The sequence below is a fragment of the Somniosus microcephalus genome, chromosome 2 (genome assembly GCF_052327205.1).
Source record: "Somniosus microcephalus isolate GS21.2 chromosome 2, FLI_Smic_1.0, whole genome shotgun sequence".
Classification (NCBI taxonomy): domain Eukaryota; kingdom Metazoa; phylum Chordata; class Chondrichthyes; order Squaliformes; family Somniosidae; genus Somniosus; species Somniosus microcephalus.
The window spans coordinates 292,717,715-292,789,803 of NC_140988.1; positions in this window are offsets into that span (position 1 = coordinate 292,717,715).

The window sequence follows — 72,089 nt, forward strand, 5'->3', positions numbered from 1 at the left end:
TTCTGTTAGATTCAGGAGATGGTTCTGTGATAGTAGATTGGCGGTTAGGATCAGATCAGCCATGATCTTATTGAATGGCAGAGCAGGCTCGAGGGGCCGATTGGCCTACCCCTGCTCCTATTTCTTATGTTCTTATGTTCTTAAAAGTAAAAGATTGGGGTGGGAGAGGGGGTGCTAAATTGGATAAGGCCTGAAAACGGGCGCAGGGATCGCAATGCATGATCTGCCGTACCCGTTGAAAGTAGTGCAGGCAGCACGTGAAATTCAAGCTGCCTGCGCATCAACTTGATTGAAGCGCTGAGCCCAGCGCTAAACATGCTGCTGGTTGGCCCAGTGCTCAACCGGGGCCCCAATATCATGGGAAGTCTGCTCTGCATTTAAAGGTTGCCTGCAGAGTGAAATGCTGCCTGTGCTTTGTGAGAGAAGTACCTCATTCTGACTGGAGCTGGAAGTTAACAATGTCACAACAGGGCAGAGAAAGGACACCTCAGTTCTCTAGTGCAGCACTGGAGGCCTGTAGGAGGAGACAGGTCATCTACCCACAGGGGGGCAGGAGGCCTTCCAGACACACTGTTTGAAGGCAGTGGGAGGAGATCGCTGAAGCGGTCAGTGCCACCAGCCTTTCCCCCAAGACATGGATCCAGTGCCGGAAGAAGTTTAATGACCTCACACTCGTGGCCAAGATGAGTGAATGCATCTTCAATGCCATATCCTACCAACTGCACCACTAGCCTCACACACTGCTCGATGCACCACACCCCCATCACTCATCTACCAACAATCTCTAGCAATCACGACTTGTGCTGTCTCTCTGTAGCAATTTATGTTAGTTTTCCAGTTAATTCAGGGGTTTGAGTAAGTTGGGTCGATTCCCATTGTGTGCTGCCACCTAGTGGCTATTTGGTACCTAGCAACTGCAGTAAAAGCGCAGTAAAGTGCAGTAAAGCACAGTAAGTGCAGTAAAGTAAACTACAGACCTACAGCGGCACATGCTCTGGGAAGTTGTATTGTTCCCACGCTTGAGTCTTGGATATTATTTGTCTGTAAGTACTTGAGAATGTTATAGATGATTAGTGTACACTGTATGTTGCAGAAAATGTTTAGTTTGTAACTTTTCTCTGTAAGCAAACTTACACAACTAGCCATGAAGTGCTCTCTCTCTCTAGCTGGTTAACTAATAGCTGTATTTTGATGCACTATCTACAGGGCTAATTTAAAGAGAATGCCTTCCAGTTTGCTAAATGTATATTCACAGTAAGCTGTGTTTCCATGTGTTTGGTAATTTACATGCCAAATGTACTGTGTTGCTCAGGCGTACCTAAATTTGTGTATGCATATCAGTTATGTGCTTGTATACTAATGTGTGCTTCCATTTCTGTGTTGTATTTCAGTTTTACAATAAGAATCTTTCAGTAAAGCTTTACAAGAAAAGTCAAGCCTTGTGATTTTTATGGGAAGATATCAAGTTGTTAGCTACCTGTCTAGCTCTGCATAGGAATGCGCTGCAAGGGCAGAAAAGTAAAAAGACAACAGCACAGCAGGCTCAAGCACAAGAAGATACCACTCAGCTACCATGAGTCTATGCTCAGGAAGACAATATAACATAGAGGACGTCGACCAGCCAACCGAGAAGCATGAGCCTCTCCGAGAAAATGATGCCAAGTCACAGTCCTCTAAAGCATCCTCTAGATCATCTCGGCGGTCCAGCAGACCGTCGCCATCGACAGCTTCTGCAGCCGCCAAAGCACGTGCCAAGGCAAAAGCTGCCCAGGCTCAATTGTCCTTCGCTGAAAACAAAGCTAGTGTGATGAAGCAGAGAGCTGACCTCAACACTAGTGTGATGAAGCAGAGAGCTAACCTCGATGCTAGTGCGATGAAGCAGAGAGCTGACCTCGACGCCAGTCTCCACATTCTACAAAGCCAGAGAGCTGCCGCTGCCACTGAAGCTGAAGCCGCAGCTTATGAAGAAGGTGAGGAGAACGAAGGCGGGGAGCCCAGCCATGAAGCATATGTTCTAGAACAGCCCCTCAGTCCAGTGCAATGTACAAGTGAGTATGTCCAACAACACTCCAAATTGTTCTTCAAGGAAACATCCAGGTATCTCGACGCAGAACCAGCTACTCACCACAGTAGCAAACAGCCTGTTTTTGGAGACACTGAGCTTAAAAGAGAAGAAACAAGTAAGACTTACCTGCAGAGACCTCCACAGCACTCGGCCAATCCAGCCAAGCAGTCCTCACCCGAGCCACAAGGTGCACAAGACCTCGCTAGGTACCTTATCCGCCGAGAATTGTTAAGTTCAGGCCTTCTAGAATTTGATGACCATCCTGAAAATTATTGGTCATGGAAAGCGTCCTTCCTGAGTACCACCAAGGACTTGAATCTGTCAGCCAGAGAAGAACTAGATTTGATGACAAAGTGGCTCGGAGCTGAGTCGTCAGAACAGGCGAAGAGAACTCGCTCAGCGCACGTCCGCAATCCCACAGCAGGCCTCAACCTGGTTTGGCAACGTCTCGAAGACTGTTATGGGATACCAGAAGTCATTGAACACGCACTGCTCAAGAAGATTGAGGACTTTCCGAAGCTAACCAACAAAGATAATGTCGAGCTCCGAGAACTGGGTGACATTCTCCTCGAACTGGAGTGTGCCAAGGGAGAAGGTTACCTGACCGGCCTCTCGTATTTGGATACAGCTCATGGGGTAAACCCAATAGTGGAAAAGCTCCCCTACAACCTTCAAGAGAAATGGATAGCTAAGGGATCCAAGTACAAGGAGGAAAATGGAGTGGCATTTCCCCCCTTCTCTCTCTTCTCCAGGTTCGTCCAACAACAGGCAAAGGTGAGGAATGATCCAAGTTTCACTTTCTCCACCTCCAGCAGTTACGCTCCTTCGAGAACAGAGAAACCCACAAAGTACAGCAATAAAGCCACTGTGAGCGTGCACAAAACAGATGTTCCAGCCGAACCCTAAGTCAACCAATCCAGTTCTGCTGGGAATAAAGTGGATGACCCAGATCGTCAGTGTCCAATACACAAGAAGCCCCACCCACTCAAAAAGTGTCGAAGCTTTAGAGACAAGCCTATTGATGAGCGCAAATCATACCTGAAAGAGAATCGCATCTGCTTCAGGTGTTGTGGGTCAACTATGCACATGGCAAAAGACTGCAAGGCGACAATCAAGTGCTTTGAATGCAACAGTGAAAAACACATCGCAGCCCTGCATCCAGGTCCTCCTCCTTCAACCACCGAGAGTGCTGCGGTTGACAAAGAGGATAGCGGGGAGCAAAGCGAAAGCACATCTTCTTCAGTCACCTCCAAGTGTACAGAGGTTTGTGGAAATGCAAGCAGCCCATGCTCATGCTCCAAAATCTGCTTGGTTAAAGCATATCCTGCAGGGAGAAAGGAGAAGGCAATCAAAATGTACGCAGTGCTTGATGAGCAAAGTAACAAGTCTCTAGCGAAGACAGAATTCTTCAATCTCTTTGAAGTCAAGGCCAGTACAGCTCCGTACACGCTAAAAACCTGTGCAGGGACAACAGAGACTACGGGTAGGAGAGTTGGGAACTTCATGATCGAGTCCATGGATGGGAAACTACAGCTTCCCCTCCCCACCTTAATTGAGTGTGACATGATGCCAGATGATAGGACGGAAATTCCCTCCCCAGAGGTCGCACGCCATCAGCCCCACCTACAGCCAGTTGCCAACGAGATTCCAGCTGTGGACCCGGACGCTCCAATCCTCCTGCTCTTGGGAAGAGACATCTTAAGGGTGCACAAGGTGCGTGAGCAAATCAACGGGCGCCACAATGCTCCTTATGCGCAGCGGCTTGACCTGGGATGGGTCCTCGTGGGTGGAGTTTGCCTGGGAACAGTCCACAAACCAGCGGGTGTCAATGTCTATAAAGCAAATGTGTTGCACAACGGCCGCACATCCTTTCTCAGCCCATGCCCAAACAGGATCCAGGTAAAGGAAGACAACGATGGCATGACGCAGCATCATAGGTCAACCTCCTCTGCCTGTGAGGAAGAGGCAGGCCTCACTGTGAGCATAGACAGCCTAGGATGCTCAGTGTTTGAAAGGTCCAAGGATGATGACAAGCCAGCACTATCCATGGACGACAAAGCTTTCCTAACCATCATGGATGAGGAGGTTTACCAGGACGATGGACACAGCTGGGTGGCACCCTTACCATTTCACTCTCCCAGACGCCGTCTTCCGAGTAACAGGGAACAAGCTATGAAGCGCCTCTGCTCACTCAGGAGAACACTGGAGAAAAGGCTAGAAATGAAGGGCAATTACATAGAGTTCATGCAGAAGATGCTGGACAATGACCAAGCCGAGCCTGCTCCACCTCTGGAGGAAGGTAAAGAACACTGGTACCTGCCAACATTCTGTGTGTATCACCCACAAAAGCCAGACCAGTTACGAGTTGTGTTTAATTCAAGTGCTGAATGTAAAGGAGTGTCTCTGAACGATGTACTCCTCAGCGGCCCAGACTTGAACAACACCTTGTTGGGAGTTCTTCTGCGGTTCAGGAAAGAACTTGTAGCCCTGGCAGCAGATGTGCAGCAAATGTTTTATTGCTTCGTCGTCCGAGAAGACCACAGGGACTATCTCCGCTACCTGTGGCATGAGGACAACGACATCAACAAGAATGTGGTAGAGTACAGGATGAAGGTCCACGTGTTTGGAAACAGCCCTTCACCTGCTGTGGCTATCTACTGCATGAGGCGAGCCGCTCAGAAAGGTGAGCAAGAATGTGGCTCCGATGCGAAGCATTTTGTTGAGAGACAGTTCTATGTTGACGATTGTCTTACCTCGTTTACCACACCTGAAGAAGCAATAGATCTGACAAGAACCAGAGCGATGTTGGCAGAGTCCAACCTGAGACTACACAAGGTAGCATCGAACAGTGGACAGGTGATGGAAGCCTTCCCTACAGAGGACCGTGCCAAGGATCTGAAGGATTTGCACCTTGGAGTGGATCCTCTCCCCCTTCAATGGAGCCTGGGGCTCTCCTGGAACCTGGAAACAGACAGCTTCACATTCCTGGTGTCCCGTGAAGAAAGGCCATTCACACGGAGAGGCGTCCTGTCCACAGTCAACAGTTTGTACGACCCTTTGGGGTTCGTAGCTCCCATAACAATGCAAGGAAAAGCATTAGTACGGGAACTCTCATCGGATCAGAGTGAGTGGGATGCTCCACTCCTCCCAGAAAAAGAAGCAAAATGGAACCTATGGAAGGAGTCCTTGAAGGCTCTCGAAGACCTGCACATAGAGAGGTGCTACATTCCAGGCTCGCTGTCTTCAACACAGAGAAGAGAGCTGTGCATCTTCTCAGACGCTTCCACAGTAGCAATAGGAGCTGTGGCCTACTTGAGAGCAGCTGACACCGATGGGAAATACCATGTGGGATTCGTTATGGGGAAGTCCAAGTTGGCCCCTCGGCCTGCCCACACCATTCCATGTCTCGAGCTTTGTGCAGCTGTGTTGGCTATTCAACTGTACGAGTTGATCAGAGACGAGATTGACATCGATGTGGGCACCGTCAAGTTCTTCACGGACAGCAAGATTGTACTTGGTTACATCCACAACTCCACAAGAAGGTTTTATGTGTATGTTTCCAACCGGGTGACTCGTATCAGACAATCCACTCACCCTGACCAGTGGTGCTATGTCTCCACAGACCTGAACCCTGCAGACCATGCTACCAGGTCTATACCAGCAGCACACCTACAGCAAAGCAGTTGGTTCTCGGGCCCCTCTTTCCTGTCTAATGTCAACACAGAGGAGACTCCTGAGCCCAATCCCTTCACCCTTGTGGAGCCTGAAGCTGATACTGAGATTCGGCCTGAAGTTACGACCCTGGTCACCAAAGCCTCAGAATCTCAGTTGGGCTCACAACGCTTCGAGCGATTCGCAAGCTGGAGAACACTCTGCCAAACCACAGTCCGACTCATTCGTGTAGCAGCATCTTTCAAGGGGAATTCGGACAACGTAGAACGCAAAGGATGGAAATGTTCTAAAGAAGTATCCAGCACAAGTGAGCTTTCACAAGCCAAAGGTGTGATCATTCGCTCTGTCCAGCATGATGTCTTCAAGGAGGAATTCAAATGTCTTGAAGAGGGACAGACATTCCCCAAGCAAAGCCCACTTAAAAAGCTCAACCCAGTTACAGATGAAGATGGTTTGCTCCGGGTCGGAGGGCGCATATCATCCGCAGACTTGTCAAGAGAAGAAAAGCACCCTCTGATCATCCCACGCACCCATCACATTGCCACACTACTCGTGAGATACTATCATGAGCAAGTGGATCACCAAGGACGACACATAACAGAAGGAACTATCCGAGCAGCCGGATACTGGATAATCAGGAGCAAGCGTCTGGTTTCTTTCGTTATCCACAAGTGTGTTACCTGCCACAAGCTACGAAGGAGGTTAGAGGACCAAAAGATGGCAGACTTGCCCGCTGACAGACTCACTCCAGAGCTTCCATTCACCAGCGTGGGCCTTGACGTCTTTGGGCCATGGACCATCATGACGCGTCGCACAAGAGGAGGTAGTGCAGGCAGCAAGCGTTGGGCGGTGCTCTTTACGTGCATGTCTACCAGAGCTGTGCACATTGAGCTGATCGAATCCATGTCAACAGACAGCTTTATCAATGCACTGAGGAGGTTTTTCTCAATCCGTGGTCCAGCCAAACTTCTCCGCTCTGACAGAGGGACTAACTTCATGGGTGCCTGTAAGGAGTTGGACATCCACACGGACGATGCAGTGGTAGGAAGCTACCTCCAAAAGAAAGGATGCACGTGGGTGTTTAACCCCCCGCATTCATCCCACATGGGTGGTTCATGGGAGAGGCTCATCGGTGTTGCCAGGCATATTCTGGATGCTATGCTGCTTCGGACGGGACCTACTCATCTCACACACGACGTCTTAAGCACTCTCATGGCTGAAGTCATGGCGATCATGAATGCAAGACCCCTGGTGCCGGTGTCCACCGACCCAGACATACCTGCAGTCCTCATCCCAATGATGCTCCTGGCTCAAAAGATGAGTGCTATTTCAGCCCCCTCTGGAAACTTTGACATGGCTGAGCTGCACAGGAAGCAGTGGAAGCAAGTCCAGTGTCTTGCAGACACTTTTTGGAAGAGATGGAGAGGAGAGTATTTGTCCACCCTACAGAGCCATAGGAAATGGACAGAAGACAAGCCAAATGTCAAAGTGAGAGATGTTGTCTTGCTGAAAGACAGCCAAGCACACAGAAATGAATGGCCAGTGGGACTGGTTGTCAAAACTCTGCCGAGCAGGGACAAGAGGGTCCGCAAGGTGGAGGTGAAGATTGTCAAGGAGGGGACTGTCAAAGTGTTTCTGAGGCCAGTCTCAGAGGTCATAGTCCTCCTTTCTGAAGAAACCTAGGGAACGGATTCTGAGTATGTTTGCAGCCAAAGGACGTTTTCTTTAGGTTTATTTTGTATCTGTAGTGGTACAATGGAATTGTACCAAGCGGGGAGTGTGCTGTCTCTCTGTAGCAATTTATGTTAGTTTTCCAGTTAATTCAGGGGTTTGAGTAAGTTGGGTCGATTCCCATTGTGTGCTGCCACCTAGTGGCTATTTGGTACCTAGCAACTGCAGTAAAAGCACAGTAAAGTGCAGTAAAGCACAGTAAGTGCAGTAAAGTAAACTACAGACCTACAGCGGCACATGCTCTGGGAAGTTGTATTGTTCCCACGCCTGAGTCTTGGATATTATTTGTCTGTAAGTACTTGAGAATGTTATAGATGATTAGTGTACACTGTATGTTGCAGAAAATGTTTAGTTTGTAACTTTTCTCTGTAAGCAAACTTACACAGCTAGCCGTGAAGTGCTCGCTCTCTGTCTAGCTGGTTAACTAGTAGCTGTATTTTGATGCACTATCTACAGGGCTAATTTAAAGAGAATGCCTTCCAGTTTGCTAAATGTATATTCACAGTAAGCTGTGTTTCCACGTGTTTGGTAATTTACATGCCAAATGTACTGTGTTGCTCAGGCGTACCTAAATTTGTGTATGCATATCAGTTATGCGCTTGTATACTAATGTGTGCTTCCATTTCTGTGTTGTATTTCAGTTTTACAATAAGAATCTTTCAGTAAAGCTTTACAAGAAAAGTCAAGCCTTGTGATTTTTATGGGAAGATATCAAGTTGTTAGCTACCTGTCTAGCTCTGCATAGGAACGCGCTGCGAGGGCAGAAAACGACTCATACCTCACAATCATAGCTTCACCTGACCCTCACACACTGTTGCAAGATTCACATCCACATCTCACACCTTGCAAACTATGCCAGCTATTCAACCAAGACAGACACATCACCCAAAAACATTGCACCAAACTCACTGACACACTTCCCTTTCTCTTGTATGCCAAGGTGGGCATAACCGGTGTGAGTAGAAGCTAACAGGTGGGCAGCAAGCATGGCTGCAGAACCTGACCCAGCTGGAGGAGATGGTTTAAGAAATAATTGGAGGGGCCATCACTGAGGCCATGGCGATCGACGAGGCTGAAAGCATTGATGATGAGTGTATGCTCATGCCTAACCTTTCTTCTCACATTCCACTTCCACGTCATCCCACAATCACTTCTCACTTACAAACTACTGATGCTGTAAGCATGCACATCTGGCTTTCCCCCTCCACCCCTCATCACAACCTGACCCTTGTGTCTTTCTCCTTTCAGATACCCAAGAACTGCCACCCGCCCAGCCTGTGCAGGAAGAAGTAGAGAAGGAGTGTGATAGAGAAGAAGAGACACCATCATTCAATCTGACTCTCCCAGGCACCAGCTCAGAAAATGGCACTGCGCAAACTTTAGAGGGTGGTTTAGAGGTGTTATATCTGCATGTGAGGAGTCACCAGGCAGGAGTGGCTTGAGCTAGGCCAGGGGGAAAGGGTAGCGCCGATGCCAGCTCCCTGGAGGGCAAGGTGGCAAATGAATTCTGCTGCAGAACACTCAGATGAGGACTTCGATGGGGCAGCCTCCAGAAGAAGGTTGAAGGGCCTGCACACTGAAATGCTTGGTGCAATGGCAAACGGCTTGCAGGGTCTCACAGCAGTCCAGCAATCTGTCCTCCAACAGATTACTAGGATTGCTGAGGTGCCGCCCCAGGGGAGTGGGAGTGGCTCCATGGAGCTCGAACTTGCTGACCTCTCTCAGGATGACAGCATTCACACTTCATCGCTGCCACTCTGCCAGTGCCCTTGCTGTTGCCTGTCAGCCAGCCAGCCCAGACTGCTGTCACCCATGCCGAGGTGGTGCAGTCTACAGCCGGGCCTTCTAGGTTCAGAGCTGCTCAAGGTCATCCTGCAAGATCATCTGCAGTGTCCCCCATGGAAAGTCAGCAACCTTCCACCAGCCATGCTGCAGCCACTGGGGCAGCACTTCGTAGGAGCACTAGAATAGTCAAAGGCACACAGAAGACAGGCACTAATGGAATGCACAAGGGTGATTAGTTGACCTTGTAATGTAATATTGCCATCAATTGTTTTTAAATTATGTTTGGAATGTTTGTTTAATGGTGGCTTTTGTTTTAGCATTGTGGCCAAGAGGACGCTGTGATGTTCCATGACAGAGGGATGGTAAGGTGGGGAATTGTTGAGCAATGGGGATCTGGGGTTTCATTCAGGGGAAGTGGAGTCTAATGATGCGCTCACGGAACGGAATGGAGATTTGCAGGCTTCCTCCTCCTCCTCCTCCCCCTCACCCTCCTCCTTTTCCTCCTGCTCTTCCTCTTCCTCCTCCACCTCCTGAGGTGGTCACAGAACCTGTGCCCTCATGATGGTCAAGTTGTGGAGGATGCAGCAGACTACCACAAATTTGGACACCTGCTCCGGTGAGTACTGGAGAGCAAGGCAGAGGAACCATTGCTTGAGCACCCCGATGGTCTGCTTGATGAGGCTCCTCGAGGCAGCATGGCTCTCATTATATGATTGCTGGCCACGAGTGGTGGGGTTGTGGAGCTGAGTCATCAGCCAGGTGTAGAGCGGATAGCCCTTGACGCCGAGCAGCCACCCTCGGGTTCGATGTGGTGGCTGGAAGATCGCTAGCACAACGGACTTGTGCAGGATGAAGACATCATGACAGCTGCCAGGTTACCAGGCATTCACCATCATGATGTGCTGGGGGTGGTCACACACCAACTGCACATTAAGTGAGTGTTACCCTTTGCGGCTACGGTACATTTCAGCATTGATATGTGGCACCCGCAAAGTACATGTGTGTGCAGTTGATGGTGGCCTGCACCATGGGGAAGCCCAATACCCCTGCAAAGCCACATGCGGGCTCCTCCTGCTTCTCTCTGTTTAGAGAGAAGCCAATGAAGTCCGTTCTCCTTGACTACAGAGCCTCTGTGACCTCCGAAATGCAGCGAATTGCGAGATGTTTGCTATGTCGCCTGTTGCAGCCTGGAAGGATCCGCTGGCGAAAAAATTCAGGGCCACGGTCATCTTGAGGGCCACTGGCAAAGCCGTTGTAGCCCTGCTTTGTGGCTGCAGGTCTAGTTCCAAGAGGTGGCAGAGTTCTTGGTGAAGCAGAGCCACCGAACACACTGCTCCTGGCTCAGGTGCAGGTAGGAGAAATGCTCCTGGAAGACCTTAGGTGGGTAAGGCCTCCTGCTGAGAGCCCTCTTCCCCCTACTCCTCCTCCCTCTGCGAGCAGCTTGTCTTTGCTGTCTCTGCTCCATCTCCCTGTCATGCTGCAGCGTGAAGGGGGCTGCAAGTAGAGCCCCCAGGACTGGGAGCAAGTGGTGTAGTCAGAGGCCTTCCAGTAGCAGCCAACGCCTTCGCAACGTCCAGCTGCACGCCTTGCACACTTTGACAACGTTATAAATGTCTTCCCGTAAGCCAGTATTCACATAAACTCTGTAAGAGCCAGTACAAGAGAAATAATCAATTTACCTGCAAGTTGGATGTATCCCTTTAAATTGTGCTGGTGCGGGGTCCCACGTTCAGCTGTGCGTGTTTAGGAGAGGGTGTTGCTTGGAACGGCGACGTCACAAATAACAGGTCGTGTGTCAAATCAGCGTTATACACTGACTGAAATCACAATCTGCTAGTCTGCTTACTGGCGGCGCACGCACGTCCCACCCATGCTATTGCCCTCATCAAGATGGCGACCAGCGTCACTTCCGCCAGAAGTGGGCGGAAGCCAGGTGGCTGGTATTTTTTTCCCAAACTGTCCTTAACTACTGGTGCTAAGGTGCTGAATTTCACGACCTGGGGATTTTATCATAAAATCCTAAATTGAATGAATAAAATACAATATAATGTGGTATAGTTTTCTATTTACTAAAAGCTAACAATGAAAAGAAGGCATTTTAGGTACGTAAGAGTATAACTTAAATATACCACAAAGAAAATATTTATACAGTGTATTCATACCATGCGTATGACATCCTCGGGACATCTGAAAGCACTTCACAACCAATGGGTTACTTTTTAAAGTGTAGTCACTGTTATTATATAGGCAAACACGTGCATAACAAATTATATGCAAAGAAGTAGTAGTGGCCTAAAGTTCCAAACAGGGTTTAACATAAACATATGTTTGAGTAGATCATTTTCTAATCGACTGTCAGGAGAGCTGAGGGGCACCATGGAATGGAGCACTATCCTTTCATCTCTAGGTTTTAATCCAGGCCAGCTCCTTTCCCTCATGATTGTTTTAATGTCCTAAATTTAATGGGCAGGATTTTCATTGAGCCGTGGAGGCGGGATTGGAGGCTTGTGGGGGGTTAAAATCTTGAAATCGGGGGGTACGAACCCATCTCGCCCCCAACCCACCTCCATGCCAGTTTCAAAGGAGGGGGGTACCCGACCCGCGCTGGGACCCGCCTCCCTGAGGCGGGAAGGGGATTAGTGCCAATTAACTGCCTGTTAACAGGTAGTTAACAGGTAGTTTTTAGCCTAATCCCTATTTTTATTGGTGAAGTGTGGGATTCCCGACGGCTCCAAACCATGCCAAGTTAGCGAGGCGGGCCGTCGGGATGAAGGGCTTGGAGGGGTCAAGATGTCCGGTGTTCAGGTGAGTGATGGGTGCATGAGTGCAGAGGTAAGTGTGTTTGGTGTGTGTAAAGTGTTTAAAGAAGTTTTACTTACATGTATTTACCTTTACAGCCTTCTTTCCTTCAGGTCTCGGGAGTCCCTCATCTCACCGGCACAGAAAGCAGAACGGCCGCGAGCTGTCAAAATCTGCAGCATTCAGCTTTCTGTTCCGGAGAGATCTCTAAATCATCCTGAGAGGAAGGAATTAACTTAGAGTACAGACTGTCAGTGTTTGACAGCTTCAAACAGCTGTCAAACACTGATATTTCATCTGTCAAAATCTCTTGACAGCTGAAATGTCAATCTGTGACGTCACCTGTTGCCGGGTGGCCCTTACTTGGCCTGCTGAGCTCACTGGGCGGGTTCAACAAAGTCAATCAAGTGAAAATCGCGTGGATTGGCCACAACTCAATGGAGGCAGGACTACAACCCCGAAAGTAGTAGTCCCGCCTCCTACACGCCTCCTCAATGAAAATCCAGCCCAATGAGTCTGGATAGTTTGAAGCTAAATTTTGATGGAAACAATTCCATAGCATAAAATTAAGTTTTTGTTGGCACTCAGAGAAACCTCTAGATGCTTGGTAAGGGAAAGGGAACAATTTGCACTAGTGCAGTAAGGGGCGCACTTCCTGAGGTAGGATTAAAGGAAATTGGGGGAAAAATTCAGTATCGCCCCATTTGGGGCGCTATTATCGGCCATGCGCAAAGTTTAGCGCCTGGCGCTAATTATCGCCTCCGTTGGCAAACTTGACTTTTATCGCCCCTGGATGTGATTGGAGCGCTAAATCAGGCGCTTCACACCTGTCTTAAGGCACAAAGGCCGAGGAGCGAGGCACTACCTCAGAGCGCTGGCGAAGCAAGAAAGGGCAAATCAAAATGAACCTGCAAAGTGCTGCTCAATACCCAAAACTTCTTCACACAGTGTTGAATCTCTCCAGAAATGTCTCTCTCTCTCTCAGAATGCGTGGTGCAAAAATGTCACCAACAAAAAAAGGCAGGAAGCGGTCGCCTTTAAATAGCGCTCCCCCAGTCCCTTTCTGACTGCAAAACGCTCCCCTCAACCTGTCGTTGCTAGCGGCAGGCGGTAAAGCAGAGGGCGCCACTCAATATCCGGTCCGGGGCACTACCGGGGCGTTGCGCACTCGACTGACGTCACGATCTGCCAGTGCATGGGATCGTGGCGGTAGTGTTTAGCGCCGCCTCAAAATGTCTAGTTAATTTCGCGAGTGGCGCAAACATCGCCACGCCCGGGTGCTAGTTGCTTTGCGCCCCATTAGCGCCCTCTTAAGGTGCTAACGGGAGGCGCAAACAACTGAATTTTTCCCCCATTGTCCCCAAAAATCCACAGCTCTTCCAGTGTACTCCCACTGTAACTTTGGCATGCTAATTTGTGACCAATCCTTCCCTGAGCCTGGAAAATCTGCCAGAGTTAGCATTGGAAGTGCTCAGTTAGTGCACTCCAGGTGTAAATCCTGGGATCACTGACCGGCAGATTTTTAGGGGTACTGTTAGGGAAAAGAGCTTTTTATTGCTTTTAGCCTATATTGTACCTAATTGTCAAAGAGGAAGCTGATCAGTTCTATAGCACTAACATCTTCGCCTCATAGATGAAAAATATCATTCCCACCTGAGAAAAACTTAGGTTTGAACAGCAGGTGCAGAAAGCAGAGATGATTAAAATGGTTGACACCAGGCCTCAATTGACTTTATATTTTTCTGGTTGCCTGTGGGCGTCTAAAGGAACTTGATATTGTTTCCAATCATACATGTGTCAGCCAGATTAATGGCAGAACTGGACTTACAAAGAAAGAAAAAACGTTCAATTTGACTTTAGGCCCAAAAACCTGTGATCCCACTCCATTGTTATAACTATGGAAGAGTGGGAGTTCTGTCCAACCAGTAACCCAGGTACCTGACCATGTTGGAGTACCCGGGGGCAATTTACATCATACTGGCGGGCACCCATGTCCAATGTTCCCCCTAATTTTTTGGGGGTGCGCGGCCCCTTTAAATTTCACATATGCGTAAAATTTAACACTGAAAAAGCCGGTCTCGGGCTGAGCGGGACCAGCAGAGAGCTGCACGGCTTAGAAGGAATGTTACCCATGTCAGTATCATTGCATCATGGGTACCCTTAGGTGGGGAGGGGGCGGGTCAGGGAAATGTGGCACTGGTTAGCTGCTTGCCTGTCAGCTTGTCAAGCAGAAGTGTAATAATAAAAAATGTTATTATTGGCCCCTCTTTAATGCCAGCAACATTGGGGGGATCATCTTCTCCTGAGTGTTCCACGACATGAACATGGCCTCACTTCAAAAATTGGCAGATGTTGTATGCCTGTATCTTACCGAGATACTGTGCATTGGCGGCACAGGAGGTGGGACGGGACCTGTGAGAATTTCAGTGGGTGATGCCATCCTGCCGACCCTGACTCCTTTCAATGTCAGGTGGCAAGGGAACAGGTGCAACTACCACCTGCCCCAAAAGGAAATCCGGCCAGCCGTTTCTTTAGGGTGGATACCTGCCATTGCCAGGTGCTGCCCCTACTTGTGCTCACCCACCCCTATTACAGCAGCAGTTCACCCATGCCTGAGGAAATTTGGGGCCTATGTCTGCAAACAGCTTTCTATTAATAAGATATCAGCTTAGGCACCAGAGCCAAACAGAAGCTGCAACCTTCACTCTCAGCTGGAGATTAGAGGTGTCAAGTGCAAAAGGCAATGAAGAATCACAAAAATAAATAAAATTCTGTTGCCTGTTTCACTTGTGCATGAAAGTGTAGTTATTCTAATCATGAAAGCTTATAAGCAGATCATTCATTTTAACTAACAACCAGAGAGCTGTTTCAAAGAGATTTATTTAACACTTGTTGATCCTTCTCAGGCACAATGCATTTTCAATCACTGCAGTTTGTTTGTCCTATATCAGGCATTCAAACTGCAGCAGGCATCATTTCTCATAATGAACTATGAGAAACTAGATTACTGGATTAACATTAACCCATGTGGGCTTGAATATTCCCTCTGGAAGTGTGGAGTTATAGGACTGTCACCTGGCACCACGACCCAGCACAGACTCGGGATCAGCCTCATTTTTAAATTGGGTGGGCTCTCAATGGTAATAACTCCCTGCCATTGGAACATTGCCGTGGAGGGGCATGGGAGGGGAGGAATCTCTATTCCCCATTTTGTGCTCCAACTTGCCACAAAACCATTTTAAATCAGTGATAAAAATCTCATAAAATAATTCTGGATGTTCACATAAAAGAGACACGTTACGACTGCACAGATTTAATAAAATGATTCAGCAATTTTCACTGCTACTTTACAAGTCTTCTCTTCTTAGGCAGTCCCTTGGAACCGAGGATGACTTGCTTCCACATTAAAAATGAGGTCTCAGGTGACTGATGAGTCCAATGCGGGTCCTATAGACTCTGTCACAGGTGGGGCAGACGGTGGTTGAAGGGGCAGGTAGGTGGGGTGCTTGGGTTGACATGAGCTGCTTGCGCTTGGCTTCCGCTTGCTCCCGGCGAAGAGACTCGAGGTGTTCGGCGCCTTCCCGGATGCTTCTCCTCCACTTTGTGCGGTCTTGGACCAGGGATTCCCAGGTGTCGGTGGGACACCCTCAAAGCCTCCTTGAAAAAGTTCAACATCCCCACCGACTTTACAAATGTACTACTTCACACAGAGTACACCCTTCATCATGTTGTGTGGCACTACCACCGTGCTAAATAGGATAGATTCAGAGCAGATCCATCAGCTCAAAACTGAGCATCCATGAGGCACTGTGGGCCATCAGCAGCAACAGAATTTTATTCCACCACAATCTGTAACCTCATGGCTCGACATATCCCTCACTTTACCATTACCAACAAGCCAGGGGACCAACCCTAGATCATGAAGAGTGAAGAAGAGCATGTCAAGAGCAACACCAGGTGTATCTGAAGATGAGGTGCCAACCTGATGAAGATACAACACAGGACTACATGCACACTAAAACATGGAAGCAGCATGCTGTAGACAGAGCTAAGTTATTCCACGACCAACAGGTCAGATCAAAGCTCTACAGTCCTGTCACATCCAGTCGTGAATGGTGGTGGACAATTAAACAACTAATGGGTGGAGGTGGCTCCATGAACATTCCCATCCTCAACAATGGTGAGTGCAACAGACAAGGCTGAAGCGTTCGCAACCATCTTCAGCCAGAAGAGCCGAGTGGATGACCCTGAGGTCCCCACCATCACAGATGCCAGTCTTCAGCCAATTAGATTCGCTCCACGTAACATCAAGAAACAGACGAATGCACTGGACACAGCAAAAGCTACAGATCATGACAATATCCCAGCTGTAGTGCTGAAGACCAATGCTCAAGAACTAGCCGTTCCTCTAGCCAAGTTGTTCCAGTACAGCTACAAAGCTGGCATCTACATGACAATGTGGAAAATTGCTCAGATATTTCCTGTCCACAAAAATGAGGAAAATCCAACATGGCTCATTACTGCCTTATCAGCCTACTTTCAATCATCAGCAAAGTGATGGAAGGTGTCATCAGCATTGCTATCAAGCAGTACTTACTCACCAATAACCTGCTCACCGATGCTCAGTTTGGGTTCCACCGGGGCCACTCAGCTCCAGATCTTACAGCCTTGATTCAAATACGGAACTAAGAACTGAATTCCAAAGGTGAGGTGAGAGTGACCACACTTGATATCAATGCAGCATTCGACTAATTGTGGCACCAAGGCGCCCTAGCAAAACTGAAGTCAATGGGGATCAGGAGGAAAACTCTCCACTGGCTGGAGTCATACCTAGCACGAAGGAAGATGGTTGTGGTTGTTGGAGGTCAATCATCTCAGCCCCAAGACATCACTGCAGGAGTTCCTCAGGGCAGTGTCCTAAGCACAACCATCTTCAGCTGCTTCATCAATGAAATTTCTTCGATTATATGTCGCAAGTGGAGCTGTTCGCTGATGATTGCAAAGTGTTCAGTTCCATTCGTAATTCCTCCATAATGAAGCAGTCTGTGCCCACATGCAGCAAGACATGGACAACCTGCAGGCTTGAACTCAAAAGTGGCAAGTAATATTTGCGCCACACAAGTGGCAGACAATAGCCATCTCCAACAAAAGAGAATCTGGCCACCTCGACTTTACATTCAATGGCATTACCATCATTAAATCCCTGACCATCAGCATTTTGGGGGTCACCATTGACCAGAAACTCAACTGGACCAGCCATGTAAATGCTTTAGCTGCTAGAGCAGGTCAGAGGCTGGGCATTCTTCGGCGAGTGATTCACCTCCTGAGTCCCCAAAGTCTCTCCACCACATACAAGCCACAAGTCATGATTGTGATAGAATACTCTCCACTTGCCTGGATGGGTGCAGTTGCAACAATGCTCTAGAAGCACCATCCAGGACAAAGCACTCCACTTGATTGGCACCCCATCCACCAGCTTAAATATCCACTCCTTCCACCATCGGCGTACTGTGGCTTTAGCATGTACTGTCTACAGGTTGCACTGCAGCAAGCCATCAAGGCTTCTTCGGTAACACCTTCCAAGCCCACAACCTCTGCCACCTAGAAGAACAAGGGCAGCAGGTGCATGGGAACACCACCACCTCCAAGTTCCCCTCCAAGTCACACACCATCCTGACTTGGACATAGAACACCATTCCTTCGTCATTGCTGGGTCAAATTCCTGGAACACCCCACCTAACAGCATTGTGGGAGTACCTTCACCACATGGACTGCAGCGGTTTAAGAAGAAGGCCCACCGCCACCTTCTCAAGGGCAATTAGAGATGAACAATATGATGCTGACCTTGTCAGTGACGCCCATATCCCAAGTATTTAAAAAAATCTTGAAGTCGGACTTTAGCCCATAGCTTCTGCCTCAGAGGCAAGAACGTTACCAACTGTACTACCAACTACTGCCCGAATACTGTATTTTCTACATTGTACAACTCTTTGTCCTGCTCTTTTATTGTTCTGCTGTTTTACTTATCTGTACTACTTTGTCCAGCAACAGGTCTGTCTCCTCAGCAGTATTTCACTGAGAACATTATTCTGTACTTGATTAGTTCTCTTTGGATTTGCAGTTCTTACTGTGAGTTCTTAAGGCAGTTGCATACTGTTGGATTGTTTCATTCATTTCTTACTCCCCTGAAAATGTATGCCTTTCATAGACCACATTTTGTATAACTTTGCCGTATTCCTCAAACGTATTCATTATTACACTTAAGGGTATGGTAGTGAAGTGGTTATGTTACTGGACTAATTATACAGAGGTCTTTACTAATAATCCAGAGAATGTGAGGTCAAATCCCACCATAGCAGATTGAGAATTTGAATTCAGTTTTTAAAATATGTAAATAGAAAGCAGGTATAGGTAAAAGTGACCATGAAGCTGTTGGATTGTCGTAAAAACCCAACTCATTTACTAATGTCCTTTAGGGAAGGAAACCTACCATCCTTAATTGGTCTGACCTATAAGTGACTCCAGTCCCACACCAATATGGTTGGCTTTTATCGGCTCTCTGGGCTAGCAAGCCACTCAATGTATCAAGAAGGCCCACCACCACCTTCTTAGGACAACTAAGGATGAACAATAAATGCCGGCCATTCCAGTGACACCCACCTTCCGAGAATGAATAAATTAAAAAAATCTTGTTCCAGATTCTGCCAGTACTGCCTTGACTGCGTATGATTTGTTGTGCTTTGCTTTTGACGCCTGTAAAATAAAATAGCCTCCAAAAATAAAAAAGTGGGTAGTAAATATACCTTCCACTACACCCCTGGTTTACCTGGGCTCTTGGAGAAAAAAACATTTTGCAACAGGTGTCGGTTGAATTGTCCATTCCATTCTGTCTCTGACTTGTGCCAAACTGCGAAGGTAAAACATTTCCTGCATGGTGGAGGAATAATCAGCAGAGGAGTCCTGGCCAGTCGACTGTGACACCACGTGGCTGCAGGAAAGGAATGACATTATCAGTGGCTTGGAGACAAGCCAGCCATCTTCTCTGTGGTGGGAGGCACATCAGCCAAGGGAACCAATGGGGATAAGTAACAGAAAAAAAATGTTGTTCCATGGCTAGTCCTGTAGTCAAGTGGCACAGGCCTCTGGCTGTGCATATTTATGTCATTTGAGGACAGAAATGCATATTAAACAAAATCTTTTTTTCATCCATCTTACACGTCACTGAAAGGCCAGAAGCCTTTTGCTGCCCATAAAAGACATCTTAATATTAAAATAATTAAATTGGTGTGGCAGGATTCTGCCACTAGTAAACCTGTATTAGATGAACAGAACAACTTATTGATTTAAACAAAACATTTCTTGGACACACCAAATGAGGCACATATTTCACTTTAAGATCTGCAGTGTGCTTCCTTCTTTGTATTATCCTCAATACATTCTCCTACCAAAAATCAATAAGGAGCCTGTCGTAAAGAACAAAAAAATAAATCAACTCAATCTGTTGCTTTACGAGAGAGCCCCTTTCAAAATCTCTTTTGTTTTTTGGAATACAGAACATTGTTCTCCCAGGCTTGAAACATTTAAAACATTTTAAACCATTTAATCAGCTGTCTCATTAGCATGGTAACTGAAATTTTAAAAAAAATCTTTGATCTTTCTTATTCACTTCTGGTGTCCTTTTTCACATGTTCAAGGTGATACTGATAAATTATTCTTGATAGATTGTAAAAATTAAGGCCAGACTAAGTACATTTAAAAAAAATCGAAGGCAGTTAGGAGCTGACTGATAGCAGTGCTAGTTTTTAAACTAAGCCATGCAGACATGGCTACTGAACAGCTTGTTTCTCTCACTTGCTTCTCCTGTAGATTACTATCTCTCTACACCTAGTATGAGACACATCTAATATTTATGTCATTCTTTGTATCATGTCAGCCAGAAGTGTTTCAGCAATAGTGATCTTTACTGATAGTCTGGTATCTGCTATTGTATTGATAAGGATATCAATGTCAGGGTCAGAAAACATAAGTACAATTATACAAAAGCAAACCACTTTTAAAGCATTCCGTCCTATTACTGAGTGTGGGTAGTTTGCAAGACCACTGCTGTTGTAGTACAACAAAGACACTGATATCAGAACTTGTGAATGACTGAACATTCTTACGATTAGGATTCTATGTCCTTTCTTTCTTAGAAGTTATCGCAATGAAATTGCTTTGGCACAAGTTCTACTTCAAGAATAAACATTGGTCTAGAAATTCAATTGTGCCTGGAGGGGGCAGGATGCACCACAGGATTCTACAACAAGCATAGGATGCTTAGTTAAATATGATAATGAGGCTTTTAAATGATTCCGACGTGCATCCTGGACGCCTATGGAGCAGCCCAATCCAATATGGTGGGATTCTGGATTCTGACACAGAATGAGGCGTGTACGCTGCCTGCCATATTGGATCATTATGGGGGAGAAATTCAGTTGTTAGCACCACCCGTTAGCGCCTTAAGAGGGCGATAAGTGGGGCGTGATGCGGCTAGTGCCAGGGCGCGGCGAGGCCTGCGCCTCTCACGACATTGAGCGGACATTTAGCGGCGGCGCAAAACCGCAACGCCCGCTCAGCTGCGCGCACAGATCCTGACGTCATTTCATGGTGCAACACCCTTGGGGCGCCCCGAACCGGAACTTCAGTGGCGCCCCCCTCCTTTCCGCCTGGCACTCCCGCGACTGGAACGGTTCCCAGTCGCTGTGGGGCTGGGGGGGCACTATTTAAAGGGGGCTCTTCCTGGCTTCTTAGTGGTAGCCATTTTTGGACTACTCCTTCTGTGAGCGAGAGAGAGATTTGCAGAGAGACAAAGGGAGAGAGCTTTCTGCATTGAGTCAGCGCTCGCACAGGTACTTCTGGCTTCGGCACAGAACTTTGCAGTTGGTTTGATTTTTCAGTGGCATAACCTTGAGTGGCCACATATTATGGGGGCTGCAATGGGTGGAAACGTTGGGTTTCTCCATTGCATTGAGAGGGCTCTGAGATGACGAGAGAGAGTGCCAATCATGGCCAAACGGAGGAGGGCCAACAGGCGTCAGCACAGGAGGCCTTACCCTCCCAGGGTATTCCGCCAACAGTTCTCCTACCTCAACATGTCTGAGGAGCAGTGTTTTTGGAGGCTTCGATTCAGCAGGGAAGTGGTCACTGAGCTCTGCCACCTGCTTCAGCCAGATCTGCAGCCTCAACTGAGGAGCAGGACGTCTCTGTCGGTGGCAGTGAAGGTGACAGTGGCTCTCAACTTCTATGCCACCAGCTCCTTCCAATCCGCTACTGGGGACATTGCCAATGTCTCCCAGTTCGCGGTGCATTGCTGCATCCGTCAAGTCATGAATGCCCTCTTTAAAAGGAGACGTCAGTACATTTCCTTCCCCATGATCCTGGACAAGCAGCAAGAGCATGCAATGGGATTTGCAAGAATAGTGGGCTTCCCCATGGTCCAGGGTGCCATTGACTGCACGCATGTGGCTTTGCGGGCACCGCAAGAGAATGCCGAGGATTACCGCAACTGGAAGGGGTTCCATTCGTTGACCGTCCAGTTGGTGTGTGACCACAGACAGGTGATACTAGCTGTCAATGCCCGCTTTCCAGGCAGCAGCCACAATGCCTTCATTCTGCACCAGACTTCTGTGGCAGACCTTTTTGAAGCCCCGGCTCACCCAGGAGGCTGGCTTCTCGGGGACAAGGGCTATCCTCTGTGCACCTGGCTGATGACCCTGCTCCATGCGCCCAGCACCCCTGCCATCAAGCGACGAGGAACATCATTGAGCACACAATCGGTGTGCTAAAGCAACGGTTCCACTGTCTGGACCATTCCGGGGGTGCCCTTCAGTACTCACCTGAGCGAGTCTCCCATTTCGTTGTAGTGTGCTGCATGCTGCATAACCTGGCAATCCTCAGGACTCAGCCACTGCCACCAGATATTGGAGCACCAGCAGAGGAGGAGGAGGAGGAGGAGGAGGAGGAGGAGCACCAAGACCGGAGGGAGGCACAAAGTGCGAGGGCCGTCCGTCAGCGGCTTATTGCAAGTCGGTTCTAGGCCCCCTCTGAGGGAATGGCTTGTGCCATTGAAAGAACATGAATGGAACCGTTCCGCAACCCCTGAGCCGGTCACGGCAACAAATAGTTCAAAGAGCAAACATGCACAATCTGAATAAAGACACTTCTTTATTTAACAAACTGTGTGCCCTTCCCGCATGACAAAGTAATAGAGAGAAACACAAAAAAAAGCAGTCAGACACATAACTGGCTCTCACAACCTGGAGACAATGAACAAAAGAATTAACAAAAAATGACCACGATCCTTGGCCTTCACTAAAAAAATTAACAGCATTTTACCACACCTCCTACTTTTTGCCCTTCGAGGGTGATCTGCTTCGCTTGCGAGATTGGCCCCTTCCCATGCTGCAGCTCCTCCGCAATGGGACCCCAGTGGCTGCAGCAAGGTTGGGGGAAGGCTGCTGAGTGTCAGAAACTGAGTCGGCAGATGCCCTTGGGGGACGGCCTGGACCAGCTCTGGGCCTGGAGGGCCCGGCTGCTGACTGCTCCAACTCTGCATGGGCGGCAGCAGTCTATCCTACGGGTGGTGGCAGCTGCAGTGGAGAAGTGACAGTGTTGGCAGCAGGAATGCTGCCATCCTGACAGAGGACAGGCACTCCCTGGTCGGACGACACACTGGCACTCCCACGAGGCAGCACTGCAGCATGCGGAGCAATCTGCTGAAGCACAGACTGCTGGCCTTCTGCAGCGCGCCGAGGGCCCCAGCAATTCGTGCCCGATGCAGCGAGGATGGCAGCAGTCAGTGCTCATGTGGCCTCAATCTGCGTCTGCATCAGACCAGCCACTGACTGCATTGCACCACTAAGCACTTGTGTGAAGCCGCCTGTGCTGCCTGTGCTGCACCAAAGTCCTGCAGACTCCTTGCCAGTGCTGCACTGAAGTCCTGCAGACTCCTTGCCTGTGCTGCACCGAAGTCTTGGACACTCCTTGCCAGTGACTCAATGGAATTGGGCATCCTTGCCACTGCAGCCATGAGCTCAGTGTGCCTCTGCTCCGCCTGGGCATGCATTTCAGTGAGGAGCCACACCTCTTCTGCGCTCACTGTTGCAGGACTGGAGGCCAGACTCTCCCTCCCGGGAGAAGGCCGCCGAGCTTCCCTACCGCCCCCCCCGCATTGCTGCAGCCCGCTGGCCCCGGAGCTTCACCCTCCTCAGACCCTTCCCCCCTGCTCCCCTCCAGGGAAGACGTGTCCCCATTGGCTGAGGGTGGCTCTGATGGTCCGGCTTCCTCTTCCTCCTCGCCTTCAGAATCAGACACAGTGCCAGCTTGATGGCCCACCTCCTCACCTGGCGAATCAGCATCTGAAAGCAGGGAGGTACAAGAGTTGCTTTAGCGTGAGGACAGGGCGGCAGCGAGGGAGGCATGAGTGCTGCAATGCACTGTATTCGTTCGATAGTGGCAAAGGATGCTGGTGTGAGGCACAAGTGGAAGGAGAGAGGTCAAAAAGGTGATGACCTTACCATTGCTGTCCAGAACGAGGTCGGCATCTCCAGTGGCGGCGGGGCCAATCATCCGGCCTGCCATAATGTGCTGGACTCGCTGCTCCAGATCGCTGAGGTCTTTAAGGTGAGGCCGGCCTCCCCCGGTCCGTTGCTGCCGCCTCCTGTTATGGGCTAGCTTGCCCTGCAAGAGAAAGGACGGGCTCTGAGTACAGTGTGAAGCCCTGATCTTGGCTGCACTGCCTCCCATGGTGGAATAGCCCTTACAGTATGAAGCCCTGATCTTGGCTGCACTGCCTCCCATGGTTGAATAGCCCTTACAGTGTGAAGCCCTGATCTTGGCTGCACTGCCTCCCATGGTCGAATAGCCCTTACAGTGTGAAGCCCTGATCTTGGCTGCACTGCCTCCCATGGTCGAATAGCCCTTACAGTGTGTAAAGTGCTGAATGTGCGTGTGAGTTTCATGAAAGGCCCATAGGTGTTGGATGAGTGCTGGGCATTGGGGCTTTCAGGACCCTTTGGCTATAAAGTGAGGTGCACATACAGAGATGAAGAGGATACTGAAAAGGGAACTCACCTTGACGACCCGAGTGAGGTCTTTGAACTTCTTCCTGCATTGCACAGGGGTCCTAGGCACCATGCTGCTGGAGGTCACTCTGTGAGCCACCTCCCTCCAAGCTTTGCGGTAGTCGGTGGGCAGCGGCCTCCTGCCACTGTCCGGAAACAGGATAGATCGCCTGCACTCCACTGCGCCAATCAGAACCTGCAGGGCCCCCTCACTGAATCGCTGCGCTCGCTTCCTGGCCCTCTCCATGGTCCTAGGCGTTAGAATGTGGCAGCAGGTCTGTCCAGGCCGAGAATCAGCGCTCCAATGTGCAGGGTGTGGCTGCAATCCAAGATCGACCCTCCCCTTTAAGAGCTGACTGGCGCCAGCGTGTCTGCGTGCAATCGCTAACTGGCCGCACCTGCGCTGCGCCCGCCCTCGGTGGTAGCGCCTCGCTTTTCCGGCTTAGCGCCTTAGGACAGTCGTGCAGCGCCTGTTTTAGTGCTCCAAGCACCTCCTGGGGCGAAGCAGGTCAATTTAGCTGTAGGTGGCGATAATTTGCACCGGGTGCTAAATTTCGCGCCCGCTCGAGTATAATGCCCCAAACGTGGCGATACTGAATTTCTCCCCCTAGGTGTCTATTTTACACCTGTAAAACAGGTGTAGGGCGATCAAATTTCGAGGCTACTATGTCTAATCAGATGCGAACTATTGGGCATATAGGAGCATAGAAACAGGAGTAGGCCATTCAGCCCCATGAGCCTGTTCCGCCATTCAAGGAGATCATGACCAATCTGTATCCTAACTCCATTTACCCGCCATGGCTCCATACCCTTCAATACTTGGCTAGCAAAAACGCATCATTCTCAGATTTAAAATTATTATTGAGCTGGCATCTACTGCATTTTGTGAGAGAGAGTTTCGCACTTCAACCATGCTTTGTATGAGGAAGGAGACACCACTGGACACACTGGAAGGAGACACCGTGGGACACATTGGATGGAGAAACCGCGAGACACACTGGAAGGAGACACCGCGGGACACGTTCACTGGAAGGAGACACCATGGGACACACTGGAAGGAGACACCGTGGGACACGTTCACTGGAAGGAGACACCGCGGGACACGCTCACTGGAAGGAGACACCGTGGGACACACTCACTGGAAGGAGACACCGCAGGACACGCTCACTGGACGGAGACACCGTGGGACACACTCACTAGAAGGAGACACACTATAAGGAGGTCGGGACCCAGGAGTGAGGTCGAGGCCCAGGAGTGAGGAAGGGACCCAGGAGCGAGGTCGAGGACCAGGAGCGAGGACGAGGCCCAGGAGCGAGTTCGAGGCCCAGGAGTGAGGACGAGGCCCAGGGGCGAGGACAGGGCCCAGGAGCGAGGTCGGGGCCCAGGAGCGAGGACGAGGCCCAGGGGCAAGGTCGAGGCCCAGGGGCGAGGATGAGGCCCAGGAGAGAGGACAAGCCCAGCAGCGAGTTTGAGGCCCAGGAGTGGCACAGCGTGGACCAGCAGCGGGGTCGGGAGGACCACACTGCAGCTTATGAAACCCAGGCAGAGAGGACCTGCGGGAAGGAGGGAGGAGGACAGTAGGAGTATGTTTGTGTGAGTGCGCTAGGCCACTGTAGCAGAGCCTGGTCTCCAATCGTCTTGGATCCCCTTGCCATTGGACCAAGACCTTGCTCTGTCAAGCCCGTGTGGTAGCTAGTGTGCAACGGTTGCCCCACGTTAAAAGAATTCACGCACAGGCACCTTCCACCCTTTAAAATGAAGTTCGGGACCTGGAACATCAGGACCCTCATGGACAACCCCAACAGCGACAGACGTACTGCTATCGTTGCCCGGGAGCTCAGATGTTTCGACATAGACATCGCCGCCCTAAGCGAGACCCGACAGGCAGGGGAAGGCCAGCTCAAGGAGCAAGGCGGTGGTTACACCTTCTTCTAGAAAGGCAAACCAGAAGAAGAACGCCGCCTCCATGGGGTAGCCATCGCCATAAAAAATGAGCTAGTAGAACGCCTCAGAGACTCCCCTTGTGGAGTAAATGAATGCCTCATGAGTCTACAGCTCACCCTAGCCCGGAACCAGTGCGATGCGGTCATCAGTGCATACGCCCCAACACTGGAAGCCACGGACGAGACCAAAGAGGAATTCTACTCCAGCCTCAAACAATCCCTGTCCCGAGTCCCAACGGGTGACAAGCTGATCCTCCTTGGCGACTTTAACGCCAGAGTTGGAAAGCACACAGACCTCTGAGGAGCTGTGATCAGCAGAGAGGGGGTAGGGAAAGCCAACTCCAACGGTACCCTCTGTTAGATCCGTGGTTCAGTGGATAAATAATTACACGGATGCTGTACATAAACAAACAACAGGTCTTTACTGGAGGAGGGTCATCTCTAGACTGGGGTACAGAGGCATGCGCACAGCTTATATACCGGTGTGGTTACTGCCAGTACTACAGTATACAGGAGCTATAAAAAGTAGTTCTGACTTAAAGCACATACACTACAATTCCTCCCTTTTTAGATTAATAATACCCCCTTAATATTCAAATAACAATTACATTTTTACATGTACATTTAATAACAAAAGTCCATTTATAGATTCAGTCTTGGGGCAGCTTCCTGACCCTTTCGGGATAGCGCCTTTCCGGAGGTTCTTGTTCTTGGTGCAGAGGCGATTCTGACCCCTTTTCATCAGGTAGTTCATCGGGTTCCACTGCTACTGGGTCTGAAGTAGATGCTACCGGTATGTCGGGTTCATCCCCAGGTACTCAAGACATGGGGTTGGCACATTCCTGTGACGCTAAGATCTGATCGACGTGGCGTCTCACAATGTTCTCCCCGACATCCACTGTGTACATTAATGGCCCCTGCCTTGTACATATCGTTCCGGGTTGCCACTTCTCTGTTCGATAGTCACGGGCCAAGACTGGTTGCCGTACATTGAAGCTCCTTGTCGGATTCTCGTTGATGTGCTGGAATTGTTTGTCCTCAACATTTCTTCGCACATTTGGTCTGAGCAAGTCCAGACGAGATCTCAACCTTTGGTTAAAGAACATTATGGCCGGGGTCTGGTTGGTAACTGCATGTGTCGCGTTTCGGTAGGCTAATAAGAAATTGTCCATCTTATGCTGTAGTGGAATTTCCTCGTTGTACATGGCCTTTATCACCTTCTTAAAGGTTTGTACGAACCTCTCAGCCAATCCATTGGTGGCTGGATGATACGGGGCGGATGTGTAATGCCTTACCCCATTCCTTCTCATAAATTTTTGGAACTCGTTGGACACAAACTGTGGTCCATTATCAGAGCAAATTTGCTCTGGCAAACCGTTTCTGGCAAATATGGTCCATAGGACTGCAATCGTTTTCTCTGTAGTGGTTGAAGACATCTTTATCACCTCAGGCCACTTTGAATGAGCATCCACTGCTATGAAGAACATTGAGTCCATGAATGGACCAGCGAAATCAATATGCACCCGTTGCCATGGAGAGGAGGGCCACTCCCATGGGTGTAGAAGGGCATTTGGTGGTGCATTTTGGACCTTCTGGCATCCTAAGCAGCTCTTAGTTAGGTCTTCGATTTGTTGATCGATTCCCGGCCACCACACATAAGCCCTAGCTAGGCTTTTCATTTTCACTCCCCCCAGATGACCTTCATGTAGCTCCTTTAGCACTCTCTCCCTTAACATGGGTGGAATCACCACTCTGGATCCACACATCACTGTCCCCTGGCATACTGATAGCTGTTCTCTTCTGGATGAGAATGCTGGCAACAGTGAGTCGCCATGTGTTGGCCATCCCCCCACCGTCAATTCATATACCCGTGACAGCGTCGGATCATTGCAGGTCTCCTTCTCTATATCCGCGTTTGTTACTGGCAATCGTTCAATTATCGATGAATAAAATATCTCGATAGGGTCCACTGCTGGTGCTTCCTCCACAGTAGGCAGTGGCAGGCGCGATAGCCCATCAGCGTTCCCATGCTGTTTCGTGCCTTTATATTCTATTTCATATTGATTCACCCCTAGAAACAGGGACCATCTTTGTAACCGCTGTGCAGTCATTACTGGCACGCCCTTCTTAGGATTAAAGATGGAGACAAGTGGTTGGTGGTCAGTCAGCAAGGTGAACTTCTGCCCATGCAGATAATGGTTGAATTTTTTTACTCCCCATACTAGGCTGAGGGCCTCCCTGTCAATCTGGGCGTAGTTGCGCTCGGCTGAGGTTAGTGACCGAGACGCAAAGGCCACTGGCCTCTCCAACCCGTCTGGGAATTTGTGCGACAGCACCGCTCCAATGCCGTAGGGTGATGCACCACATGCGAAACGAATTGGTAGTGCTGGGTTGAAATGGGCCAACACCTCTTTTGATGTGATCAATTCTTCACACTTCTGGAAAGCTCGTCTACGTTCGTCATCCCACTTCCATGGTACCCCTGTTTGCAGTAGGGTGTTCAGCTGGTGTAGTACCGTAGACAAATTTGGTAAGAACTTGTGGTAATAGTTTACCAGCCCGAGGAACGACCTCAGTTGTGACACATTTTCCGGTGCTGGAGCCTTGACTACTGCCTCAATCTTGTCAGGGGACTTATGTAACCCCTCTTCATCGATGACGTGGCCGCAATACGAGATCTGTTTCTGGAAAGACTCGCACTTGTGGCGATTAGCTCATAGCCCATATTCCTTTAATCTGGCGAGCACCTTCTCCAAGTTAGCAAGGTGATCACCGTCATTTTCGCCCATGACCAAGATGTCGTCCAAATAACACTGGGTCCCTGGAATCCCTTGCAGGACCTGATCCATCGCCCTTTGCCAGATAGCCGGAGCCGAGGCTACTCCAAACACCAGCCGATTGTATTGATAGAGACCTTTATGGGTGTTGATCGTAAGGTAATGTTTCGAAGCTTCCTCTACCTCCATTTGCAAGTACGCCTGGGCTAGATCAATTTTGGTGAAGCGTTTACCACCAGATAGCGAGGCGAAAATATCCTCAATTCGTGGAAGCGGATATTGCACCGTGTGAAGGATTGGGTTCACTGTCACCTTAAAATCCCCATAGATGCGGACCTTCTTTGGTTCCCCAGGTGTATTACTCAATGACCTCTTCATTACAGGGACGATGGGTGTAGCCCACTCGCTCCAGTCCACTTTGGACAGTACCCCTGAACCTTCCAACCCTTCCAGCTCTGCTTCAACCGCTGGTATGATCGCATAAGGCACTGATCTGGCCTTCAGAAACTTTGGGCTTGCATTATCCTCTATTTTAATTGTTGCTGTTATTCCTTTTAGTGTTCCTAGTCCCTCCTGGAACACTTCTTTTGTGTCAGTTAGCATTTTTGACAGTCGTCCAGGTGTGACGTCATCATCCTTTTTGGCCTCCACCTTCAGTGCCTGTATGGAATGCCAATCTAAATGTATCTTCCGGATCCACTCATGTCCTAGCAGTGGTGGTCCTCCATTTGGCAATACATATATATCCATTTTAGGTATTTCCTGACCTTTATATGTCACTTTCACCCTTATTTTTCCTTTGGGGTAGACTTTTTGCCCCGTATACGTCTTCAAGACAATCTCTGTAGCTTTCAAGGGTATGTGTGAAAATAGCCGCTTGTAGTCTCTTTGATTTATGACTGTTAGAGCTGACCCTGTGTCCAATTCCATTTCCACTTGGACTCCGTCTATCTTGAGTGTAACCCAGATAGGCTGGTGATCCTCTTTTTCGGTTACATTATGTAGTTTCAGACAACCCAGCTCCTTGCTTCCGGAGTCTGTGTCACTTTTCTGTTCGTCTGAACCACTGTCCATCACCTGGTGTACCTTTTTGTACTTCTCCTGTGGAGATTTCTTACTGTTGGTTTTCTTCCCAGACCTGCAGACTCTTGCTATGTGTCCTGCTTTCCCACACTGTCTGCACACTTGGTCCTTGAACCAACAATCTTTCTGGTCATGTGTTATTCTGCCGCAGCGATAGCACTTCCCTGTTCCATAGGTCATTTCGTTGGTGCCGTATTCTTGTGGTCTCCGTTGTATCTCTGCAGCGCCCCTTGCGGCTGCTTCGTGTGATACTGCCATATTGAAAGCTTTGTCCAGCGTAAGGTCCTTTTCTGATGGAAGCCGTTTCTGGGTTCCTTCACTTTGTAGGCCACACACAAACTTGTCCCTTAACGTGTCTGCTAGTCCCGCTCCAAACTGGCAGTATTTCGATAGCTTTCGCAGTTCCGTTAGGTATTCAGCATTGCTTTCGTCTTTGTGTTGGTTCCTTTTATGGAACTTAAATCATTCTGCTATCAGCAGCGGTGTGGGGCTTAAGTGGTCCTGTAGGATTTCTACTATGCTTCCAAAATCCTTGTTTTCCGGCTTCTCTGGGGTTATTAAATTTCGCAGTAACCCATAAGTTTTTGCACCCATGGAATTTAACAGAACCAGTGCTTTATTAGCATCTGGCACTTCATTCGCCCTGCAGTACACCTCAATACGTTCCACATATGTCGCCCAATCTTCGACTTCATTGTCGAACGTAGAGATACTGGCACTCTTCGGCATCCTTTGTTGTGTGTTAACTATCCCCAATGGCGCCTCCCGCGCTTCCCCTTCTTCTCCGCTGGCACAAAATGGCGTCTCCCGTGCTTTCCTTCCTTCCCGCGCTTGCCCGTCTTCTCCGCTGCGGCTTCGCAAAATGGCATCTCCCGCGCTCTTCCTTCTTCTCTGCGGCTCAATGGCGCCTCCCACGCTCTCCCTGCTTCTCCGCGGCTCAATGGCGCCTCCCGCGCTCTCCCTGCTTCTCCGCGGCTCAATGGCATCTCCCCTTGCTTCGCCCCACGGACCCTGATCAGCCCGTGATCCCTGGCTGTGCTCTGCGCGTTCTTCTCTTGATATTTGTCGACGCCGCTCCGTTTGGAACCCGGCTGTTTCTTACCCTCTCTCTCTCCGGTTTGCAGTATTTTTCCTCGACGCCGCTCGGTGATCAATCCCCGGCTGCACCCTGCTCTCTTCACCCTCTTTCTTACCCCATCGACGCTGCCCGGCTCTCTCTCTCTGCCGTTGGTCGGCTCCAGCCGCCGCTGCTCGGGAAGGGTCTGCTCTGGACCTGTCGTCGGTCTCTTACTGCTCGTTGTGGCTGGGGAACCAAGCCCGGCTCTCCACAGCCTCCCCATTTCTTTTCTTTCCAGTTTTGAAGAAGGGTTCGACCCGAAACGTCAACTCAAATTTCTCTCCACGGATGTTGCCTGACCTGCTGAGGTTTTCCAGCATTTTCTGAAGTTGGATCTCTGCCTGACTGCTGGGCGGTTGCTCGCGGTCGACGCCCGTGTTCCTGGACTCGACTATTTTTTTTTTATGTTGCAGGTAGATTCGCATCAACACTCGTCGCCACTGTTAGATCCGTGGTTCAGTGGATAAATAATTACACGGATACTGTACATAAACAAACAACAGGTCTTTACTGGAGGAGGGTCATCTCTAGACTGGGGTACAGAGCCATGCGCATAGCTTATATACCAGTGTGGTTACTGCCGGTACTACAGTATACAGGAGCTGTAAAAAGTAGTTCTGACTTAAAGCACATACACTACACCCTCCTCCTGACGAAATGCTTAGAACATGGCCTTGTCATAACCAACACCTTGTTCCGTCAGAGAGACAAGTGCAAGGCTTCATGGCAACACCCTCGCTCCAAGCACTGGCATCTGCTGGATTATGTCATCGTCCGAGCTAGGGACCGCAAGGACGTCCGCATCACTCGCGCCATGACAGGAGCTGATGACTGCTGGACAGACCACTGCCTAATCCGCTCTGTCATCTCTATCAACATAGCCCCAAAACAGCGGCAGCAACAGAAGCAATGCCACAGGAAAATCAACGCTGGAGCACTCAAAGACCCTGCTAAGAAAGCCCTATTCAGCCTGTGCCTCACAACCAACCTGATGACTCTTACTGATTCAGAGATACAGAGGGCTGGATTTTCATTGAGGAGTCGGGTAGGAGGCGGGACTACAACTTTCGGGGTTGTAGTCCCGCCTCCATCAAGTCCTAGCCAACCCAAGTGATTTTGACATGATTGACGTTGTTGAGCCCACCCAGCGGGCTCAGCAGGCCAATTAAGGGCCACCCAGCAACAGGTGACGTCACAGATTAATATTTCATCTGTCAAGACCTTTTGACAGATGAAATATCAGCGTTTCACAGCTGTTTGAAGCTGTCAAACTCTGACAATCTGTACTCCAAGTTAATTCCATCCTCTCAGGATGATTTAGAGATCTCCCCAGAACAGAAAGCTGAATGCTGCAATTTTTGACAGCTCGCAGCCATTCTGCTTTCTGTGCCGGTGAGATGCGGGACTCCCGAGACCGGAAGGAAGGAAGGCTGTAAAGTAAGTAAAGGTATGTAAAACTTCGTTAAACACTTTACACACACCAAACACACTTACCTTTGCACTCATGCACCCATCACTAAACTGAACACAAGACATCTCCACCCCTCCAAGCCCTTCATCCCGACGGTCCGCCTCCTCTAACTTGGCGTGGTTTGGAGCCGTCAGGAATCCAACACTTCAACATTAAAAATAGGGATTAGGCTAAAAACTGCCTGTTAACTACCTGTTAACAGGCAGTTAATTGGCACTAATCCCCTTCCCACCTCAGGGAGGCGGGTCCCAGTGCGGGGAGGGTACCCGCCTCCTTTGAAACTGGCATTGAGGCGGGTTGGGGGCGGGACCCCCGATTTCAGGATTTTAACCCCCCACAAGCCTCCAATCCCGCCTCCACGGCCCAATGAAAATCCTGCCCAGAGTGTCCAAAGCACCTGGTCTGCCCTCAAGGCCTCCATAATCAGCACCTGTGAAGAGATGCTCGGTCACTCAAACAGGAAACATCAAGACTGGTTCAACGAGAATGACCAGGAGATCCAGGAGCTAATAAGCCACAAGCAAAAGGCATTCCTGATCTTGAAACATCAACAGAACTCGAGAGCAATAAAGCAGCTCTACAGATGCCTGAAGGCCGAGGTCCAACAAAAAACCCACGACCTAAAGAACAGATGGTGGGTGGGGAAAGCGCAGGAGATCCAGCAGCTAGCTGACAACCACGACCTGCGGGGATTCTTTAGCACAGTCAAGACCATCTATGGCCCAAGCACCCAAGCTCCAACCCCACTGAGAACGGAGAGGTACTCATCAAGGACAGAGAGACAGTCATTACCCGCTGGAAGGAGCACTTAGAAGATCTCCTTAACCGAGACTTCGACGCGAGTGTCCTCAAATCCATTCCGCAGCATGCTACCCGCCACCACCTCAGCAGAACCCCAGCCCGGCATGAGGTTGAAAAGGCCATCCAACAATGGAAGAACAAGGCGTCAGCAGCAGATGGAATCCCCGACGAGGTGCTAAAATATGGCAGAGAAGCACTATTGGCACGAATAGGGGAAAATAGAATATGAGAGTAAGCTTGCTGGGAACATAAAAACTGACTGTAAAAGCTTTTATAGATATGTGAAGAGAAAAAGATTGGTGAAGTCAAGCGTAGGTCCCTTGCAGTCAGAATCAGGGGAATTTATAATGTGGAACAAAGAAATGGCTGACCAATTAAATACATATTTTGGTTCTGTCTTCACAAAGGAGGACACAAATAACCTCCCAGAGATGTCGGGGAACATAGGGTCTGATGAAAGGGAGGAACTGAAAGAAATTAGTATTTGTAGGGAAATGGTGTTAGGAAAATTGACGGGATTGAAGGCCGATAAATCCCCAGGGCCTGATAATCTACATCCTAGGGTCCTTAAGGAAGTGGCCCTCGAAATAGTAGATGCATTGCTGATCATCTTCCAACATTCAGTGGAATCTGGAACAGTACCCATGGATTGGAGGGTAACTAATGTTACCACACTATTCAAAAAAGGTGGTAGAGAGAAAACAGGGAATTGCAGACCGGTAAGCCTGACATCGGTAGTGGGGAAAATGCTAGAGTCCATTATAAAGGATGTAATAGCAGAGCACTTGGAAAACAGTGACAGGATCGGACAAAGTCAATATGGATTTACAAATAGTAAATCGTGCTTGACTAATCTACTAGAATTTTTTGAGGATGTAACTGGTAAAATAGATAAGGGAGAACCAGTGGATGTGGTGTACTTGGACTTTCAAAAGGCTTTCAATGAGGTCCCACATAAGAGATTAGCATGTAAAGTTAAGGCACATGGGATTGCGGCCAAGGTATTGACTTGGATAGGGAACTGGTTGGCAGACAGAAAGCAAAGAGTTGGAATAAACGGGTCTTTTTCTGAGTGGCAGGCAGTGACTAGTGGGGTACCGCAGGGATCAGTCCTTGGACCCCAGCTATTCACAATATATATGTTAATGATCTAGGCAAGAGATCTAGATGTAATATCTCCAAGTTTGCAGACGACACAAAGCTGGGTGGGCGTGTGTGCTGTGAGGAGGATGCCGAGAAACTCCAGGATGATTTGAACAGGTTGGGTGATTGGGCAGAAGCATGGCAGATGCAATATAACGTGGATAAATGCAAGGTTATCCACTTTGGTGTCAGAAACAGGAAGGCAGATTATTATCTAAATGGCAATAGATTGGGAGAAGGGGAAGTGCAACGAGACCTGGGTGTCCTTGTGTACCAGTCGCTGAAGGTAAGCATGCAGGTGCAATAGGCGGTTAAGAAGGCAAATGGTACGTTGGCCTTCATAGCGAGAGGGTTTGAGTACAGGGACAAGGATGTTTTGCTGCAGTTGTACAGGGCCTTGGTGAGACCACATCTTGAGTATTGTGTGCAGTTTTGGTCACCTTATCTGAGGAAGGATGTTCTTACCATGGAAGGAGTTCAGCGAAGATTCACCAGGCTGATACCTGGGATGGCAGGAATGACGTATGAGGAGAGATTGGGTCGATTGGGCTTATACTCGCTGGAGTTTAGAAGAATGAGAGGGCATCTCATTGAAACTTATAAAATTCTGACAGGACTGGACAGACTAGATGCAGGAAGGATGTTCCCGATGGTCGGGGAGTCCAGAACCAGGGGTCACAGTCTAAGGATAAGGGGTAAGTCATTTAGGACGGAAATGAGGAGGAATTTCTTCACCCAGAGAGTAGTGAACCTGTGGAATTCTCTACCACAGAAGGCAGTAGAGGCCAATTCATTAAATATATTCAAGAAGGAGTTGGATATATTTCTTAAGGCTAAAGGGATCAAGGGATATGGGGAAAAAGCAGGGACAGGTTACTGAATTTGGATGATCAGCCATGATCGCAATGAATGGCGGCGGAGGCTCGAGGGGCCGAATCGCCTACTCCTGCTCCTACCTTCTATGTTTCTATGTTTCTATGAATACATGCTCATTTTTCTTATTTGGAAGGTGGAGAGCATGCCAGGGGATCTCAGAGGCGCCGTAATCGTGATCAACTTCAAGAGAGGTGACAAGTCTGATTGCGGTAATTACAGAGGAGTCTCCCATCTGTCTGCCACAGGGAAAGTAATCGCAAGAATCCTCCTCAATCGCCATCTCCCAGTGGCTGAAGAGCTCCTCCCAGATTCGCAATGCAGATTCCGCCCACTAAGGGGCACAATGGACATGATCTTCACTTCGCATCAACTACAAGAGAAATGCAGGGAACAGCACCAACCACTGCACATGGCCTTCTTTGAACTCACAAAGGCCTTCGACACTGTCAACCATGAAGGATTATGGAGTGTCCTCCTCAAATTCGGCTGCCCTCAAAAGTTTGTCACCAACCTCCGCCTGCTTCACGACGACATGCAAGCCGTGATCCTGAGCAATGGATCCACCACAGACCCAATTCACGTACGGATCGGGGTCAAGCAAGGCTATGTCATTGCACCAACGCTCTTCTCGATCTTCCTGCCTGCAATGCTCCATCTCACCCTCAGTAAGCTCCCCACTGGAGTGGAGCTAATCTAAAGAACAAACGGGAAACTGTTCAACCTCCGTCACCTCCAGTCCAGATCCAAGGTCGTCCCATCCTCTGTCATCGAATTACAGTATGCAGATGATGCTTGCATCTGTGCACACTCTGAGGTCGAACTCCAAACCACCGTCAACACCGTAACCGAAGTGTACAAGAGCATGGGCCTTACACTAAACATCTGTAAGGTCATCTACCAACCTATCCCCGCCACACAGTATTGCTCCCCTAATATCAAAATCCATGACGAGGCCTTGGAAAAGGTGGACCACTTTCCATACCTCGGTAGCCTACTGTCAACAAGGGCAGACGTCGATGGCGAAGTCCAACACTGCCTTTAATGTGCCAGTGCAGCCTTCGGTCGCCTGAGGAAGAGAGTGTTTGAAGACCAGGACCTCAAACCCAGCACCAAGCTCATGATCTACAGAGCAGTAGTGATACCTGCCCTCCTGTATGCTTCAGAGACATGGACCATGTACAGCAGGCACCTCAAATCACTGGAGAGTTACCACCAACGCTGCCTCTGCAAGATCCTGCAAATCCATTGGCAGGATAGGCACACCAACGCCAGTGTTCTTGCTCAGGCCAACATCCCCAGCATCGAAACTCTGACCATGCTCAATCAGCTCCGATGGACGGATCACATTGTCCGCATGCCCGATACAAGGCTCCCAAAACAAGCGCTCTACTCAGAGCTCCAACATGGCAAGAAAGCCCCACGTGGGCAGAGGAAATGCTTCAAGGACACCCTCAGAGCCTCCTTGAAAAAGTGCAACATCCTCACTGACACCTGGAATCCCTGGCCCAAGACCCCACAAAGTGGAGGAGAAGCATCCGGGAAGGTTCCAAACACCTCGAGTCTCTTCGCCGGAAGCAAGCGGAAGCCAAGCGCAAACAACGCAAGGAGCGCACATCAACCCAAGCACCCCACCCACCCGCCCCTTAAACCACCGTCTGCCCCACCTGTGACAGAGACTGTAGGTCCCGCACTGGACTCATTAGTCACCTGAGAACTCATTTTTAGTGTGGAAGCAAATCATCCTCGATTCCGAGGGACTGCCTAAGAAGAAAAAATGTGAGGGAGTGTTTCCTAATTTCTCTCCTGACTGGCCTGGCTCTTATTTAAAGATTATGCCCCCTTGTCCAAGACTCCCCCACCAGCAGAAAAAGCTTGGGGTTTATTTTGGCCAAAGGGTGAAAACAGCTGCTAAATGGGTGTGGTGCTAATAAGACTAGCCTGTTTGAAAGTCTGGATTTTAGCACACAATTTTGGTCCTAATTGCTGATTACCAAAATTTGAATTTGCCTGGCGGTGCTAAACCAGAAATCTGCAGGGTGAGCACTCAAGTGCTGATTAGATGCAATTTTCATGGAGCAACATTTGTGGGCTCCTCACACCCAATTCCACTGAAGGTGTGGCGTAGTCTAGCTGGCATACAGCGGCACATTGTAGGATGGCTCAGATGTAGCACTGGAGGTCCTAATGGAGGAGATGCAGAGAAAAAGGGATGTCCTGTACCCGCAGGGGGAGGAAGGACGCCACCGCACCCTCCTGTTCCTCTCTCCTGCAGCTGCTGATGCTGCTCTGCCTGGCCTCAGGTCCTCATCCAGACCAAGGGGGACCCCTAGCAAGATGCCCATGACCAAGCACTCCCTCTCTCCTGGTAACTCCTATAAGGTGGAGTAGCACAGCACTTACTCTTTTTTGGTGATGTCCTCAGAGAATTTGCTCAAGTGTTGGTGAAGTCTTGACAAAGTGTCCCAGAAAGTCTCCCGATGTGTTTCAGAGGTCTTCTTCACAGCTCTACCAGTAAGTGAACATGAAATGCTGAGTATCCATTTAAATAGCACTTGAAATTGACAGCAACATTGTGTTTACCCTCAAACAGCTGGTTGCTGTTAGGAGAGGGCATTAGGACAAGCGCTAGCCACCAAAATGCCATGCAACCCCTTTAATGAGCACTAGCAGGCATTTTAAGCGGCAATCAACCCCTAAACGAGCCTCCGGGAGGCCGATCCTAGTGCAGGCTTCAACTCTTTTACCAAGATGCCGTCTTGCGCAAAACATGAACTAAACCGGTATTTCAGCCCAAGACCCCATCTTGGCCGCCTTGGAGGATCGTTAGCACCTGAAAGTTCTGCCAAAAATCGCCCCCTTTGTCTCTATCTATCCTGTAAATTCCTTTCAAAATCTTAAAAACCTCAATTAAATCACCCCTTAACCTTCTATATTCCAGGGAATAAAAGTCTAGTTTATGTAATCTCTCTTCATAATTTAACCCTTGGATCCCTGGTAATATTCTGGTGAATCTGCGCTGCACTCCTTCCAAGGGCAATATATCCTGAAAACGGTTTGGTGCCCATAACTGTACACAGTGCTCCAGATGTGGTAAAAGATCAAAGAATTATAAAGCTCTACAAAAATTTGGTCGAGCATTCCAAATGCTAAGTTTTCCAAGAATATTGTCAATATAAGTAGGTAACATAATTTAAATTGATGACAAAATTAACAAACCTTAAGTAAAGCTAAAGATTAAAAAATTCTCTGCACCTCAACATAGATATGCAGAACAAGCTCCCATTGAAATAGTTAATGATATATTGATTACATACATAGTATTGACAGCACAGAAACATGCCATTTGGCCCAACAGGTCCATGCCGATGTTTATGTTTCACACGAGCCTCCTCCCACACCGCATCTAACCCCATCAACATATCCTTCTATTCCTTTCTCTCTCATGTGTTTATCTAGCTTCCCCTTAATTTCATCTAGGCTAGTCACCTCAACTACTCCTTGTGGTTGTGCTAGATATGACTCCACTGGCTGGAGTTATACCTAGCACAAAGCAAGATGGTTGTGGTGGTTGGAGGTAAATCATCACAGTCCCAGGACATTGCTGCAGGAGTTCCTCAGGGCAGTGTCCTAGACCCAACCATCTTCAGCTGCTTCACCAATGATCTTCCCTCCAACATAAGGTCAGAAATGTGGATGCTCGCTGATGATTGCACAGTGTTCAGTGCCATTTGCAACTCCTCAGATAATGAAGCAATCCATGCCCGCATGCATCAAGACCTGCATGACATTCAGACTTGGGCTGATAAGTGGCAGGTAACATCCGCACCACACAAGTGCCAGGCAATGACTATCTCCAACAGGTGAGAGTTTAACCACCACCCCTTGACATTCAATGGCATTACCATCACCGAATCCCCCACCATCAACATCCTGGGGGTCACCACTGACCAGAAACTTAACTGGACCAGCCACATAAATACTGTGACAACAAGGGCAGGTCAGAGGCTAGGTATTCTGCGACTAGTGTCTCACCTCCTGACTTCCCAAAGCCTTTCCACCATCTACAAGGCACAAGTAAGGAGTGTGATGGAATACTCACCACTTGCCTGGATGAGTGCAGCTCCAACAACACTCAAGAAGCTCGACACCATCCAGGACAAAGCAGCCCGTTTGATTGGCACCCCATCCACCACCTTAAATATTCACTCCCACCACCACCGGCGTACCGTGGCTGCAGTGTGTACCATCTACAAGATGCACTGCAGCAACTCACCAAGGCTTCTTCGGCAGCACCTCCCAAACCCGCGACCTCTACCACCTAGAAGGACAAGGGCAGCAGGTGCATGGGAACACCACCACCTCCAAGTTCCTCTCCAAGTCACACACCATCCTGACTTGGAAGTATATCGTCGCTCCTTCATCGTCGCTGAGTCAAAATCTTGGAACTCCCTCCCTAACAACACTGTGGGAGTATATTCACCACACGGACTTCAGCAGTTCAAGAAGACGGCTCACCACCACCTTCTCAAGGGCAACTAGAAATGGGCAGTAAATGCTGGCCTTGTCAGCGACGCCCACATCCCATGAACGAATAAAAAAAAGTTCCACATTCTAACCACTCTCTGGGTAAAGAAGTGTCTCCTGAATACCCTACTGGATTTATTAGTGAATATCTTATATTAATGGTCCCTAGTTCTGGTCTCCCCCACAAGTGGAAACATCTTCTCTATGTCTACCCTATTAAACCCTTTCATAATCTTAAAGATCTCTATCAAATCACCCCTCAGTCGTCTCCTTTCTCGAGAAAAGTGTTCCAACCTGTTCAATCTTTCCTGATAGTTATAACCTCTGGTTCTGGTATAGTTCTAGTATATCTTGTTTGCACCTTCTCCAGTACCTCTATATCCTTTTTATAATATGGAGACCAGAACCGTTCACAGTACGCCAAGTGTGGTTTAACCAGGGTTCTATACAAGTTTTACATAACTTCTCTGCTTTTCAATTCTATCCCTCTAGAAATGAACCCTAGTGCTTGTTTTTTTTTATGGTCTTATTAACCTGCATTGCTACTTTTAGTGATTTGTGTATCAGTAGCCCCAGATCACTCTGCTCCTCTAACCCATTTAAACACTTATTTTACAAGATGTATGCGGCCTCCTCCTTCTTCCAAAATGTACTTACCTCACACTTATCTAGATTGACGTTCATTTGCTAATTACACACCCAATCTGCAAGTTTGTTAATGTCTTCTTGAAATCTGTCGCAGTCCTCCTCTGTATTAAGTATACCCCCCAATTTGGTGTCATCTGCAAATTTTGAAACTATACTCCGATTCCCGAGTCCAAATTGTTTATGTAAATACTGAACAACAGTGGCCCCAGCTCCGATCCTTGTGGAACACCACTTCCCACCTTTTGCCAGTCTGAGCCACTACCTTTAACCCCTACTCTCTGTTTTCCATTCTGTAGTCAGCCTGCTATCCATTTGACTACTTGTCCTCTGACTCCAAATGTTCTGATTAGTAATGAATCTACTATGCGGTACCTTATTGAAGGCCTTTTGAAAGTCCAAATAATTTTACATCCACTGCATTACCCTTGTCTACCCTTTCTGTTACTTCTTCACAGAATTCATTAAGGTTGGTCAAGCATGACCTTCCCTTTTGAAATCCGTGCTGACAACTCTTTATTATATTTTCAGTTTCGAGATGTTTTTCTATTGCATCTCTGAGTAAGGATTCCATTATCTTTCCTATCACTGACATTAAGATAACTGGTCTATAGTTCCCTGAGTTTGTCCTAACTCCCTCTTTAAATATAGGAATCTCATCAGCTGTCCGCTAGACCTCTGACACTATTCCCTTTACTAGTGAATTTTTATATATATGTAATGTCTCGGCAGTACGCACTGGCAGTGGGAGTTTTGTCCATCAGCAGCGCTCAGCAGAAAATTATCAGCAAGCACTAGTGGCAGGTGAGGTACCCTAGCACTATCATGTACTCGTAGAGTTAATCCTTTTATGTTCTTCTTAACTTCTGGACTTGTGCTCCAGATCTAGCCAAGCTACTCCAGTACAGCTACAACACTGGCATCTATCTAACAATGTGGAAAACTGTCCTCAAAAAGTAGGATAATTCCAATCTGGCCAATTACCACGCCGTCAGTCTACTCTCAATCATCAGCAAAGTGATGGAAGGTGTCGTCGACAGTGCTATCAAGCGGCACATACTCACCAATAACCTGCTCACTGATGCCCAGTTTGGGTTCCGCCAAGACCACTCGTCTCCCGGCCTCATTACAGCCTTGGTCCACACATGGACAAAGGAGCTGAATTCCAGGGGTGAGGTGAGAGTGACTGCCCTTGACATCAAGGCAGCATTTGACCAAGTGTGGCATGAAGGAGCCCTAGTAAAACTGAAGTCAATGGGAATCAGGGGAAAACGCTCCACTGGCTGGAGTCATACCTAGCACAAAGGAAGATGGTGTGGTGGTTGGAGGTGAATCATCACAGCCCTAGGACATTGCTGCAGGAGTTCCTCAGGGCAGTGTCCTAGGCCCAACCATCTTCAGCTGCTTCATCAATGACCTTACCTCCAACATAAGGTCAGAAATGGGGATGTTCACACAGGGTTCAGTGCCATTCGCAACTCCTCAGATAATGAAGTAGTCCATGTTCACATGCAACAAGACCTGAATGGCATTCAGGCTTGGGCTGATAAGTAGCAGGTAACATTTGCACCACACAAGTGCCAGGCAATGACTATCTCAAAAAAAAGTGAGCGTCTAACGACCACCGCTTCACATTCAACGGTATTACCATCGCCAAATCCCCCACCATCAACATCCTGGGGGTCACCATTGACCAGAAACTTAACTGGACCAGCCACATAAATACTGTGGCAACAAGAGCAGGTCAGAGGCTAGGCATTCTGTGGCGAGTGTCTCACCTCCTGACTCCCCAAAGCCTTTCCACCAACTACAAGGCAGAAGTAAGGAGTGTGAGGGAATACTCACCACTTGCCTGGATGAGTGCAGCTTCAACAACACTCAAGAAGCTCGACACCATCCAAGAAAAAGCAGCCCGCTTGATTGGCACCCCATCCACCACCTTAAACATTCACTCCCTCCACCACCGGCGTACTGTGGCTGCAGTGTGTACCATCTACAAGATGCACAGCAGCAACTCGCCAAGGCGTCTTCGGTAGCACCTCCCAAACCCACGACCTCTACCACCTATAAGGACAAGGGCAGCCGGCGCATGGGAACACCACCACCTCCAAGTTCCCCTCCAAGTTACACACCATCCTGACTTAAAAGTATATCGCCTTTCCTACATCGTCACTGAGTCAAAATCCTGGAACTCCCTCCTTAACAACACTGTGGGAGTACCTTCACTTCACGAACTGCTTCGCTTCAAGAAGGCAGCTCATCATCACCTTCTCAAGGGCAATTAGAGATGGGCAATAATGCCAGCGATGCCTAGATCCCATGAACGAATAAAAAAAACTTCTAAGCAGTGGACAGAAAATAAGCGTCATCCCAAATCATCAAAACCAAAACGAACATCCTGCAGTTGATGGCAGTGCCGAATTTTCTTAGTTAAAGACAAACAAGGGCAGCAGCAATGTGTGCGTATTATTTGTTGTCGTATACCCACAAGTGTTAAAGTGTATTTATGTTTAACATAGCTTTATTTAGGGAAATAAATATCATAGAATCATACATCGGATTATACAGCACAAAAGGAGGGCATTCGGCCCATCGTGCCCGTGCCATCAAATCTATTTTTATTAATTCTTAACACCAGCATGAAGATAAGCTCAAGCTTGTGTACCTTTGCACCCAACTCATCCCTGGCTTGCAGCGAATCCTTACTCTAATGCTGAATTTGGCAAAGGAACAAAAAATGCACAGAGTAATTGCAAATAAGTGCACTTCATTGCACTTACACTTCATTACTCTACCATACTTGAGGGAGCACTGGGATGAATGGCTGCATTTGAATATTTTGGGTATAGAACCATTTCCCCCCATTTCATAAATTGTGTCATTCTTGCTTTTTTTGGAGAAGAGAATCAATTTATTGAAATGCAGCTCCCTCTCACTGTATATTACTTTAATTTGCTCAGCTGCTTCCATTGATTGGGTGGCCTTATTTCTGCCTAAATATAGTTCAGTCTTATGACTTAATCATCTTGCCTAGCTTCAATTTTGTCAAGAATTCAAACATGTCTTCCTATTTTGGGAACCAGAATATCTGGTATACCAACTCATCTACCATGCACAAAATTACCAATAAAAAAGCAAATCGAAATGTAATTCAATGGTTATACTCCCAAACTTATATCATGTTCATGTATTCATTATGGATCTCACTACATGATATTAATGCAAAACAAATCCACACCTGAAGTCTCCTTTCCTTCAATCTCTAAACTCTTTATAATAAATCAATAGCAGCAGAATAAAGTTTAAAACTGTTTGAAAGGAGGACATAGCCTATTAAATAAATGATCAATAATTTTATCTACACTGTTAGAGGCTTAAAATTTGACTATTAGTTCTTCAGAAAGGACAGGATTAAAATTCACTTAGTAATCTGCACATTGCATATGTACAGCCACAGGCTTTATACTTTGACATTTTTGATCAATAGATTAGAGAGCAATTAAAGGCCTCTGGCAACACTGGTATTAAGAACTCAGCTTGATTTTAAATCTAATTACATTAACTGTTACGATCCTACCCATTACCCTTTCTTTGTTTGCCTGCTTTTCATCAGAGTATGGGTTAAAAGTACCATCTGAATAACACAAAACAAACACGATTTCCTTTGAACTCTTCCCCATTCTCAACACAGAACACTAACAGATAAATTACTTTATAAAATGGGCACAATACTCACAAGAAAATCGATCTACGTGTATACATTTAAATGATGAAGGTCTGGTCATTATGAGACACATAGCAGCACTGAAGTTAGGGAGGCCAAGGTACTTTTGAACACATGAATTGTTCAATAGCATCCTTTTAAAATTTAGCAATCTAAAGATTGAGAAAGGTAAGGAGTCAATGCCTATAGAGACAACCCCAATATTAAAAAGAACAGAAGATGAGGCATATCAAGAAGTAGTGATTAGGTTTTAAAATACAGGAGGTTGTAAGAGGAACAGAGGACTGAGGGAAGTAAGGAGTTCCACAGTTTTGAGGTCCTGGGAAATAATTAGTTGAAGTAAGAGACCACTTAACCTGCAAATAATAATATAAGATATTCATATTAACTTTTGACAAACATGAGGTACCTAGAGGTAAATTCTTTATATTTTTGCAGCATTAGTTATGAGTATGATGGTGTTGTATGATGGTATTTATTTATTTTTTATTATTTGTTCATGGGATGTGGGCGTCGCTGGCAAGGCCAGCATTTATTGCCCATCCCTAATTATCCTTGAGAAAGTGGTGGTGAGCCGCCTTCTTGAACCACTGCAGTCCATGTGGTGAAGGTACTCCCACAGTGCTGTTAGGGAGGTAATTCCAGGATTTTGACCCAGTGACGATGAAGAACAGCGATATACTTCCAAGTCAGGATAGTGTGTGACTTGGAGGGGAACTTGGAGGTGGTGGTGTTCCCATGCACCTGCTGCCCTTGTCCTTCTAGGTGGAAGAGGTCACGGGTTTGGGAGGTGCTGCCTGAGAAGCCTTGGCAAGTTGCTGCAGTGCATCTTGTAGATGTTACACACTGCAGCCACGGTACGCCGGTGGTGGTGGGAGTGAATGTTTAAGGTGGTGGATGGGGTGCCAATCAAGCGGGCTGCTTTGTCTTGGATGGTGTCGAGCTTCTTGAGTGTTGTTACCCTAGATGCTGAGGTAGTGTGTCCTGAACATCAAATTACGTAGTAAAATTTTATGATATTTTTGAGATTATTATATTTTACAAGATGTAAATATTTGGAGATAGTTGAAATTTATGAGTCTATTGCTGCAGTATTGAAGAAAAGTGTGTTGTCTTTGTGCTGTCAGAGTCGATGGAACAGATGTTTTGAATAAATTATCATATTTGATTTGTTGTGTAAAATTGTCCCCTCACAGTTCAATAAAGTGCTTCTTAGCTTTTGCAGTTCACAGGGGACAAGTAATTACATCTTCCTTTATTGTTTTCTTTGCTTCAAAATAAGACAAAAGTAGGCCTTATATGCCCAGCACAGTTCACAACTTCAGAGGTTGTTCTTCAAAATGCTAAGCTGGCAAAGCTCAGCATGTCTGCAAAAGCTGGAAAGTAACTTTCATGGCAATACATTCCCTTCTACTTGTGCCAGCAACAAAATCTCATACCGCCACTGTGTACTGCGAGGCCTCTTTTCACAACAGTGAGGCAGTTCTATATTACTTTGTACCCCACTACTGCTGGATTTGCCTTTTCTGTTTCTGGAGTTGGTCTCTGTTCTGCATCTGAAAATGTAACGCCATTCTCAAACATTCCATACTTCATCTTCGAATTGAAAGTTAACTGAAGTCACAGGTGACCACACTGCCTACAGAGTTCAATAGTTCAACTGATCCTGTCTGTTTCTTTCATGGCTTCAAGATGCATTGTTCACGTGAAGAAAATTTGGTAGAATTCTCAAACAAAGGCAGTCTTATCCGGAATTCACATTTCAAGAAATAATCAAGGAATACAACAGCCAGAAACAAAAAACATGTATTTATATTGTAGTTTTAACGTAGAAAAACATTCCAAAGCACTTCACAGAGGAGAAAAGGGGCGGTGCCAAGCCTTTGGAGAAGGATTGGGAGAGGTGGCGAGGCCTTGGTGAAGAGATATGTTTTGAAAGGGAATTTAAAGTTGGGGATGAAAGTAGAGAGTTGGGAAGGGCATTTCAAACAGAAAGACTGAAGATGGCAAGTGGGTTTCATAGGAGGCCAAAGTCAGAGGCCTGGAGGTCACAGGAAGGGTTGTGAGGCTGTGGAAGTTTGAAGAGGTATGATGGAGGGATGTGGAGATGCGGATTTTGAATTTGATCCATTGCAGGATAGTGACATAGGTCAGCAAGGACTGGGGTGATGGATGAGTGGAGCTTAGTGCAGGACAGGAGGCAGGTGATGGAGATTTGAACAATTTGGAGTTAATTATGGGGGAATATTGGGATGCCGTTAAGGAGGGTGTTGAAGTAGTCAAGGTGACAAAGGCATGGATAAGTGTTTAGATGGATGTAGGGTAAGAGAGAAAGAAAAAAAGAAAGAAAGACAGATGGACCACAAAATTGGATTGGGGTGTGGAGATGTGAAGTGCAATGCCCTCCTGGTGACATTAATGGAGGCCTCTGACTCAAGTTCCCATCCACAGTCAGCGCTGCTGCTTCTTACATCCTGTGGGAGTGAGGCTGTGGTGTTCGCAAGGCATTGTGGGCAATTAAAGGGGCCATGAATTAAAGGAGCAATGCATTCAAAACTAATAAAAATTAAAATCAAATGAAAAAATCCATTTTTCAGCCCTTACTGCCTTTCAAAAAAACAGATACATTAAAAATAATTTCTAAATGGCAGTCTTCAGCTCTTAAAGCTGAATTGTCTTCCACATCTAAAAAAAATGGTAAAAGTGCTTCAGCACTAACACAAATGGCTCAGCAAGCCAGGGAAGGGGCAGCCGGGGTCTTGCACACAGCAGTCCAGCTTTGTGCAGAGGGTCAACACTGCAAAAGACGTCCTCTACTCACAGGGGCCAGGAGGCTCAACAAAAAGTACGATGTGGGATCAGAACACCGAGGCCGTCACTGCCACCACCTGGCTCCAGTGCCCAAAGAAGCTTCATGACCTCAGACCACTGGTCAAGGTCAGTGAATGCATCTTCAAAAGCCGTCTCCTACCAACTGCACCACTAGCCTCGCACACTGCTCAATACATGACTCCCCCCACCATCACTCACCTACCAACAATCTGTATCAATCACAAGGCACATCTCCTCTTCCTAGGCTCACCTCACCCCCTTGGAGGAGACAGTGCTGGCTATTCCTGGCAGGGGCATGGCTGAGCCCTTGGCCAGCGGCGGGGCTGAAAGGATACAAGATGCTGGTATCCTCATACATTATCTTACTTCTCACATGCACCTCTTGCTTTCCTGCCCTCCCGTCACCACAAATCCACCCTTTTGCCTTCCTCATTTCACACACCCAGGAAATGCAAACTGCCCAACTAGTGGGTGACCAAGAAGAGGGAGAGAGGAGAGTGAAGAACAGGAAGAAGAAGACTGATTTGACACTCCCAGCCACAAGCTCCTCAAGGTCGAGCAGCAAGGCCATTTGCAGTGTCCCCCACTGAAAGTCAGCAGCATTCTACCAGCCATGCTGCAGCCACTGGGGTAGCACTGCATGACATCAGTAGGATAGGCAAAGGCACACACAAGACAGTCACTAAGGGAATGCATAACGTTGATGAGTTGATTTCTTGATGTCATATTGGATGGATAGATGTATAAAGTTGGATTGGAAAGTTTGCTTTTGAGGTGGCTTTTATTTCCGCATCGTGGCCAAGAGGACTCTGTGATGGTCAGTAATGGGGGAAGGTAAGGTGTTGGACTAATGTTGATAGGGGAATTGGGGTTATGGTCACTAGGAACGTAGGCAGATGATTCCATCCCGGATATCCCAGCCACAAAGGGGCTGTCCGGGTTGCATCCTTCTATCAGCTTCCTCCTCTTCTGCTTCTTCCTTTTCTGTGGCTTCCTCTTCCCTATGCGCGTGAATGCTGTAAATCTGAAATGCCAACATAAAATGCTGGAAATACTCAGCAGCTCAGGCAGCATCTCGACCTGAGACATGAGCTCTCTTTCTCTCTCCAAAGATGTTGCCTGACCTGCTGAGTATTTGCTGCATTTTCTGTTTCCTCAGAGGCCTTCCTTTACCATCCGTGGCCTTGAAAGCATCCAGTAACACTCCCTACACACTTAAAAAACTTTTAACATCTATTGCAGCAAGCCACTACTTCAATAAACCAAAAACCCCAGTCCAAAAGCTTAAATACAAACTTACCTGAAAGATGTGTGTGTCCCTTTAAGAGGTGCTGACAGTGCCTTTGTCAGTCTCTTTACACACTGGGTTTCCTTGGCATGGTTATGGCCCAGCGCTAAACTCAGAGCTAGGGTCGAAGTTGGTCGTGATGACGTTAAGTCGGCGTTGCACGGTGACTAATGTCACCAATCCACCATTTTTTTTTGCAGGGCGCTAATACTTACCGGCAGCACTATGAAGAGGAGCAAAATGGAGGATTCCGCAGGATCTGCCACCAGCTGGTGAAAGAGCGGCAGCTGTTCCATTTTTGCCATTTTTTGCTGCTTACAGGTGAGGTTAAGCCCCCAAATTTCTAGCCCAAAGACTTTGATCTTCCCAATCCTCAAATGGATAGAATAATGGTTCATCCACAACTTAATTTCAGATGGGTAAGTCTAACATCACAAAAGTAATGTGAGGTTGAAGAAAGTGGTTGTAAGGCAGAGCTGGATGGCATCAGCATAATTGTGAAAGCTGACCCCATCTTTATGGATGATCTCACTGAGGAGCAGCATGTAGATGAAGAAGAGGAGAGGGCAAAAGATGGATCATTGGGGAACTCCAGAGGTGACTGTGTGGGCATTGAAGAAGTCATTCCTGTAGATGTGCTGGCTCCATTGAAATAGGTCAAAGTGGAAGCACCAAAGGCAAGCCCACTAAGAGGGACCATGGAGGAAAGTAGTTGAAAGAAGTTAGGATGATTGATCATGTTTCATAATGCTGAGATATCAATGAGGACAATGAGCCATGGTTAGGTCACGCTAAGTTTGGTTTTAAGAGCCTGCAGATCAGGGTGTCCAAGCTTTTTGTCTTGGTGAAGTGGCTCCTTGAGGAGTCATTCTGACTTGTGACCACATATAAGTCTAGATTTTTCACTTGGGCTAAATCCTGGACTTAAATTTGGTAAAGTATGACACACCCCGCTTTGAAGTTAATGGAAAAAACACAATAAAATAACTCAATAATAAGGTTCTAACAGCAACAGTAATGGATTAAGCTTGCCATTAACATTACTTCGACCTTCATAGCAACACCTAGAAATCCTGGGTGTTTGTACTGAAGTGATTAAGTCTCAGTGTAAATGAGGTAGTAATGATGGAAATTGAACATATGGGGCTGGATTTTAAGTTCAGCTCGCGCTGGGAGCGGGGGGAGTTGGGGGTGGGGTGGTGGTGGGAAACCCGGAAGTCACTGCAGTGCATCTCAGTAGATTTTTAACCCAGTCACTGCATTACCATATGATTTCCAGGTTTCCCAACCAATTAGCTTCAGCGGGCGTGATGACGACCCACATGACTTGATTTCAACTCCAGTGTTTAAAGGGACACACCAAACATGCAATTTGAAGGAATTTCAAATTGGGAGCCAAAGAGTAGGAAGTGGGAGAATGGAGTCAGAAGGGCAAAGACTGCGCCTCAGTTCAGTGACACCTCCCTGGATGTGCTGCTGGGGTCTGTGAGGACCCGGAGGGATACACTGTTATCTGGCGATGGGAGGAAGAACCAGCTGAGGATACCAAGATGGCGTGGTTGGAGGTGGCACAAGACGTCAGCAGCAGAAGCGTGGTGCGACGCTCATGGATACAATGTAGGTAGTGGTTCAATGACCTAAGCTGGGCAGGAAAGATGAGGGCAATGGTACATTCACCTACATCCTGATGTGCGAATCACCCCAACCCCCTCACTCTGCCTTCTCAAGCCTGCTCCAGCACATCAATGCTCACATCAACATACCTTGCAGGTACACCCATCTCTCTCTCTCAATGCACTTCCTTACATCACCATCTGTCCATCCACCACTGACATTCACCCTCATCCTTATGCAATATCATGCCTCTCCCTTATAGTCACCATCAACAAATGCTCTCCATCCATCTGTTCAACATATGCCATAACTCTCACTCACAGGACTCTTCTTTCCCTCCTTATAGGAGAAGAGAGCACAGAAGATGAGAGAGAGGCTGAGAACTGGAGGTGGCCCTCCACAGATCTCACAGCTAACAAGTGCAGAGGAGTAGGTGCTGGAAATCAGTGGAGTCTCGGCATGCCTGGCCATTGGGGATGGGGAGCTGGGAGGCCTCCCAGCTACCTGGTGATAGAATTAAGTATCATCAGCCACATGGCATACAACACTCACTCAAGCTGACTTGATGTCAACAGCAAGTGAAATATGATCATGTGCATAATGATAATGTCAAACTTTCTTACCTTGACAGTAATTATTCATGTCTTTTCTCTCCCACAGGGCCTTCACAAGTCCCACAGGAGGTGCTCCAGCTGGCTGCCACCACCGACGACTCCTCAGAGGAGGTCACTCCCTCTGAAGGTGCACCATCACAGGACTCATGCAGACCATGCACCAGCTCAGATACTTGCACTTTAGTGGGACCAATAAGGCTGATCGTTGGGTTTTCACCTGGTGACTCATACATCAGAAGTGAGCATGAGCAGATAGTGGAGACAGGGACAGCAGTGGAGAGTCCGGGTCAGAGGGCACAGAATGCTCCAAGCTCTGATCAGCTGGATGCAGATACTGTACCTCGGGGGCCATCGACGAACAGGATACTTCTGGAGCAACAGCAGAGAATGTGCGATGTACTGGCAGGTGTTCCAGCTGCACTGTGCATGCTTGCAGAGGGATTGAAGGAGTCTGTCTCAAGCATGAGTGGCATGATGTCACAGGCCTTTGTCCATGGAACGAGAGGCCACCTGCTTGGAGCATTAAATGTGGCAGGCATTCACCAATGGCTTGCACACTCTGAATGCCACCTTAAATAGGATGACGGATACCCTAGCCTTAGCCGTTCATCGCCCCACTGATCTGCAGCAAAGTGTTCTCCAGTTCATTGCTAGCAGGAAAGTGTGGCTGGGCTATGAGAGGGATGATCGTGAGAGGGATAATGGTGAAAGGGGACATGGAAGTGGGGACTCAGCTCAAAACACTTCCGCTTCTCACCCATTGCACCCCCCCCCCACCCCTGCCCTCAGTCAGTACCCCACATGCTGCCTCGTGTCCCGGTGGCTGAGTCTGCCCCTGCACAGGTGGAGCAGTCTTCGGCAGGGCCCTCACAGGCTCCACAGCACAGAGGACATTGGCCAAGAGCATCTCAGCTGTCACGGCAGGGATCTGAGCAGCCTGCCTCTGCCTCTGCTGAAGCCACAGAGGTTTCACCTCATAGAAGTTGTAGGAAAAGGAAGAGTAAAGATTTGTAGTTGCACAAGGACATGCACATGGGTGAGTTACACATTGTGTGTCAGCCATGGCTCAGTTGGCAGCACTCTAGCCTCTGTGTCAGAAGGTTGAGGGTTCTATGTCCCACTCCAGAGACTTGAGCATAAAAATCTAGGCTGACACTCCAGTGCAGTACTGAGGGCGTGCTGCTCTGCTGTCTTTCAGATAAGACGTCTGCCCTGTCGTGTGGATGTAAAAGATCCTATAGCACTATTTCGAAGAAGAGTAGGGGAGTTATCCCCGTTATCCTAGCTAATATTTATCCCTCAATCAACGTCACTAAAACAGATTATCTGGTCATTATCGCATTGCTGTTTGTGGGAGCTCTGGGATGTCCGGTAGTCATGAAAGGCGCTATATAAATACAAGTCTTTCTTTCACTGTTAGAGTGTTAACTTTCTGTTTTGTATATGAGCCACATAAATATTATTGTTTTGCACCACTTTCATGGGTTGCCCATTCTTGGTTGCTAGCTGGCAAGTGGCCTTTTCGGTTGTGTGATGATGAATGAGAAGACATGAATTGACGCCAAGAAAAGCAGAACTGCTTTCTGTTAGTGGCATTGGTGTGGGATGGGGGGTGGGAGGGCAAAAGTGGCTTTTGCATGTTGCATGGGTGCACTGGTGGAACCTAAGTGAATCTCGCAATAATAAGAGCATCCCGGGCATGCCAGGCAGCAATGTGCGCCGCTGGTGGTGCATTATCTGCATCACCTTCCACCTCTGCCTCCTCCTCTCTCACCTCCTTGTCTTTCTACTCTTCCTCGGAATCATCCGAGGAGACAATTTGCTCTGCGCCTTGTTCTTCCTGCAGGTCAAAACCTCGCTGCTGCGCAATGTTGTACAGAGTGCAGCACACCGCGACCATTCTGGAGACCCTGGCTGGTGTGTACTGAAGGACACCGCCAGATCTGTCCAGGCACCTGAAGCGTAGCTTCAGCATGCTGATGGTTTGTTCGATGACACATCTGGTGGTCATATGGCATTCATTGTAACGCTCCTGGGCCTCATCCTCGGGATTCTAAAAGGACACATTTTAAGTGGGTATCCAGGTTGGAGTTGGCTTCCTGACATGCTCACATTTTCCTGGGATTTCACCCCCCACCCAACCCACACCCAAACCCATATGCTCAGCCTCGTTAAAATTCCCCCCCATGATGTCACCACTTCATTGCAAATCCGGTTACATGCACCTACCCAAAAATAGGTGCTTCTACTCTCCGTCAGAAATGATGGTAGAAAACTTGGTGGGTGCTAAAGAGGACCATTATCCAATGTAACAGTTTCCTGCCCCTTATCTCGTGCCCATATGCCATAATAGCATCCCCAAATCATGCAGACAAATCAATGGGATACCTAGACTATAATGTTGAAATTAATGTTAATATGCATACATCTCAAAGTACAGTATTAACATATCTAGGTATGGTGCTAAGAACAGCTCTTTCTAATCCTCCAGGTTCATGAAATTCATGCAACACAAATGTAGAGAGTAAAAAATGTAAATACAAATAGAAGCAGTTAGTTGAGCTTCATTGGCAGGATTGCAATGCCCGTGGGGCACATATTGCCCATGTGTCATTGAATGGACACACCTGTTGAAGATTGGAGGAGAAAGGAAGACTGAAAGATTTTGAGATCCAGGAAAGAATGAGCTACAGTAGGAGATGGTGTAATAAGTATTAATTTCAACACTATATTGGATACAGGGAGGAGGAAAGGCATGGAGGACATTGCATTTGGAGCTTAGGAAACATAGAAACATAGAAGATAGAAGCAGGAGTAGGCCATTCGGCCCCTCGAGCCTGCTCCGCCATTCAATGCGATCATGGCTGATCATCCAAATTCAGTACCCTGTCCCTGCTTTCTCCCCATATCCCTTGATCCCTTTAGCCTTAAGAAATAAACTCCTTCTTGAATATATTTAATGAATTGGCCTCTACTGCCTTCTGTGGTAGAGAATCCCACAGGTTCACCACTCTCTGGGTGAAGAAATTCCTCCTCATCTCTGTCCTAAATGGCTTACCCCTTATCCTTAGACTGAAAGTTGAGAATAATTTTTTCAGAGGGACAATGACCACGGTAATACTGTCTCGATAAATTAGAGAGAGATAGTTAGTTTGAAGGCTGGAGAGGAACCACAAATCAGATGATCAGCTTGTTCCCAAATTTTGTTCAGGGGTGTGAGAGAGAAGTAGAAGAGCTTCTCCAGATTTGGACATACAGGAAACTTTCTGGTATCCGGCATTGACGGGACCGAGCTGGTGCCGTACCATCAAAACTGCCGTAGAACCCAGCGCTAATGTTAAAACATACAGAGCTTTTGAGCTCCGTGTGAATCAACAAACCCTGTTGCTTGGCAACAGCTTCAAAACAGTCAGCCGCAGCTTAAAAGCATCTCTGTAGCTAAGCAACAGCTTCAGCTAGACCTTGCAGAGCCTGACTGGAAAAAAAAAGCAACGAGAAGTAAAAAAACTTATAGGAAATGGCTCCTGAATTTTGCCGGTAGATAGAGCTTTCCGGACATTTAACCTCTGGTTAAACAGAAGTTTCCTGTAGTATTCGGTTTTGGTTAGGCTTGGTCTTTGTAAGATCAAGTGTTGCTGAGGGGGCAAGAAGGTTTTGCACAAAAGAGGAAACTAAGCTTCATCAAAGTAACAGCAGCAATAGAGATGTTGGAGATTTATCCAATCAGCAAAACAAACCAGTGTTTTAAGCTTCATGCTGTTTAGTGTTGGTTGAAATAAATACTCACCTACAGCAGTGACTCAACTTTGTAAATTCTTTCAAAAATAAGCATAACATATTAACATTGCACCAGGGTAGAGGGGTAAAAACTTAAATCTATGGAAAGACACTGATAGATGAGTTAAGGTAATGAAGGATGCAGACTTGCAGGATAGCATTGATCATGGGCTGTCTATAATGCCAACCCATTATAGCAAGCAGCTTTGATCATCTAAATCCCTGCTCTTATTCCACAGATTCATAAATTCTTCTGTAATATATCATTTGATAATGTATTGTTTTTAAATATCTATGTTTGTTGCTTCTAGCTTAGTGTATGAGATGAATAGAAATAAAATACAGGATATCACACAAGGCTAACAGTGGCTCCTTAAAAATTGATGTAAAGGATTCTTGTTAATTAGTTTGCAGACAATGTCACAACATCGATCGATAGTTTCACAGCTGCAAAAGACAGCATTATTGCCTGATTTATGTCTTTCCTTGTCCCTTGTCCCTCTGGGTTAATTGTCTGCTATTGACAGCAGTTTAGGTAAATGCAGCAGGGGAAAAAGTGAATTACATTGTAATACAACGGGAATGATTACGCACAAAGTGCAGACAAAGGACATGAGCCTGCATGTTAAGTTGTCAGCTTGAACACAAATGAGTCTGGATCAGGATTTGGTTTTACATCAGAACTTTTATTTCATTTAAGGGATGACAATACAGTATGGATCCTCGCTCACAAAGCATGTGGCGACAATGAATAAAAATCATTTAATTTTTGCTGAGGTCAGCTGATTATATGGCATACAGAGGTGCTCTGGGCCTTTGTAAATCTCCCTCCTGCTCTCTAGAACTTCAAAGATTTACCCAAGCACTGCTGGCACATAGGAGATAGTGAAGCAAAGCACTGTTAATGGAGAGGTGTGTATTTACATGTATACAATTGATAAATCAGTTCAAATTCAAGTGACTCAATAGGTAAGTGTACTGTGTGCTTTAGTGTGAGCCATTCAGACCAGTATGATCCCAGGGTTGATCCTGAGTCTTTGCTGAGTTAGCTGATTTCAGTTGACTTCAGTGCCAATGGACTAGAAAGCAGAAAAATCAGCCATGGTTCTTGTTCGTGATTGCTATCCTGTGACCTCTGCTGGAAAGTAAGGTCTTTGGGTGAAGATGAGTTCTTCAGGCTCTCACTGATGCTTGAAGAATGGCACTCAGGTGAGATATCGGAGGAATGTTAGCACAAATAAGGCCTTATTCAAGCTGTGAGATCCCACATTCAGGAGAGCAAGGGAGCAAAGTAAAAACATGGGAGGGTGGGGAAGTGGGGGGGGTGGGGGCTGGAAATAGCCCAGAAAACATTGAGGCGATCTGCCATAGGAACTAGACAGTCTCTGGTTGAAAGTTTACATTTCAAGCCTTTCCACTTTAGAAAAAAATATTTGAAAATTTTGTTTTAAATTTCTGTACAAACTGCATTTGTGCATAACATCATCAAGTTTAAAGGGACGTGTAGCTCTTTTGGCTTTTCTCCCTCGTCAAGCAAAAAAGGTTTGCCAAATTCTTTTTTCATGAAAGCAGTCTGTTATGTCTGACATTGGTGATAGGTACTCAATTGCCTTGGCCTGAGCACATGGAGTTTGATAGTGCTGTTATCGTTGTATTGTGTCTGACATTGGATACAGGTATTCATGTTGCTTTTAATGGCTGATCCAAACACACTCTTCCAGGCAAAAGCAATTGAATACCTATATCCAATGTCAGACACAATACAATGATAACAGCACTATCAAACTCCATGTGCTCAGGCCAAGGCAAAATGGCCAGAGGTCACTGCCGTGGGCTCCGTCACTTCTCGGGTCATCATCGATATCCTTGAGTCCCTCTTCTCCCGCTGGGGGCATCCAAAGGCCATCGCCACAGACAATGGCCCACAAGTGGTCTCTTCGGAACTCTCCTCTTACCTTGAGAGCAAGGGCATCCATCACATATGCACACTACCACCCCGAGTCAAATGGGGGGGTGGAGCATTTTAACCAGACACTGAAAAATGGCCTCAGAGCACACCTATCCCAGGGGTGTGCGTTTGACAAGGCCCTCCTCCACACACTGCTGCACTACAGAGCCTCCCAGCATTCCACTACAGGGGTCTCACTCGCATCCCTCATGCTAGGCCGTGAGCTCATGCTGCCCCTTGGCAGGCTCCGCCCCTCGCTAGCTCAGAGCCCTGCTCCACGGGCTCAAGCCACAGTCGCTAGACAGCAGGAGAAGATGAAACTCTGCTTCGACCAGTCGAAGGGGGCCAAGGCACCCAACATCTCAGTCTCCGATTGGGTCAGAGTCCGCAGGCCTCACCGCAACAATAAGATGGCCTTATTCAGGTCCACCCCTCTCTAAATCAGCCGCCAACTTGGACCAGCCACTTTCTGCCTCACTGACGGCTCTCGGTGGCATGCCAGCTGCCTTAAGAAGGTGCCAGCACCCCCTGATGCGGGATTATACGGACCTAATCCCCAAGCCTTACCCCCAGAGTGGCGGGATGCACATGTGGCTCAGCCAGCCAACCCTCAAGCAGATATTGTGCCTCAGCCTGCTCTTCACCAGTCCGCACCTCGGCCTGTTCGTACACATTCTCACCCTGGCCACCTACAGGACTTTGTCACTACATTTCATGTTTGAAATTCTGTGAGGGGGGAGGAAATGTTATGTCTGACATTGGTGATAGGTACTCGATTGCCTTGGCCTGAGCACATGGAGTTTGATAGTGCTGTTATCATTGTATTGTGTCTGACATTGGATATATGTATTTGATTGCTTTTGCCTGGAAGAGTGTGTTTGGATCAGCCATTAAAAACAACATGAACTGAGCTCAGCAAACGGCCTCTGGATTATCTTTGCAAACGCAACATAGTCCCCTTTAAGTTTGCCTTGTGAGAGCTGGAATGAGTTGGCCAGTAGCACTGCGATGACTTAATATGAGAAAACTAACTTGATTGGAGAAGGTCACATCATACAAACTGCTACCAAGTGGTTATTTACCACTGGCAACATTTCCCTTGTGAGAAATGAGCTTTAAATGCAGGTATCTGACAATTGAATTAATATGTTGACCAAGGAAAAGACACGAACGTCAACAAGAGACTCAGTTAATAATCATTAGCTGAACCATAGAAATCAGGAAGGTGCCAAACTCGACCTAGACTGGAGTTATCTGATCACAGTGGGGATGACAGCAGGGACACACCACTTGATCTCAGTGCCTGGGCTAGGATGGAAAAAATCAGCCAGAGTTCTGTCTCCTGATTCCTATCCAGTGATGTCAGCTAGAAACTGTGTTTGTGCATGAGTCTAGATGTCTGCTGAGGACTAGATGCAGTCAGTTGTAGTGCCCTGCAGGCAATCATAGGCCAGGAAATTCCTTGGAGCTGCGCCCATGTCACTGGCTTTACTTCATCAGAAGTTTGGCCAAAACCCATGTAAACGGGGCTTTCAATGCACTTCCGGCAAAGGAGAGGGAGCAGCTCCAAGGAATTTTCCGGACATAGTGGAAGAATTTGGTGAGAGCAGGAATCGGTGGCGAGGAGGAAGGCAGTTGAGACGTCAAGCTGAAAAGGAGGAGTGGAGCCACAGAACCCAAGGACTCTAAGTTAATAGGCCTGAGTGCAGACCTGTGGGAGAGGGAGAGGAGCAGCTGGAAATAAAGGTAGACCCCAGAGCCCGGAGGGAGCGCGAGCGTCAGGGAGCAAGGTGAAAAAACCTAAAGTGACGTCCGCACAAGGGAAGGAGTACTCACATTGGTGAGTAGATGGTGATTTTTTTTTTAAAGTCTTGAGTTTATTTCTGTTAAGTTAGTTAATAGTCTATTAAATAGAGGCATGGCAGGGCACTTCAGTCCTGTGGAATGCACATCTTGTGCCATGTGGGAACTCCAGGACGCTTCCCATGTCCTGTAAACCATGTGTGTAGGAAGTGTCATCAGCTGGTGGAGCTCGAGCTCTGGGTTTCAGAGCTTGAGCAGCAGCTGGCGTCACTGCGTTGCATTCATGAGGCTTACAGCTCCATGGATAGCACGGTTCAAGAGGTGGTCATGCTGCAGCGTAAGAGTGCACAGGCAGAGAGGGAATGGGTGACCACCAGACAGACAAGGAAGATCAGGCAGGTAGTGCAGGAGTTCCCTGAGTGCATCTCACTCTCTAACCGGTGAGGGCGGTGGTTCCTCTAGGATGTATAGACAGAGCCAAGTTCATGGCACCACGGGTGGCACTGCTGTACAGGGGGGTAGAAGGAAGATCGGGAAAGCAATAGTGATAAGGGACTCAATAGTTAGGGGTACAGGCAGGCGTTTCTGCGGCTGCAAACATGATTCCGGGATGGTATGTTGCCTCCCGGGTGCCAGGGTCAAGGATGTCACTGAGCGGCTGCAGAACATTCTGAGGGGGGAAGGTGAACAGCCAGAGGTCGTGGTCCATATCGGTACCAACGACATAGATAGAAAGAGGGATGAGGTCCTGCAGGCAGATTTTAGGCAGCTAGGAAAGAGATTAAAAAGCAGGACCTCAAAGATAGTAATCTCCGGATTACTCCCGGTGCCATGAGCTAGTGAGTATAGAAATAGGAGGATAGCACAGATGAATGCAAGGCTGGAGAAATGGTGCAAGAGGGAGGGCTTTAGATTCCTGGGACATTGAGACCGGTTCTGGGGGAGGTGGGACCTCAACAGATCCGAGACCAATATCCTTGTGGGGGTTTTGCTAGTGCTATTCGGGAGGGTTTAAACTAATTTGGCATGAGGATGGGCACCAGGATGTAGCATTAGAAAGGAGAAGCAAGGGGCACAAAGGATTGGGAGAGACAGATAGCACTAGAGTAAGAAATAGTATGATATTAGGTGCGGTCAGACTAAGAGAGAATATAAGAAGGTCTAAGATAGGTTTACTGTGCATGTATGTAAATGCATGAAGCATGGTAAATAAGGTTGGTGCAAATAGCCACATGGGAATATGATGTTGTGGCAATCACGGAGACCTGGCTCAAAAACGGACAGGATTGGGTAATAAATATTCCTGGATATAAGGTGTTCATGAAAGATAGGGAAGGAAAGGAGTGATGTGGAGTGGCAGTATTGATTAAGGAGAATATTACAGTGCTGCATGAGAGGATGTCCTGGAGGGGTCAAGGACAGAATCTATTTGGTTAAAGTTACGAAACAATAGAGGTGCCATTACACTACTAGGTGTATTCTATAGGCCACTAACTAGTCGGAAGGATATAGAGGAGCAAATGTGCAGGGAAATTACAGAGAGGTGCAGGAACTATAGAGTAGTGATAATGGGTGACTTCAACTATCCTAATATAGACTGGGATAGTAATAGTGTAAAGGCAAGAGAGGGGGAAGAATTTCTGAAGTATGTTCAAGAGAACTTTCTTGATCAGTATGTTTCTGGCCCAACGATGAAGGAGGTATTGCTGGATCTGGTTTTGGGGAATTAGGTGGGTCAAGTAGAGCAAGTGTTAGTAGGGAAACACTTAGGGAACAGTGATTATAGTATCATAAAGTTTAGATTAGCTATGGAAAAGGACAGGGAGCAACCTAGAGTAAAAATACTTAATTGGAGGAAGGCCAATTTCAGTGGGTTGAGAACGGATCTGGCCCGGGTAAATTAGAATCAAAGATTGACAGGCAAAACTGTAATCGAACAATGGGCTGCCTTTAAAGAGGAGATGGTTCAGGTACCGTCGAGATACATTCCCATGAGGGGGAAAGGTAGGGCAACAAAAGTCAGAGCTCCCTGGATGATGAAAGAGATAGAGAGTAAGATGAAGCAGAAAAAGGGAGTGTATGACAGATGTCAGGTTGAGAATACAAGTAAGAACCAGGCTGAATATAGAAATTTCAGAGGGGAAGTAAAAAAGGAAATAAGAGGGGCAAAGAGAGATTACGAGAATAGACTGGCAGCTAATATAAAAGGGAATTCAAAAGTTTTCTATAGGCATATAAATTGTAAACGGGTAGTTAGAGGAGGAATGGGGCCAATTAGGGACCAAAAAGGAGACCTACGCATGGAGGCAGAGGGTATGACTGTGGTAATAAATGAATACTTTGCACCTGTCTTTACCAAGGAAGAAGCTGTGGCCAAAGTCATTGTGAAAGAGGAGGTAGCGGAGATACTGGATGGGATAAAAATTGATAAAGAGGAGGTACAAGAAAGGCTGGCTGTACTTAAAGTAATTAGTCACCAGGGATGGGATGTACCCAATGATGCTGAGGGAAGTAAAGGTGTAAATTGCGGAGGTACTGGCCATAATCTTCCAATCCTCCTTGGATACGGGGGTGGTGCCAGAGAATTGGAGAATTGCAAATGTTACATCATTGTTCAAAAAAGGGTGTAAGGATAAACCTAGCAACTAAAAGCCAGTCAGTTTAACCTCGTCAGTGGGGAAGATTTTAGAAGCGATAATCCGGGACAAAATTAACAGTCACTTGGACAAGTGTGGATTAATTAAGGAAAGCCAGCGCTTATTTTGTTAAAGGCAATCATGTTTAACCAACTTGATTGAGTTTTTCGATGAAGTAACAGAAAGGGTTGATGAGGGCAATGCGGTTGATGTGGTGTACATGGACTTCCAAAAGGCGTTTGATAAAGTACCACATAATAGGCTTCCCAGCAAAGTTGGAGCTCATGGAATAAAAAGGACAGTGGCTGCATGGATACGAAATTGGCTAAGTGACAGGAAACAGAGAGTAGTGGTGAATGGTTCTTTTTCGGACTGGAGAAAAGTACACAGTGGTGTTCCGCAGGGGTCGATTCTAGGACCACTGCTTTTCTTGATATATATTAATGATTTGGACTTGGGTGTACAGTGCACAATTTCAAAATTTGCAGATGACACAAAACTTGGAAGTATAGTGAACAGCGAGCGGAGGATAGTGATAGACTTCAAGAGGACATAGACAGGCTGGTGGAATTGGCAGACACGTGGCAGATGAAATTAACACAGAAAAGTGCGAATTGATACATTTTGGTAGGAAGAACGAGGAGAGGCAATATAAACTAAAGGGTACAATTCTAAAGGGAGTGCATGAACAGAGAGACCTGGGGGTATATGAGCACAAATTGTTGAAGGTGGCAGGGCAGGTTCAGAAAGCAGTTAAAAAAAACATATAGGATCCTGGGCTTCATAAATAGAGGCATAGAGGACAAAAGCAAGGAAGTTATGATGAACTTTTATGAAACACTGATTCGGCCTCAACTGGAGTATTAATAATATCTGGAGTATTAATAATAATTGTATCCAATTCTGGGCACTGCACTTTAGGAAGGATGTGAAGGCCTTAGAGTGGGTGCAGATAAGATTTACAAGAATGGTTCCAGGGATGAGGGACTTCAGTTATGTGGGTAAACTGTAGAAGCTGGGGTTGTTCTCCTTCGAGCAAAGAAAGTTGAGAGGATATTTGATGGAGGTGTTCAAAATCATGAGGGGTCTAGACAGAGTAGATAATGAGATACAGTTCCCATTGGCAGAAGATCGAGAACCAGAGGACACATATTTAAGGTGATTGACAGAAGAATCAAGGGCGACATGAGGAAAAACATTTTTATGCAGCGAGTGGTTAGGATCTGGAGCGCACTGCCTGAGAGGGTGGTGGAGGCAGATTCAATCGTGGCTTTCAAAAGGGAATTGGATAAGTGCCTCAAGGGAAAAAAATTGTAGGGCTACTGGGAAAGAATGGAGATGTGGGACTCGCTAAAGTGCTCTTGCAGAGAGCTAGCACGGGCTCAACCAGCCGAATGGCCTCCTTCTGTGCTATAACCATTCTATGATTCAATGAATCTACAATTGACGGCTTTATCACTCACATTTCGGCCCAGAATTTGTTGGAAGGTTGTTATTGGTGCCAATCACCATAAGACTATTGTTCGCCCCGATTCTCCAGCACCAAACCAAAGTCAGAATTTGATGAGAGGCTCATGGTCATACACTACAGTAATGACAGTGGGCGAACTAAGGAACTTTGAAACCGTTCAGAAGTGGGCCAGCTGTATACACAGGTCTGTTTGCTTTGGAGACAGTAGCGCTATCGCTCACTGGGAATCCTGCTGCGGTTTATAAAATGGAAGAGAACAGCTGACCTTTGAAATGAACACAGATCAAACTGCCTTGTATAGTCTTGAAAAGTACGTTTGTAATTATCTCCAGGATGTTGTTGACAATTCACAAATACTAACTGGTCATGGCAAAATCACAAGTACAATTAGAATTTAGCTGTACCTTTCCTTGATTGATTCAACATCTCGAATGATCAATCCGAGATTAATTCTGAAACCTGAACAGTGATTACTAGCAAAGCACACTGTTTTCAATGAGTTGGTTGGTCATCATCTGAATATTAACGATTTGGAGGAGGGGACCGAGTGTAACATATCAAAGTTTGCAGATGATACTAAGATGGGAGGGAAAGTAGTGAGTAAGGAGGACATAAAAAACCTGCAAGGGGACATAGACAGGCTAAGTAAGTGGGCAGAGATTTGGCAGATGGAATACAACACCGGAAAGTGTGAGGTTATGCACTTTGGCAGGAAAAATCGTAGAGCAAGTTATTATCTTAATGGCAAGAAACTGGAAAGTACTGAAGTACAAAGGGATCTGGGGGTCCTGGTGCACGAAACTCAAAAGGTTAGTATGCAGGTGCAACAAGTGATTAAGAAGGCCAATGGAATGTTGGCTTTCATTGCTAGGGGCATAGAATATAAAAATAGGGAGGTATTGCTTCAGTTGTACAAGGTATTGGTGAGACCGCACCTGGAATACTGCGTACAGTTTTGGTGTCCATACTTAAGAAAGGACATACTTGCTCTCGAGTCAGTACAAAGAAGGTTCACTCGGTTAATCCCGGGGATGAGGGGATGGACATATGAGGAGAGGTTGAGTAGATTGGGACTCTACTCATTGGAGTTCAGAAGAATGAGAGGCGATCTTATTGAAACATATAAGATTGTGAAGGGGTTGGATCGGGTGGATGCGGGGAAGATGTTCCTGATGATGGGTGAAACTAGAACTAGGGGGCATAGTCTTAGAATAAGGGGCTGCTCTTTCAAAACTGAGATGAGGAGGAACTACTTCACTCAGAGGGTGGTAGGTCCATGGAATATGCTGCCCCAAAAAGCAGTAGAAGCTACATCATTACATAAATTTAAAACAGAAATAGACAGTTTCCTAGAAGTAAAGGGAATTAAGGGTTACGGGGAGCGGGCAGGAATTTGGACATGAGTCTAGGTTCGGAGCGGTCATGGCCCTGTGGGTAGCGGAGCGGGCCCAGGGGCCGTGTAGCCTGATCCTGCTCCTATTTCGTGTGTCTAATTCTGTTAGATTCAGGAGATGGTTCTGTGATAGTGGATTGGCGGTTAGGATCAGATCAGCCATGATCTTATTGAATGGCGGAGCAGGCTCGAGGGGCCGATTGTCCTACTCCTGCTCCTATTTCTTATGTTCTTATATAAAGTCATTGATCACTTTTAAAAACAGCCCATGGAAAGTGTATAATTTTTGTTCTTTTAGATTATTGATACACTATTTCATCATTGAAAGGAACGCACCATGTTGCTCTGGCTTCATTTGACGCGCTACATGCTAAATTTCATTGGTTATCTATCACACAATCATCCCAACAGTAACAGATTTATTGAGCCTGACTCTACAGTGACTTTCTGAAATGGCATTCCCGCAAGCGGCGATAAAACAGGCCTTAATGTACCAAATGGGTCCTCACTGCTGTTTTCAATTGGGGGAGGAGCGGAGCTTCCATGATGATCCTTTGCAGGTTGCAGCAATGGTTCCGGTGGAGCAGCACTAACATCCCAACAAATGATGGTGTTGCTATAACAGTGGCGTTATTCACCAACGCCAACATTTCCTACGACTTTAGTGGCAATACTATGGTGCTACGGCCCAGCAAATTCTGGGCCAATAAGGGAGAAATAAAGATAAAGAACATGGCTTTGGGATACATAAAGCAAACTGAAACAAAGAGATTGCCTCAATACAAAAAAAGAGGTTATTCTACACGTTTCCTACATTACAACAGTGACTACACTTCAAAAAGTACTTAATTGGCTGTAAAGTGCTTTGGGATGTCCGGTGGTCCTGAATGCAAGCCTTTCTTTTCTTTCTTTCAGCTCATCTGAATGTAAAATATATTGTATATGCTTCTATGAAGGAATTCCATTCCTAAAATACAATTCAATTATTTACATTTTTCTTTGATTGAAAGGCTCGATGATATGATTCAACTGATGATATATAAAACGACCATGGATACAGACACTGCCCTGTATTAAATATTTGTAATAGTTTTGTACTTTTTGGAACTAAACTGCTAATGTATATGGTATATCCAATTGAACAGAATTCTTTCTTTTTTTTAACAAAATTCTTCCACACTGAAAATTCTATTATGCCAACAAGAATCAACCGTGAGTTTAAAAAATATCTCTGGGATGTAAGAGCATAATTTGTTTTTTTTTTGATAACTAAAAGAAATGTGGCCTTAAGCCAAAATGTCATTTTCTAATTCCTCAGTTCTGCTCTATACAACATAGAAATCCTGACAGTTTAGGTGCAAAACTTGGGGTAGCCTTGTTGCTGTGAGTTCACATTCTCTGAGGAATGGGTTAAGACCAATTGCATCTGTTACTGCACTTTTGTGAAAACTTTCATTTCATGCTGGGTTCCCCTGAGGATCTGAGCAATGCATTAAAATTCAGCAACCGGAGAGCTGTCTTTAGGGATCTGGAGCTATGCCATCTTTTCTCTGCCTGACCTTTTCTTTTAACTAGGGTTGTCCTTGGGTCGTAAAAGCAGATCACACTGGAGATGCATCATTTGATACAGAACTGACAGAGCCAGTTGATGCGGCTCATCCTGTATAAACACATTTATATCTGAATAATAACTTACACACAGTCTTAATACAGTGAAAAGATTGAATGTAATGTCACGCAAAACGACACCTGGGTTTCAGCCAAATAACTCAACCAGACCTTAATGATACGTTTTGGCCTACACTGTGATTTTCTTTATTTGTGCAATCAATAATATTTAGTATCTGTATATTGTCCTAATACTGAACCCAATGTAATTTGTTGCAGCCAGCTTTTACAAAACATTAAACATTTGACCTAACTATTGAAAAAAATTAACAATTAAAAAGTAATTAAAAAGAAGCATGAATTAGTAAGGCGGCCCAAAGATTGACTGTTGGAGGTGTTGTCTTTCGGATGAGATGTTAAACTGAGGCCCCGCCTGCTCTCTCAGGTGGACATAAAGGATCCCATGGCACTATTTTGAAGAAGAGCAGGGGAGTTATCCCCGGTGTCCGAGACAATACTTAACACTCAACCAACATAACAAAAACAGATTATCTGGTCATTATCACATTGGCCCAGAAATTCGGGTCTCCAAGGGTGAGTACGCACAGGGTACTCACCCGTAAGCCCAATGGAAGTGCCGGTTTCCTGCATGCACTGCGCATGCGCGGGAAACCGGCACTTCCGTTCCCCTGAAAGCAGGGGTTCAGAGGTCGAATGCGTGCGCAGGGGAGGCTGCGCGTGCGCATCGAACTTCAGTTTTTTTTACAGGTTTTCCCGGGAGGGTAAGTCTGCAGAAGTTAGACATGTAAAAAGCAGGCGTAAGGCCTGCTTTTTACAAGGTAAGTGGTGAATTAATTAAAATTAAAACATTTTTCCACAGGTTTATTCTTTTTAAATACTTTAAAGCAAGGTAAGTTTATTTTTAGCCCCGTTAGAAAATAAAATTATTTTTTTCAAAAATTTAAATTATTGTTTAAAATAGTTATTTCATGTAATTTATAGTTTATTTAAAAAATGTGATTTTAAAAAAAATGTATTTGAAGATTTAGTGATTTTTGTAAGAAGAAGGGGCCCGTAGTATTTCTAGGTTTGACAGCACTTCCTGTCAGACTTATGAATGGAGCATTCCCTGCTCCGATTGGCTCTCCATGGCCCACGTGATCCCAGGGGACGCATCGAACTAACTGCGCCCCTGGGATACGCAAGCACTGCATTCCGGCAGCTGGAGCAGGCCCTGGATCGGAATTCCACGGGGGCCCACAGCTCAACGGCCGGCGCGCAAGTTAAGTGCAGGTCGGGGGCTTGCACCCGCGGGAAGCCCCCGACCCGAATTTCTGGGCCATTGTTGTTTGTGGGAGTTTGCTGTGCTCAAATTGGCTGCCGCGTTTCCCACATTACAACAGTGACAACACTCCAAAAAGTACTTCATTAGCTGTAACGTGCTTTGAGACGTCCGGTAGTTGTGAAAGGCGCTATATAAATGCAAGTCTTTCTCTCTTTCTTTGTGAAAATCCACATCTGCACAGCATAACAGGGCCTTTCATTTCTTCCAGACTTGGCTCCACACAGTTATTTATTTAGAACACTGAATTGAATCAAATGCAATTTCTTTCTTTCTAGTTAATAATATCCTGCAACAATGATACAAGTCAACAACTGTAACAGCATTTCACCTTCCATTTCTCTCTCTTTCTCTTACTCCACAAAACCTTTACCGTACAGAAAGAAAGAAAAGAAAGACTTGTACTTATATAATGCCTTTCACAACCTCAGGATGTTGCAAAGCACTTTACAGCCAATTTTTAAAATGAAGTTGTCATGTAGGGAAACACGGCAGCGAATTTGTTCACAGCAAGGTCACACAAACAGCAACGTGATAATGACCAGATAATCTGTTTTAGTGCTGTTGATTGAGGAATACATGTTGGACACGGAGAATTCTGCTGCTCTTCTTTGAAATACTGGCTTGGGACATATTACGCCCACCTGAGAGGACAGACGGGGCCTCGATTTAATGTCTCATCCAAAAGATGACACCTCCAACAATACAGCACTCCCTGTACTGCACTGTAGTGTCAGCCTGGATTTTGTGCTCAAATTATATATCTAACTTCTATCTCCGCTTCCACTTCCCCATGGGTGGCAGGAGCCACAACTCCACCTTCCCCTAGCCCATTCCTTCAGGATTATTATGCAACATATGAACACATGTAATGGGTTTTAGATCGCAGAGGTTTCTCTCTCCAGAGGCCTCTCTCTCTTGCACAGTAAAACCATGAGTGGTTCGACCCACTCGCCCCTTAGATTCTGTACTCTGGACTTTGGGGCAGGAACTACAATATAGAGAAAACTCTTATAGACCAAGTTTGATGAAACGAAATGGAATTTTATTGCATAATGTAAAACAAATCAAATGCAAGCAAATAAGAGGGTACATGGGAGGGGAAAACACAAACAAATCATAACGACACAATACTAACTAAGGCAAGTACAGGCATATTATACTCTACAAAGATCATCATGGAACATCGAGGGGCAACAACTCATGTTAATTATACCCTTAAATGTCCACCCCCTTAAACCTATCTAGATCTGATTATGAAGGGCCAGAAGCATGCTCACCAATCCAACTAGGAAGTGTAAGGTTTTGAAACAGGTCTGCGTTTGATCCTTTCAGGCGTCCCGTCTCCACGTGGTTGGTGAAGCCCCAGCGAGCTGTGCCACACCTCTCTCCTGAGGTGGGGGTCGGGGACGGCTGGACACCGGCTGGTCTGCATGTCGGCGGGGTCGGGGATCGTCTGCTCGACCCCAGTCAGAGGAGCCTCGGGTTGGCCCCCATCGTTTCTTCTGTAGTTTTTTATTGTCTCTTCTCCTGAGCCAGAGTGGGTCGATGGCCTCCCGTTTTCGTCAACGGCCCGGGGTTGGTCGATGTTCTCCCGATGTTTTACCCCGGGGCGGGACATCGGCTCGAACCGTCTTCTTCTCCTTCTTCTAGCGATGACGCCACGCATATGATGGTAGCACCACGAGGACCGCCTTATTTTTTCTACCCCTGGTTTCCCAGATATACTTCTCATCAGAAGCACTTATCTCGCGCCAAATCAGGTTAGTCTTTTGTTTTAATTTTGGCGGGCTGCGAGCACAACGGGGTAGTTATTATATTTTAAACTGGTCTTGGATGGCCGGTAACGGGCCATCTCTGGTCTGGAATGACCTTCATTGTTTTTAATGTCCTGGTGATGTCCTTAACGGGTCCTTGATGCTCTTCTCATGAATATGAAACTGTTCCCTTTTGTCTGGGTAAACATTTAGATGGCCTTTATCTACAGGCCGATCTTGACTGGATCTGCATCCAATCTATATGTATATGTGGGTGTCTGGTTTCGTTCTCTCAGAAACGGCTTCCAGAACTTACTGTGGGCTGAATCCACAAAGCTGTCTGAGGACTGCAGGAACCATTTTAAAATGTCCCAATAAGTTGGTCACGGGGTCTGGTGGCCATTTTGAATGACCGTTTTTCCTGGGCTTCTTTTAAAACAGTCTTTAAAATCATGGCCTCTTCTGCCATTCGACCCTTTATAACAGAAAGTTCAATTTTGAGAATCCTACACTCCCCCCTGATGATACTGTAACTTGCTTGAAGTATCATAATTCTGGGTGAGCAAAATTTTCTGACTTTCCATAATCAAACCATCCCCAGTATTTACCTATCTATGACCCCACGACACATGCATTTCCCATTTCAGAAAAACCTAGTGTACATTAAGCATCTATAGATGGTAATACTTCAGATGTGAAATTTGACATACTCACTTCCAGGCGTGGAGGGGGGCCTAATACCCTTACATCACCTGGTGCATACACACTATCTTTTAATAATAACAACACATCTAATAAACTTCAAGAATAAAAATAAAGTACACACACAAAAAAAATCAAATGCACATGAATACATATCAAAATAATACAGAGGAGGGAGGGAAAACTTTAACTTTATACAGAGCAGCAAAAATCTAAATGGGTGTCTCTTCTTCTACCCGCACATAATGCTCCCTCCATTCCCCTCTGTTCTCATACTTTTGCGAATGTTTGACCTTTTTACAGTGTACAAACAGTAAATAAACTACAATGATAACCTGGCACACTACAACAATGTGAGAGGCTATCCTAATCCAAGAAGGGACTTCTATATTAGTGAACAGGTCCCACCACGGTGGGGTCACTATATCCAATATGTCTGCCCCTATCTCTAAAGTCTTCTGCTCCAGTGTATAGAAATGTTTCTGTGAAACAACAACGGCTTTTAATATCTTGGTGAGGTGTTCAGGGAGAGGGGGAATGATATATCCAAAATGTGCAACGAATTGCTGCAGATCGGTGAAATTCTCTTTAACAGTGATGTGAACAGTGGAAGGTTCAGGAATGGGGACAATTCGCTCTTGAGCCACTTGAACTTCTGCCCTGGGCTTGAAACAGAAGCTGCTGTCACTAACCAGACACCAACCGTGCTGTCCATGTTGGTAGTGGGGCACTGCAGTGGTGACACAGTATGTCCCACCTCCTATATATGCCACCTGCGGGGGCACATGACCTTGTGCCATTGCCTCCATGGTGCAATTTATAGGATCCACCCCAGCAGTTCTGAACCCGCACTGTGGTTTTGAATGGGCATTCAAGTGCTGGGGACACAGGATGATATGTGCTCCCCGGCTCCGGCGCCCTGAGAGGTCGGTACCCATCATTGCATGCTCCCATCGAATGACGTAAGGTGGGACCCCTGTGTAGCGAATGTGCGCACCCCCTGAATGACTCCAATGTTCTCCATCCTGTATACCAGGGCGGGTTTAGCTGTCTTTCCCATCACCGGCATTCTTACCACTATACCCATAATGGTGTGATTAGACCGTACACAGTCCACTTGGACTGGGTAGGCCTCTGAAGCTAGTCTGAGCTGGCACGGACTCAATGCATTCGCAAAAGGGTGGAGGGCTGCGAGGTGCTTGTTGCTGATCCAGGAGGGGACTAAACCTTGTTTCAAATCCTCCAGGTTACTGCGGCCCTCGCCCAGTAACCACGTCCCGTACTGCACACAAGCTTCGTTCTGTGCAGCCTGATCGGACGCATTCCGCTCCTCCCTGATGAGAGCATTTACCGTTCTGGCGTGTTTCTCCAGCTCAGCTATAATTTCTTTTAAGTGTAGTGTCATGGCCTGGTCCTCATGTATCTCAGAACCCACTACCTTGTTCTCATCAGTCAGTATCTTTCTTAACTGTGTTTTTAAACCATTGATTTGGGTTTGCAGCTCCACATCATCCAGTGTGTTGATGACGGAAGTTCCTGTATTAAAAGCTGTGAAAATATCATTTATTGCACCCCTTCTTTGCCTCCCTATGCTGTCCAAGACCTCATGTGGTGTGGTGTACAATTCAGCTCTGTCGACATCGGCAAAGTCGAATTCGTAAAACTGTTTAAACATGTTTGTTAACAGGACCTGGTACAATTGTTCCGTTTCCTTGGGGCACCACTCGGGCAAGCGCACCTCGGTGAGGTTTAAAATCACCGACGCTAACGCATAGTGTACCCCTTGGTACAGCACCTGACCTGTGGGTACTAATACCAATCCGTTCCCGGGTCCCTTGGTAGTGATGGGGCACCCTTCCTTGCGGGCTTTGGCTACCGGAATCGTGGGCAGGGGCTTGCGGGGCGGGTGATGAGCTCAGTGGCGTTTACTGGGATCTGAGAGTATGGGACTCCGCACGCCCGTGTGCTGATGTCCCACCTCATTCCTCTCCCAGCATCTTGCCACTGCCTTTGGAAAAGATGGAGATGGCTGTGGGGCAAGCGCATTCTGAACCCCACATACAGATGTAGATCCCCTCATCTGGTTCCCACCATTTGTCCCAACAGACACTCAACCCCCCATGAGTCCCCGTAATAGTCCGATAGGTGTTGTTACCCAGTCTCTCCCACTCGACCGTGGAGTTCTTCATGGTGCTGCTCAACTTGCGTAGCTACCACCAGCGATTCAAAGGTACATGTCCCTTGCAGACCAGGCAAATCTTCTTCCCGATGGTAACGCTGACTCTGGGTGCTATGATCTGCACCCTGGGGCACATCAGAGATGTCTCTCTGTATGCAAACCCCATCTGGCTGGAGTATTCAGTAGAGTTCGACCCCAGCCAGCCTGGACATCTTCCTTCATGGAAGTAGGCAGCAGTCTCTTCAGCATCCCGCGGGCCAGTTCCGTCAATCGCGATGGGGCCTCTGTTGCCAGAGCACCCGTACACTGTGGAGTCCTTAGTGCGGCCCCGATAGGCCACACTGTACCCGATCATCATGGCCACGACAAGGATCTTGCTCATCTTTCTCCTGGTGCCTGCAACAAATTAAACAATGCCGCCAGGCTCCCGAGAGATTCTGGCTTAGGTGAAGGCATGATCGGGTCTTCTGACCTCGATCCAAACAAACACACGTACTGGGCAGATTGAAAACTACTTATAACTCTAATCACTTTAATATTTACACAATCTTAAACTTAAAACTTAAACTTATGTACAGCGCCGCCCGTCCACGGGCTGCTTGCCTAATCCCTGATTGGACTGCAGCTTGCCGCTCCCTGTGGTGGGGCTGCAGTGACCTGTGGCTTGGGTTCCTCGCAGCCTTTTGCTGTCAACTGGGGACTGCATTCTGCCAGGGGTTTCCCAAGTCTGCATTTACTGAAGGTGGGGGAATCGGGCCAGGGCTTCCTTGGCTGGGGCGCCCGAGGCGACCTGCGAGGGGGTGCCTTTGGTGAGGCTCCCGTAGCGAGTGGACCTTTGGGTGGGACCTTGGCTCTCACAGCCCGTGGC